The sequence below is a fragment of the Xenopus laevis genome, chromosome 8L, assembly GCF_017654675.1.
Source record: "Xenopus laevis strain J_2021 chromosome 8L, Xenopus_laevis_v10.1, whole genome shotgun sequence".
NCBI classification, from domain to species: Eukaryota; Metazoa; Chordata; class Amphibia; order Anura; family Pipidae; genus Xenopus; species Xenopus laevis.
In genome coordinates this window covers 57,709,166-57,781,254 of record NC_054385.1, presented here as the reverse complement: position 1 = coordinate 57,781,254, position 72,089 = coordinate 57,709,166, and the positions used below count along the sequence as shown (strand labels likewise).

Genomic DNA, 72,089 nt, shown 5'->3' with positions numbered 1-72,089 from the left:
CCCCAAAATATTCTAGTGAGCAGTGTCTGTGCTGTCACTTATTTCATATTTAAAAGGCAAGTCAACCCCAATATAAAAAAAAATGTCTAATAAAAGAAAACATATTCAAAGCAACTTTGCAATATACATTAATTAAAATTAGTTTTTCTCCCCTGATGTCTAAGACTGTTGATACAATGTAAGAAAAGGCAGCTGATTAATAGACCTGTCTGGGGAACCAAGACTGTTGCAACATTCTTTAAAAAGTAACAACTGGGAGTTAAGCAAATGCTTTCAATAGCAATTGTTTTTACAAATAACTTTAAAAGCATTGAAAATGTATAATGAATGTATATAGGAAAGTTGCTTAGAATTATGATTTCTTTTATTATGCAAATTTTTATTTTGGGGTTGACATGCCCCTTAAATAGTTGCAAATATGCAAGGGGAGAATACGCCCCATGTGCTATAAGTCTTAAGTAGTTACTTTAGCCAGAAATACCTGAAACTGTACAATTAAATCAATCCACTTCATTAATAGTCAGACATACATGCAATCCAGCATTCACTGTCAGCCATCAGATTTAGGATTTTCGGCCCATCATTTTTAAAACCAACACTATAATGCCAGATGCTGAATGGTTTAGTATACGTTTCCTTTATCTTGCATATTTTTTGACAGAACTCTGCAACTTTAAATTACGACATTCCCACAGTATGTTACAGTATATACCACAGAAATGGTTTTACTTCCCCATTAACACCAGTCCTTAACAAATGCAAACTTCTGTTTGTTGACTTTCCTCCCTAAAACACACATTTACTTCCTCTGTTCTCCTCAATTCATTTTCATTAGACAATAATTGCATATAAAAGTGAAATACAAGTGACTGGCACATTTCAGTATGTGGACACATGGATAAGTTAAATGTTAAGCATGAGACTGTAAAGAAGAAATAGATTTTTCCTTTTTTAGACTCTTGTTTAGTGATGGGCGAACTTATTCATCAGGCGCGAATTCACAGCGAATTTCCGCGTATCACCGCGGGCGAATATGTTCGCGAAATTGGCTCAAAAATTTGCTGCCGAAAATTCGCTGGCGTCAAAATATATTTGAAGCTGGCGACAATTCCAAAGCCGGCAACAATTCCAGGCGCCCATTGACTTTAATGGGCGTCAGAATTGTCGCTGGCGTCTAATATATTTGGACGCCGGCATCAAAATTTGCGTTTCGTAAATTTTTCGCCGTTTCGGGAATTTCGCGGGACAAATTCGCCCATCACTACTCTTGTTAAGTCTGTTATCCACTTCAGTGCCTGGCAGGAAATCAAAGAAAATTGTCTCCTTGAAAAGTTTTTTCAAAAAATGCACAAATTACAGTATCTTTTTACCCTGATTTGTTTCCATTATCCCCAGATCTGCTTCCTGTGCCAGTGGCCTGATTCTGCACACACAAACATGTGCACAGGTAGTGAAAAGAGCGTGTTTGGCAAAATATTGCACCCTCCATGTAAAGTTTGCATTTAGGCAGAGCATGAGCATCCACCTACCCCTTACTTGTGAACTATTCACTAAGCACAAGGGTTAGCATCTATTGGCACTGACTTTGTTTCACTAGTGCCTGACTTTAGTATGAAATTCAATGGTAAGACATTGGTCCTGGAGTCAAGTCCTTTAATATGCCTCATAGCATACTTTACATTTAGAGACAAATGATTGGAGACACTCAGCAGCACTGTAATGTACAACAAGATTTTTAGTCTGATGCAAGTGCTGTGTGCATGGGCTCAAAGTACTTTTGAAACCCTAGGTGTTCTAGCAATTTGGGCTTTGAGCAATAATATAGGAGTATATTATAAAAAAAAAGAGTAGGACACTCATGATACACAATTACAGGCCTTTTATGGTAAAACATCTCTGATCTGGGTGTCAAGGCACTTAGTCATAGGGACATAAATGTAGGCGCTTTTTTCAATATGGTATGCTTACATTAGAACTGAAGCACTGTGGAAGCAAACCTATTTCCACTCTCAAGTGTGAAAACTGCCTACATAATTATTCCCCACAGCTGCCAAAGTCACATGACCAGGGGCAGCTGGGAAATTGACAAAATGTCTAGCCCCATGTCAGGTTTCAAAATTGAATATAAAAAAATCTGTTTGCTCTTTTGAGAAATGGATTACAGTGCAGAATTCTGCTGGAGCGGCACTATTAACTGATTCATTTTGAAAACAATTTTTTTTCCCATGACAGTATCCCTTTAAGTGTTAGAGGGGTGTGGGTGTGTTTAAGGGAACAATAAATCTGGTCACAAAATTAACATATTAGTTCATATCATCATCATCATCATCATCATCATCATTTTAAATAGCATCAGTTTCAGAATATTGGTTTTTGTAGTGCCCATTTGTATTACAAATTAGACATGTTACATTATAATTGGTTTTCCATCTTCAGAGCTACCATCAAGGGCCAGATGAGAACAGGCACATTTTAGGTGGACAGAGTGCATATTTGGGGAAATTGGGTGTTACTTGGGCAGGTGTGATTAACAGAAGAGCTTTTCTATCAAGCCAACACCACTTAAGTGATACTTGTTGCTTTGCATAACCCTTAAATACTCTTATAATAGTACTTACACTGGCCAAATGTGATTCAATCCATTGTGCAAAACAGTAACAGTGAGATAAAGGGGAACAATGGTTAATTCTATTGTGAGTTGGAAAACAAGGGTTCAGTAACTATAGACACTAAGCAGGTCACAGACCCATCAACTCATAGCCAGATTCTATGGCAGTTGTACAATAGCAGTGCATTTTTCCTGAAACTGGATTGGGAGACCAGCTGCAGTAATATATTAATGTCAAACCTTGTTCGGTCCCTTAACATTGTTTACTCTGAACACTTTCTCTTAGGCGGTGGTAAGCTCTGCTGCAGCTGGAAAAGCTGGGAGGATGTTAAATTTTAGGGTTAAGGGAGTGAACCTTTTGTTGTTGCTGTAAATCAAACATATTTTAATGCCTAGGGAATTAACCCGGGCCACTGACTTCTGAGGAAATAGGTGTGTATGTGTGTTGGGCTAGTATGGTGGGAAAGCAGCCAGAAGACAAAAACATAGATAATGTGGTAGGGGAGAATATGAGAGAAAGAAGAAAAGAATTTATACATGTGAGCAAGATAGCAGCAGAGAAAGGTTAAAAAGAGCAGAAACGTGGGCATCTGGGGGAGATAATAAAGTAAAAAAGAAGAAAAGGAGAATTCAAACTGTGCACAGACAAAAAATAAACAGGTTGAAAGGAACCTGAAGAGAGGATCCACCACCGGCGTCTGAAGAGAGGATCCACCGCCGCCGCCTGAAGAGAGGATACACCGCCGGCGTCTGAAGAGAGGATCCACCGCAGGCATCTGGAGAGAGGATCCACCGCCGGCGTCTGAAGAGAGGATCCACCGCCGCTGCCTGAAGAGAGGATCCACCGCCGGCGTCTGAAGAGAGGATCCACCACAGGCGTCTGAAGAGAGGATCCACCGCCGGTGTCTGAAGAGAGAATCCACCGCCGGCGTCTGAAGAGAGGATCCACCGCCGGCGTCTGGAGATAGGATCCACCGCCGGCGTCTGAAGAGAAGATCCACCGCTGTCTGAAGAGAAGATCCACCAACGCCGTCTAAAGAGAGGATCCACCGCCATCTGAAGAGAGGATCCACCGCCACCAAAGGAGAAGAAGAAGCCACCGCCGAGGAAGAAGACGTCACTAAGGAGAAACTGCGTGAAAGGGCCCCGGCGAACTTGACAGGTAAGTCCCACTGGCCACCAATGTTAACCCCCCTGGCCACCAATGTTAACACCCCCTGGCCACCAATGTTAACCCCCCTGGCCACCAATGTTAACCCCCCTGGCCACCAATGTTAACCCCCCTGGCCACCAATGTTAACACCCCCCTGGCCACCAATGTTAACCCCCCTGGCCACCAATGTTAACCCCCCTGGCCACCAATGTTAACCCCCCTGGCCACCAATGTTAACACCCCCCTGGCCACCAATGTTAACACCCCCTGGCCACCAATGTTAACCCCCCTGGCCACCAATGTTAACACCCCCTGGCCACCAATGTTAACCCCCCTGGCCACCAATGTTAACCCCCCTGGCCACCAATGTTAACACCCCCTGGCCACCAATGTTAACACCCCCTGGCCACCAATGTTAACACCCCCTGGCCACCAATGTTAACCCCCCCTGGCCACCAATGTTAACCCCCCTGGCCACCGATGTTAACCCCCCTGGCCACCGATGTTAACCCCTCTGGCCACCAATGCCCCCTGGCCACCAATGTTAACCCCCCCTGGCCACCAATGTTAACCCCCCCTGGCCACCAATGTTAACCCCCCTGGCCACCAATGTTAACCCCCCTGGCCACCAATGTTAACCCCCCTGGCCACCAATGTTAACCCCCCTGGCCACCAATGTTAACCCCCCCTGGCCACCAATGTTAACACCCCCCTGGCCACCAATGTTAACACCCCCCTGGCCACCAATGTTAACCCCCCTGGCCACCAATATTAACCCCCCCTGGCCACCATTGTTAACACCCCCTGGGCACCAGCATTAACCCCCTGGCCACCAGTGCTACAAAGGGGGCCCTGCCTACTAATGTTACCCATTCTGAAATGTTGGGAGGTATGTGACGACATATGTTCTAGCGCCCGTTAATTTAACGGGCTTAATGTCTAGTAATAAATAATGTATGACAATCACACAAAGTACTGAACACCAAATAAAACGTCTCTTATCACAGGTCCATTTAAAACATACTAAAAGTTAATATAGGTAAAGATAGCTGAAGAAGGTGTGTACGTACAGAATGTTGTTCAAATATAGGTACTCTAGAGCAGGATTTTACAGCTGGAGGCATATGAACAGGATGTGGTCCTCTAAGGTCTTTTTATGGCCTACAGAGCTGCTATAGTGGAATATGTCCATGTTGAATTTTAGGGTTAAGGGAGTGAACCTTTTGTTGTTGCTGTAAATCAAACATATTTTAATGCCTAGGGAATTAACCCGGGCCACTGACTTCTGAGGAAATAGGTGTGTATGTGTGTTGGGCTAGTATGGTGGGAAAGCAGCCAGAAGAGAAAAACATAGATAATGTGGTAGGGGAGAATATGAGAGAAAGAAGAAAAGAATTTATACATGTGAGCAAGATAGCAGCAGAGAAAGGTTAAAAAGAGCAGAAACGTGGGCATCTGGGGGAGATAATAAAGTAAAAAAGAAGAAAAGGAGAATTCAAACTGTGCACAGACAAAAAATAAACAGGTTGAAAGGAACCTGAAGAGAGGATCCACCACCGGCGTCTGAAGAGAGGATCCACCGCCGCCGCCTGAAGAGAGGATCCACCGCCGGCGTCTGAAGAGAGGATCCACCGCAGGCATCTGAAGAGAGGATCCACCGCCGGCGGATTAATATAGGTAATATAGGTAAAGATAGCTGAAGAAGGTGTGTACGTACAGAATGTTGTTCAAATATAGGTACTCTAGAGCAGGATTTTACAGCTGGAGGCATATGAACAGGATGTGGTCCTTTAAGGTCTTTTTATGGCCTACAGAGCTGCTATAGTGGAATATGTCCATGTTGCAATGCTACTATAACACTAATTTGGTTACTGTCTCTTTAAATAGCAAATAACCCTTGGCAATCCAGGTTCCAGAGTCCCTTTTGCGTATGAAAAGTACTGGTAACTGGTATTTACAGTGCAGTGCCTCCACCTAGGGAACACTGAGGAGCACACCTCAGGGGATTTTCATTAGGAAAGATAAAACACAGTTTACAATAAAACAAATATAAACTTTATGTAAACTGTATTTAGTAACTGTGCAAATCACACAATATCACTTTACTCTGGGGAACCTGTGTGGACTATCAACCCCTGTGACAGTCTCTCAATGCCACAGTCCCACACTCCACTCAGGGTGGATAAATGTCAGTTCAATGTCCCTAGGTAACGCTACCTGCCCCAAGGTACCTTTCTCTTTGAAAGTTGTAGCCAACCCCACTTGGCAGGTACACAAGCAAGACCTGTCCTCACCCTGGGGAAACACACAGTGGCTAAAGTATCCACAGGCAGGAGATAGAAATGGGGTCTCCCTGATGCTCAAATACTTCCTCAAGTAGAGAAAAACCAGCCCTTTCCTTCTTCCTGGAAAATCCTTTCAAGCAGCACTGTCACGTGCCACAGATCTGGATCACTCTGGCTGCTGCAGCAGGGATCCCTTTATGAGCTCTGTCTGTAACCCTGTACATTTGGCTCCAAAGTAAGGCACTCTCCCTCTCCCAAGGATGCACTGGGGTGCCCAGCCAAATGGATGGCTCTCCAGCCTGTAACTGGGCTGGATGATGTCACAGACAGAAAAGCAGGGGAAGGATTTGTCTGATCCCCTAAACTACTATAGTGTTTCAGAATTGCATCTCATCATATATTCCCAAATAAGCATTTTTTTAAAGGCCTCATGGCAATAATCTTTTTTTAGTACCTTAGGAAACTGTGCAACTGAATGTTACATCTCAGCCATAACAATAACAGGGACTAGTGCTTACATTGCATCATGTCACATGACATGACTAAACCTTACGTTAATTACCCTGTTGACAAGTATATTGTCTGGACGTCATTACAGGATTTCCCAAGAGATAAATAACAGTTAATATCCAGCAATACACATTTATACACAAACAAATTAGGCTCAGGTTAAAAAAAAGCTTTTATCTTTAATAGAATAATTTGAGCATAATTTGCATGGCATAATCAATCCATCTTGCCTCTGAGTGAAGCAAAAATATATTCCTGAACCCATCTTTTGGCTGCAATACTTTCTAATGATATTACTATCCCTTTTAAAGCACCAATATATTTCATAGTGTTGTACCAAGATTATTTATCAATTACATCATGAACTGCCCTTGGCCAATGGCACACTTGGATGCATTCGGCTTCTCTCTGCCTGTGTTTTTTTTTAGGTGGAAAGAGGCTGATGTGCTTTCCTACGCTGCACTGGGTTTCTGCACTGACAGGCATTGCATCGGCCTGGGGTGCCAACACACAGAGCAAAAATTAGCATGAAACACAAAACTGTGCACTTCCACAATTTTCCAATATAAGTTCAGCGCATAGGCCACGCAAGCTTTCCTCCACTAGGGAAGAAACACAGAAGGAGAGAAACCGAGGTGCAGCCCCATATTCCATCCCATGTGCCATTAGCACTCTGAGGTCCCTTTTAAACAGTACGGTTAGTTACATAAGTAGCCAATTAACCACGATGGATGTTTCCAGAGTACCTATAACATTGGAAGAACTTAAAAGGGATCATTTATGTTAACTCGTTGCACTTCTCTAGACTTGGATTTTACAGCTGCCTTCTGTTCTGAATCATTCACCTGCTTCAAGTCTCCTACAGTGGGCTGCATCAATACATACACAATACTTAAAGAATAACACGTAGACATCACACCACTTTTTATATTTTCTGTCTTTAGGACATTTACTTTATTCTTATATTACTTGCTCTATGCCCTAACATTGGGAAGTCTCCTTTTGAATAGATTGGCTGTTTATATAGAGTATACTTCAGTATACTGTCATTTATAAGGCTTTTAGACTTCTAACACTTAAAAACAAAGGACGATAACCAGCTGAAAGTCATTATAAATTACACTTAAAAGTATTCATGTTACAGAGGAAATGGGATTTGTTTCCAGCAAGTGTTTATTTTCCTTCTAAAGATGGAGAGGGGTATTAATACACACTTCTTCCCAGTGGAAGGTTCTCTTTATGGCACATTGCAATGTGTTTTATGGAACCTCATTTGTTTCCATTTAATAATTACACCTACATCTAACTGCAGCAAATAAGCTTTTATTAAAGCTACCCCATTACTGTGTTTCTGATGCAAGAGAATCAAGTCTACCAACAACATGGCAGCCTTCCAACTGCTGTCTAATAGAGGCAAATGACTGTAGATTTTTTAATAACTATATTGCTCTGTAATTATTAATTAAACATGACTGTTTCAGACAAATCTCAGTTTGTGGCTCATTTATCAATTAAATATGTCTAAGGATGATCACTGGGTGATTGTCTTGAAAGAGTTGGGTGAAATCAGGGGTCAGCAATCTTTTCTACTCGTGAGCCACATTCAAGTGTAAAATAATGTTGGAGAGCAACATAAGCATGCAAATAGTTCCTGGGGCTTCCAAATGAGGGTTGTGCTTGGGTATTGGTAGCTCCTATGTGGAGTTAAAGCCAACAAGAGGATCTGTTTATGCAACCAAAACTTGCCTTTAAGTCAGGTAGTCAAAAATAAGCACCTGCTTGGAGGCCACAGGGAGCAACATCCAAGGGGTCGGAGAGCAACATGTTGCTCACAAGCCACTGGTTAGGGATCACTGGTAAATACATTTTCAATTCAGTCCTGGGGCAGCTGGGCTACTGTGGGTTGTAATGCAGCAATAACTGGGTTACTCCTTTGGGAGTGGCCTATGAATAAGAAGGAAAAGTACAAAAATAGGAAAGAATAGTACAGCTCCAAAAGCAAGAAAAGTCAAATACAGATGAGCAAAAAGTTTTGAATGAATGGAAATGTGCTTGGCATTAGACTAGTACATGTAATATGTAAGTTATGGGTGCACTGACTTTTGATTCAGTTAGTAACTTCTCCAATAGAGATGTCGCGAACTGTTCGCCGGCGAACTTGTTCGCGCGAACATCGGGTGTTCGCGCTGGCCGGAAGTTCGCGAACGTCGCGCGACGTTCGCCATTTTGGGTTCGCCATTGTTGGCGCTTTTTTTTGCCCTCTCACCCCAGACCAGCAGGTACATGGCAGCCAATCAGGAAGCTCTCCCCTGGACCACTCCCCTTCCCTATAAAAACCGAAGCCCTGCAGCGTTTTTTCACTCTGCCTGTGTGTGCTGAAGAGATAGTGTAGGGAGAGAGCTGCTGCCTGTTAGTGATTTCAGGGACAGTTGAAAGTTTGCTGGCTAGTAATCGTTTTGATACTGCTCTGTTATTGGAGGGACAGAAGTCTGCAGGGGTTTGAGGGACATTTAAGCTTAGGTAGCTTTGCTGGCTAGTAATCTACCTTCTACTGCAGTGCTCTGTATGTAGCTGCAGTGGGCAGCTGTCCTGCTTCTGATCTCATCTGCTGACTGCTGCAATAACAGTAGTCCTTGTAAGGACTGCTTTTATTTATTTTTTTGTTGTTTTACTACTACTACTACTACTACTACTATAAGAGCCCAGTGCTATTAGTCTAGCAGTGTTGGGGAGTGGGACTGGTGTGCTAATCTGCTGCTCCTAGTAGTTCAGCAGCACCAACTTTAATTTTTTTTTTTTAATATTCATTTTTTTTTTATTTTACTTTTTTTTATTTTACTACCGCTGTAGTAGTGTATAAGTTGACCTTTTAGGCATTATTTGCCCTGTAGGCATTATTTGCACAGTGTTTTCTTCAACCCGCCATCGAGCTGTGTGACCTTGTTCACATTCTGTCTAAATATCCATAATATTACCGTCTCCAGAAAAAACACCGGAGTCACTTTTTTCAAGCAGCCATAATATATTTTACGTAATCCGTATCCACCGCTGTAGTAGTGTATACGTTGGCCTTGTAGGCATTATTTGCACACTGTTTTCTTCAACCCGCCATCGAGCTGTGTGACCTTGTTCACATTCTGTCTAAATATCCATAATATTACCGTCTCCAGAAAAAACACCGGAGTCACTTTTTTCAAGCAGCCATAATATATTTTACGTAATCCGTATCCACCGCTGTAGTAGTGTATACGTTGGCCTTGTAGGCATTATTTGCACACTGTTTTCTTCAACCCGCCATCGAGCTGTGTGACCTTGTTCCCATTCTGTCTAAATATCCATAATATTACCGTCTCCAGAAAAAACACCGGAGTCACTTTTTTCAAGCAGCATTCATATATTTTACGTAATCCGTATCCACCGCTGTAGTAGTGTATACGTTGGCCTTGTAGGCATTATTTGCACACTGTTTTCTTCAACCCGCCATCGAGCTGTGTGACCTTGTTCCCATTCTGTCTAAATATCCATAATATTACCGTCTCCAGAAAAAACACCGGAGTCACTTTTTTCAAGCAGCATTCATATATTTTACGTAATCCGTATCCACCGCTGTAGTAGTGTATACGTTGACTTTGTAGGCATTATTTGCACAGTGTTTTCTTCAACCCGCCATCTAGCTGTGTGTATTATCGTTTCCAGAAAAACCAACTGAGTTTTTGTTGTTGTTGTTGTTTTTTTAAAAATAATGCCAGGCAAAGGCAGGCCGCCACGCAGAGGCCGTGCTAGGGGCCGTGCTGCTATGCAATCCTGTGGCCCTAGCAAATTGCCCAGTTTTAAAAAGCCAATGACCCTGAACTCCCAAAATGCTGAAGAGGTAGTTGACTGGCTTACACAGCACACCCCATCCTCTACCGTTTCTAACTTTACCACAACATCCTCCTCATCCTCCACTGCTATGGCCACCCCACGTAACACTTCCTCCACCACCGGTGCCCCTTCTTCACTGGGGTCAGAGGAGTTATTTTCCCATGAGTTTCTTGAACTGAGTAATGCGCAACCATTATTGCCAGAAGAAGATGAAGGAGATGAGGACCTTACACCAGATTTAATTCTGGCAGAGAACACGATAGAGATGGACATAATGAGTGATGAGGAGGAGGTCCCCGCTGCTGCTTCCTTCTGTGATGTGTCAGAAGAAATTGATGCATCTGAGGAGAATGATGATGAGGAGATTGATGTTTTGTGGGTGCCTAGTAGAAGAGAGCAAGAGGAGGGTAGTTCAGATGGAGAGACGGAGAGTCAGAGAGGCAGTAGGAGAATAAGACTTAGAAGAAGCAGGGAGGACAGCCCGCAGGGATCAGTAGGGCAACAACATGTATCGGCACCTGTGTTCAGCCGGCCAACGCACCCGCCATTGCCGCCAATACCGCCAACTCCGCCAACTTCTACTGTTACCGCCAGATCGCACACTTCCAAAAAGTCAGCAGTGTGGGATTTTTTTAATGTGTGTGCCTCTGACAAAAGCATTGTAATTTGCAATGAGTGCAGTCAGAAACTGAGCCTTGGTAAGCCCAACAGCCACATAGGTACAACTTCTATGCGAAGGCACATGAGCGGCAAGCACAAAGCACTTTGGGAGCAACACCTCAAAGGCAACAGGCAAACTAAAAGCCACACTCCTTCTGGTCCAGCATCTTACTGCTCTACCTCTGCTCTCCTTGACCCGTCTGAACCACCCTCCACTCCGCCTTCCACCTTGACCACCTGTTCCCATTCCCAGTCATCTGCCACCAGCCAAGTTTCTGTGAAGGCCATGTTTGAGCGTAAGAAGCCAATGTCTGACTGTCACCCCCTTGCCCGGCGTCTGACAGCTGGCTTGTCTGCACTCTTAGCCCGCCAGCTTTTACCATACCAGCTGGTGGACTCTGAGGCCTTCCGCAAATTTGTAGCAATTGGGACACCGCAGTGGAAGGTACCCAGCCGCAATTTTTTTTCTAAAAAGGGAATACCACACCTGTACCAACATGTGCAGAGCCAAGTTACCGCATCTCTGTCACTTAGTGTTGGGCCAAAGGTCCATATGACTACTGACGCATGGTCCTCCAAGCATGGTCAGGGCAGGTATGTCACCTACACTGCCCACTGGGTGAACTTGGTAATGGCTGGGAAGCAGGGAATGGGTAGCTCAACAACAACAGTGGAGTTGGTGTCACCGCCACGGATTGCACGCGGTTCTGCCACCACCTCTACTCCTCCATCGCTCTCTACCTCGTCTTCTTCTTCTTCTTACTCTGCTGCTGGGTCCTCCTTCTCCTCCTCCACACCTGTGCACCCCCAGCTCCCCCTAGGCTATTCGACGTGCCAGGTACGCCGTTGTCACGCTGTCTTGGGGATGACGTGCCTGGAAAGCAAAAACCATACCGGATCTGTACTCCTGTCATCTCTGCAGTCACAGGCCGATCGGTGGCTGACCCCACACCAACTGCAGATCGGAAAAGTGGTGTGTGACAATGGAAGCAATCTGTTGGCAGCGTTGAGACTAGGCAATTTAACACATGTGCCCTGCATGGCACATGTGTTAAATTTAATAGTCCAACGTTTTGTCTCCAAGTACCCAGGATTCCAGGACGTTCTCACCCAGTCCAGAAAGGTGTCGGCCCATTTCAGACGTTCCTACACAGCCATGGCACGCCTTGCTGACATTCAGCAGCGCTACAACATGCCAGTCAGGCGTTTGATTTCTGACAGCCAGACTCGCTGGAATTCAACGCTCCTTATGTTGGAACGTCTGCTGCAACAACAAAGGGCCGTCAACGAGTACCTTTTTGAACTGGGTGGTAGGACTGGATCTGCACAGCTGGGGATTTTTTTCCCCCGTTACTGGGTGCTTATGCGCGATGCCTGCAGGCTCATGCGACCTTTTGAAGAGGTGACAAATATGGTCAGTCGCACCGAAGGCACCATCAGCGACCTAATACCCTTCGCTTTATTCCTGGAGCGTGCCGTGCGACGAGTGACAGATGAGGCTGTAGACCAGCGTGACGAGGAGCTGGAAGCGCACGATTTCTGGTCGGAATCACCAGAACGAACCCAGGCACATGCTGCAACGCAGGGAGAGGTGCCAGAAGTGGAGTCAGAGGAGGAAGGTGGCTTTGTGGAGGAGGAGGAGGAGGACCAACAGGAGCAGGCTTCCCAGGGGGCTAGTGGTGACCTTTTGGGGACCCCTGGTCTTGTACGTGGCTGGGGGGAGGAGACCGTGGATGATGCAGTCCTTGATAATGAGGAAGCGGAGATGGATAGCTCTGCATCCAACCTTGTGAGAATGGGGTCTTTCATGCTGTCATGCCTGTTGAAGGACCCCCGTATCAAGAGGCTTAAGGAGAAGGACCTGTACTGGGTCGCAACGCTACTAGACCCTCGGTACAAGCATAAAGTGTCAGAAATGTTACCAACATACCACAAGTCCGAAAAGATGCGGCATTTACAAACCAGCCTGCAAAACATGTTGTACAATGCTTTTAAGGGTGATGTCACTTCAGGAACTCATCAACATTCCAGGGGCAGAGGTGCCAGTAATCCTGCCACGAGCACACCTGCAAGGACAAAGCCCTTTGGCCAGTCTGTAACGTCAGACATGCAAATGTTTTTCTGTCCAAGGCAGCGCCACAACCCTTCTGGATCCACCCTCAAAGAACGCCTCGACCGGCAGGTAGCGGACTACCTGGCATTAACTGCAGATATCGACACTCTGAGGAGCGATGAACCCCTGGACTACTGGGTGCGCAGGCTTGATCTGTGGCCAGAGCTGTCACAATTTGCCATGAACCTCTTGTCTTGCCCAGCCTCAAGTGTGCTCTCAGAAAGGACCTTCAGTGCAGCAGGAGGGATTGTAACTGAGAAGAGAACTCGCCTAGGTCACAAAAGTGTCGATTACCTGACCTTTATTAAAATGAATGAGGGGTGGATCTCGGAGGGTTACTGCACGCCGGAAGACTTGTTCTGACTTCTATGCAGCTGTCCTTCTCTTCAAGCCTCATGACTCCACACACAGCTGTCCTTTAGCGTCCTCCTCCTCCCTCCGCCACCGTTACAAACTAGGGTGCAAACCCTACTGGTTTAATTTTTTCTGGCCTCTGTGCTTCAGTGGCTGCGACCAAAAAATGCCTATTTTCTGCATTTATATGACATAATTTTTCTGGCCTCTGTGCTTCAGTGGCTGCAACCAAAAAAATTTATATTTTCAGCATTTATATGGCATAATTTTTCTGTCAACTGTGCTTCAGTGGCTGCGACCAAACAAATGCATATTTTCAGCATTTATATGGCATAATTTTTCTGGCCTCTGTGCTTCAGTGGCTGCAACCAAAAAAATTACTATTTTCAGCATTTATATGGCATAATTTTTCTGGCAACTGTGCTTCAGTGGCTGCGACCAAAAAATGCATATTTTCTGCATTTATATGGCATAATTTTTCTGGCCTCTGTGCTTCAGTGGCTGCAACCAAAAAAATTTATATTTTCAGCATTTATATGGCATAATTTTTCTGTCAACTGTGCTTCAGTGGCTGCGACCAAAAAAATGCATATTTTCTGCATTTATATGGCATAATTTTTCTGGCCTCTGTGCTTCAGTGGCTGCAACCAAAAAAATTTATATTTTCAGCATTTATATGGCATAATTTTTCTGGCAACTGTGCTTCAGTGGCTGCGACCAAAAAAATGACTATTTTCAGCATTTATATGGCATATTTTTTCTGGCCTCTGTGCTTCAGTGGCTGTGGCCAAAAAAACTGGGCAAACAATGCCTACAAGGTCAACGACGATGGCGAAAAATTACTATTTTCAGCATTTATATGGCATATTTTTTCTGGCAACTGTGCTTCAGTGGCTGCGTCCAAAAAAACTGGGCAAACAATGTCTACAAGGTCAACGTATGGCGAAAAATGACTATTTTCAGCATTTATATGGCATATTTTTTCTGGCAACTGTGCTTCAGTGGCTGCGTCCAAAAAAACTGGGCAAACAATGCCTACAAGGTCAACGTATGGCAGTTGTTTAAAGAGAACAGTAGATTACTAGCCAGCAAAGCTACCTAAGCTAAAATGTCCCTCAAATCCCTGCAGACTTCTGTCCCTCCAATACAGAGCAGTATCAAGCAGATTACTAGCCAGCAAACTTACTATCATCTGTCCCTGAAATCACTAACAGCTCTCCCCCTACACTATCTCTTCCAAGCACACACAGGCAGATTTTTCAGATACATTTTTGCCCTTGATCCCCCTCTGGCATGCCACTGTCCAGGTCGTTGCACCCTTTAAACAACTTTAAAATCATTTTTCTGGCCAGAAATGTCTTTTCTAGATGTTAAAGTTCGCCTTCCCATTGAAGTCTATGGGGTTCGCGAACCGTTCGCGAACCGCTCGCATTTTTGCGCAAGTTCGCGAATATGTTCGCGAACTTTTTTTCCGACGTTCGCTACATCCCTATTCTCCAATAGCCAGCATGTCATGGGAGCTGACTGCACTAAACGTTTTCTAAACAAATTATTACATAAGATCAAATTGGGATCATTAAGACAATTACACTTAGATTTTAATATTCACATTTGGCTTCAGTTGTGGTTGGAAATGTGGCCAAATCTGATTCTGTATTTATCTAAATATATGAGAATTGGGGCATCCTGTGTATAAATATGCTGACTGAATTGGGGCCAGGAGCGGTGTACCACTAGTGATATCAAAACCAGCAGTCACTGGAGGCCAAAAGTATAGAGGTCTCGGTGTCCTAAATAATCCACAGTTTCAGTATTTGCTTGCAGAACAGATTTTTCTCCCCAAAGGTTTTAGTCATTATGCCTTATAATTATCCAAATGTCTGAGGCTGGTGCCTTTTATCTCTTCCTGACAGATTTATCAAAAATTAAGAATTTTTTGCAATTTGAGGAAAATATGAACACGAATATAGCCGAGATTTTTTTTTGAAAAATTGAATATTCACAATTTATTAAAGAAAAAACTATTCCAAAAATGAATAGAACAATGCACATTTTAATTTGTGTGACTTCTTTCTATTACAAAAATCTGACATGGAGTATTCCGTTTTTTTTCTTAAATATGCTTATGCTTGAGAATAAAAAAATATGGTTGCAGGGGGAATGGGAGTGTGCGTTTTAAGACAATATCTTTCCCAATGTCATGTTTTCCCCCCTCTATATCAAAAATTATAAAAATGCCCTTAGTTTAAGTGCTATCATATTTTACATAGTAAAAAAAGTTTTTTAAATACTACCAGTACTTGTATAGTAAAATACTTTTCTAGCATACTGGTAGCAGCACATAATCTGTTGGGCTACTGGTTGGACATCTAAACCCCATATGTAATAAGTCAAAAAATATAAGATGCAGTCTGTCATAGCAACCAATATAGGATGTTTACTTTTAAACAGGTGCTGGTAAATACTACCTGCTGATTGTTTGCTAACAGTTTGAACCGTTTTTCAGTCAATTCTGATAATCTGTCTGTACAGGTATTTACAGCACTCTTCTTATCAAATTAAATGCTACAGTGTGTGCTCATTACAGCATTTACCTGTGTTCAGAGCAGGAAATATGTAATCCTAAATGCAGTTAAAACTGTTCATATTTTCAGATGTTGAACATTCTTCTATAGGCGTCCTATAGTTGTGGGTCGTGAGTCTTTGTTATATCAGCTGGGAAAGTATATTGATAGCATTCTTCAACCTGTTGTCCAAAGTACTTTTACCTACTTAAGGGACACGCCACATCTTCTTAAATGTTTGGACAATATAATATTACCAGAGGATTGTCCTATTTTTTTAGCCAGTATGGATGTGGTCAGTTTGTATACCATAATTCCACATACTGAGGGTATTGATTGTGTGAGATGCTCTTTGCAGGAATTTGAAGCATATAATGGCCCTCCCATAGCTTTTGTCCTGGAACTGTTACAATTAACCTTACACCTTAACTATTTTTGATTTGAACAGGATTATTTTTTACAGGTTGCAGGGACAACAATGGGAGCGGCCATGGCACCAGCATATGCAAATATATATATGCATCAGTTTGAGACTAATAACATTATTCGTGATTTTGGTGAGAAATTATTGTTCTTTAAGCCTTTCATCGACGATATGCTGATAGTGTGGCAGGGGTCCCTTGCTGAATTTAATGATATGGTGGATTTTTTGAATGGTCTACCGTCTCCAGTTAAATTTACTTTTACTATACATGAGGAGTATGTTAATTTCCTGGATGTGCAGGTTTTTCGCAAGGGGACACGGTTAGGTTACACTTTATATTGTAAGAAAACGGACAAAAATGTCCTACTTCACTATAACACTATAAAGGTTGCAGGGACAACAATGGGAGCGGCCATGGCACCAGCATATGCAAATATATATATGCATCAGTTTGAGACTAATAACATTATTCGTGATTTTGGTGAGAAATTATTGTTCTTTAAGCCTTTCATCGACGATATGCTGATAGTGTGGCAGGGGTCCCTTGCTGAATTTAATGATATGGTGGATTTTTTGAATGGTCTACCGTCTCCAGTTAAATTTACTTTTACTATACATGAGGAGTATGTTAATTTCCTGGATGTGCAGGTTTTTCGCAAGGGGACACGGTTAGGTTACACTTTATATCGTAAGAAAACGGACAAAAATGTCCTACTTCACTATAACAGTGACTACCCCTGGGCCACCAAGTGTTCCCCACCAATCTCACAATTTTGTAGGGTATTGAGAAATAACACCGAGGAGGAACGTACATCTAGACAGATCAGGGATACATTGGAGTGCTTTAGACAGAAAGGATATCCCGTTAAGGTACTCAAGCGAGCCCTTATAATTGCAAAGGATAGGACGATTAATCCAGCTACAACTAATAGAGAGCCACCAAACATAATATTCAGTACTACATACAATGGAGCCTCTAGAGAGATTTGTAAAAGCATTAAACAGAATTGGAACATTATCAAATCCGATCGTTGCTTATCTGCAAAAATTCCAAACCCACCGATGGTTGGATTTAAGAGAGGAACTAACCTAAAGGATTTGTTAGTTAAAACTGACCTGGATGTTTTAGGTGCCCCACCTGCATCATGTAGATTTATGAATCCGGGTATTAGTTTTACACACCCACATACAGGTGAACGATTCTCTATAAGACATCATATCACTTGTTTAACAACCCACGTGATTTATTTGATTACTTGTCCCTGTGGTTTATCATATGAGAATGGATGGACATAGGTCTGCAATAAGTGTAGCGTTTAGAGATGGTAAGACAAACAAGCCTGTAGCGAAACACTATTTAGAAATGGGCCACAGACTCCCTACATTTAAATATATTGCGATTGACCATGTCCCCCCCTTATGTAGGTGAGGAGACAGATCAAAGGTATTACTACAGAGGGAAGTCTTCTGGATTAAAAAATTAAATACTCTTTCACCATATGGACTAAATGAATATTGCTCCTTATCCTGTTTCCTTAGCCAGAGATCATTTCTTTAGTTGCAACATTTTAACAACATTGTAATAAAACAATATAGTATGTGTTTCCTTGATACTTATGTTGCATAGACCGCTAAAAAAATATATGTGGATATAATTAACCTATTGAAGGATTGAGTTTTGTGATGTCATGCACCAAAGTGAGGCTGTTCACTGATTGGTAGATTATGCTGTTTTTAACTATTTAAAGTGATTTTAAATAAGAATCTGGTTCTTGATAAAGGTCCAAGCAGGGGACCGAAACGTTGACCTGTTTTCTTTTTAAGCATGAACAAATAAAGATATTTTAAAACCCCAGTGTGCATTCCTAATTCTGTGGATTCTGTGGATTACTATATATATATATATATATATATATATATATATATATATATATATATATATATATATATATATATATATATATATATATATATATATATATATATATATATATATATATATATAAATAAATAACCTGGTGCACTCGCAATCCATAGAGACAGCTGCCTGGGTGCTGGTCAAAACCAGTATACATACATTGCCCAAAAAACCTCACTCCAAGGACTTGTTAGTGAAAAAAAATTAAGTGATTTAATTTCAGTGTTTCGTCTCCATTACTTGAGCAAAGTGTCCAAAGTCTCCAGGACAAAGTGTTCCGGCTCTACAGCAATCAATAAACCAATATTGCTTTCAAATAGCAACTGACTACTACCTGATTGGTTGCCATAAGATCTGTAGCAAAGTCTGCATTGTTAATTATTCCCCTCCCAGTCTTATACATTATTTTTGAATATGTAGAATATATTTATACAGGTATGGAATCTGTTATACGGAAACCTGTTATCCAGAAAGCTCTGAATTACAGAATGGTCGTCGCACTTAGGGGCAAATTTACTAACCCCCGAAAATACACCAGCAATGGCTTCGCTCACAGCAGAACACTTCGCCAGGAGTAGATTCGCCAGGACAATGCTAATTCACTAAAATCCGAAGTTGTGTCCAGGGTGCTGAATGCTGGCGAAGTTGCGCTAGCATTACTGCACAGTTGCGCTAGCATTGGCTAATCTGCATATGGCATATGGCAATGGGCATATATGTTAAAGCAAATACATTACAATACACAAGCCCGGGAAACCTTAATAAAATAAAGTTGTTATATTGCCCTACACATGAGCCAAAGAATATAGTTTATGTGCCATATGTTAGGAAATGTAGGGGGGAAGCTGGTTACCCCAAAAAAAATTATGTTATTTTTCAGCCTATCACCCTGAAAAAGGGAAAGATGCCGGCATTTTTTGGGACTTAGAAAAAATGTCAACTATTTTTTGTGGAATTCCTCACTCTATTGCAATCTACTCTATTGCACTTCGCCTGGTCTGAGGTGGCGAAGGCAAGTTTGGCGCAAGAGATAACGTTCAGTAAAATCCGCATCTTAGTACATTTGCATAGTTACGTCCATTCACCAGAGTGAATGGACGCAAAGGCGTTAGGGAGCGAAGTACCGATAGAGTCTATCTCATTCACAAGCGAAGTTACGAAATGACGTCACGCTGGCCCTTTAGTAAATTTGCCCCATAGACTCCATTTCATCCAAATAATCCAGATTTTTAAAAATAATTTCCTTTTTCTTTGTAATAATAAAACAGGAGCTTGTACTTGATCCAGACTAAGATATTATTATTCCTTATTGGAAGCAAAATCAGCCTATTGGGTATATTTCATTTTTACATGTACAGATCCAAATTACGGATAGATCCCTTATCCTGAAAACCCCAGGCATTCTGCATATCAGGTCCCATACATGTATAGAACAAGGTAGTATACTCAACTTCAAAAAGTGTAAAAAAACAACAATTTACTACAAACATTTTGAAAGATGAGGTTCATTAAGTGGAAGAATTCCGCATGGCTCTCATTCATCAAAAAACAGAGGTGATTTAATAAAAGGTGCAAAGTTTGGTACAGGTCTGTTAACAGGTAACAACCAATCATCAGCTAGAATTTATTGGTCAACTGTTTAAAAACAAAAACTGGCTTTGTAGCTATGGGTTAGTGAAACTAGAGTGACTTTGCTCTTTTTATAACATTTAGCTTATTTGAGTCACATACAGGGGAATGTAATAAAAGTCTCAAAGAGCAAAACAATTCGCACCAATAAGACTAAAAATCCACATCTCGCAATGTAATATTGTTCCTTAAACTGTTATTTTAATTGCGCACTCATAAGAAGTGCTTGAAGGTGTCGTAATCTTTTGGAGCAAACATAACGACTTTTTTTCAGTAAGAAGTTTTATTACATTGACTGTGCATTGGCGCAAACTATAAAATTCGCATACGGTCTTTCACTGTCGGAAGTGGTCGCTAAAGAGTTTCCGGGCTCGCAAAGGCTATATTAAATTCGCACAAAGCAAAATTTGTTCGAGCAAAGGCATAACTTTTTGCATTGCGAATAGTTTTTCCGTTAGCGATTTTTATTACATTCCCCCGTTAGTATGCAGTAAAGCATGGCATTCTATATGGCCAAACCTATGGTAAATGTTGCTGTATGGACATGCATCAAACAACCTTTATAAAGAAATGGCTTTACTTTCATTATTTACTCAGGCTGATTTTAATACTCTTCCTGGTTCCTCCGTTCTACATGGTTCCCAGCAGCACACAGGTGGAACGGCCCAAAGGTCTTAGTAACTAATACAACTTTGCTTTGATTATTTTAATGGTACTCTTGGTATTAAAGCTAATTGACTGGTATAAGTAGCTGGACAGTGAAAACATTTTTAAAATTTTTGCATATATATATTCACTCAGATAACATGAGGATTCATACAATGGGGAAAGGGGCAAAAAAAAAGGAGCCATATTTTATTGTTTATCTTTAATTTGTTATCCCCCACATTTCTGCAGGACTTTACAGAGATTGGCATCAGTGCCTGCCCCAGTGGAGCTTACAATCTAATTTTCCTATTGCATAATATACAATATACATAATTAGGGTCAATTTTCATCATGTGCCAGCAGGGTCAGACTGGATTATTGGGGCCCACTGGGTTCCAGCAGGGGCCCATGAGGGCCAGGGCCCAATGGGTTTTTTACCAGTGTCCTGCCGGCCCAGTCCGACCCTGTGTGTTAGTATGATTTTGGAATGTGGGAGAAAACTGGAGTACCCTGAGGAAAGCCATGCAAACAGACAAATTCCATGCAGATAATGCTTGGGTAAGAATTACATTGAGAACCCAGTGCTGCAGGGATAATCGCTATGTAATTAAACTCTATGATCTTCATGGGGATTTTATGATTAGTTAGGTAAAGTGAGAGAAACAGTGAAGTATATGACCTTACCTTAGTCCCTATTATGGGCCCTTAATGACCCAAAACTATTTAATTTTCTCCTCACTCTAAATGTGGTGTTGTAAGTGGCCTCTATGGCCAAAAGTTTAAAGAAATAATATCACTGTTTGTATGTTTTTTAAAGGAAGAATTAAATTTGACCATTGCTTAGTAAATACATAAATATCAGCTACAAGCCATAAACTTATACGTGAATGCTACACAGCAAAGAAACAGCGTTTGTGTCAATGCATCTCTTCAAAAGAGGCTTTCAGCTTCCCATGTAAGCAGCTGTTCCATTTTCTCAATATATCAAATTAGAAAGATTGTATTCTGTAATATACTAGCCCTAGCTGGAATTAAAACAACACTGTCAATTTCCTGTCACTCCCCTTCACCCCAGTGAAAGTTATCTAAATCTTTATCTGTCCATCTAACTGCCATTTGCTTGCTTTAATTCGTTTTCCTAAGAAATAGACTACATGACAGCAGTTATCATTTGTTTACACCTGTCACTACATATCCCCAATTGTTCTCGGTTTGTCATTTTATATGATATATTATATGTATACATACACTTATATAAATAGCTATATACAGTAAACCAGTGCAACACACAGGACATATTTGCCTTTAGGTAATAACACATGCAGATATCAATCGCAAAGCTTTTTTTAAGCAACATTATGGGGCCCATTTACTTAGCTCGAGTGAAGGAATAGAGGAAAAAAAAACTTCGAATTTCGAATGTTTTTTTTGGCTACTTCGACCATCGAATGGGCTACTTTGACCTTCGACTGCGACTTCGATTCGAACTAAAAATCATTCGACTATTCGACCATTCGATAGTCAAAGTACTGTCTCTTTAAAAAAAAACTTTGACCCCCTAGTTCGCCACCTAAAACCTACGGAAGTCAATGTTAGCCTATGGGGATGGTCCCCATAGGCTTAGCTATCTTTTTTTGGTCGAACAAAAATCGTTCAATCGTTGGATTAAAATCGGAAATCATTCGATTCGAAGGATTTAATCATTCGATCGAACGATTTTTCGTTCGTTCGATCAAACGAATAGCGCTAAATCCTTTGACTTCGATATTCGTAGTTGAAGGATTTAACTTCGACAGTCGAATATCGAGGGTTAATTAACCCTCGATATTCGACCTTAAGTAAATTTGCCCCTATATATTTTAACAGTTTCCATGTAACATTGATGTTGCAGTACACATTCAAAATGTTTTTCTTGTTTCTGCCTTTTCGTGGATAGGATTCCATTTGCACATCTGTAGGTATTCAAAATTTAACTGCCCATAAAGCTGCCAACTTTTCTCTTCTAGATTGAGGTGGCAGCTTATTAGTACATATATGCAGCCCATCTGAGCCTGTCCGACCAATGTTAGCCACAAATCAACCAACTATCTATCGAGCAGGTTTGAAAATCTTGTTGGGTGAGGAGCACAATGGTGAATTGCTGTCAAATGGGACTCTTTAAGCCTGAAATATAACCGTACAACAAAATGGTGCAGGAAAATTGGGAGTAGCAACTCTGAAGCTGGTACTAGGAGTGCTCCTTGAGTCAATAACATGCTCTTGCCTGTCCGTAGTAAATTATTATTTAGCTCTTATTTTTGTGCCCTTTGTTTGAAAATGAAGTGGAATGCATGTGGCTTTTCAATTCCAGTACCATATCTGTCATTCTTTTAATATTGTATCACACAGCATCTTATACTAGAACATTCATTGGAACAGACTCAAACGTGCATTTGTTTTTTCAAAACAGCTCTGCCCGATTCACTTTTTACATAGTCTGTATTTCTTAAGAAGACTTAAGAAACTAAGTTCTGTTTTAGCTTTCATTGCTGTCTTTTTTCTCCTGCTCTTGAAATATTTTACTTTGTTCTTGTAAGCTACCTGACTTCTTTCTTTTACTCCCATGAGCAATACTGGTTACGGACTGCTTTCTAATGGTGGAAAGCCTCCTCCTGAAGTTTTCTCCTGAAAAGAAGTAAAGGAGTGGATCGAAGCAACAGTTGGATGCTGCCAGTGCAAGGGTTATTACCACTGTCTTCTGCATAGCTAAATTTTCTTTACAGTCATTATTTGTTTTCAAAAAATGAAGGTGGATAGTGCGCATGATGTGATATGGTATGAAGCTTAGAAAGAATACCGCCATAACAATGATGATCATCCGAATTGCCTTTTTACGGGATTCCTGTTGCTTTTTCATGGAGTTTTTCATCAGTGTCCTAATGATCATGGTATAGCAGACCAGAATGATGGTAAATGGAATGATGAAGCCAATAACAAGGGAAATATAATTGAGGATCAAAACTATGTCTATATGTTTATCAGGAAGCTCAAAACATTTTGTCCTGTTGCCATCTGTTTTAGATCCAGTCTTCAGAAATGGGGAGCTGGTTACAGTCACAAACACCCATATCCCAGCACAGGCCCATTTGGATCTTTTAATGGACACTAGCTTTAAATTTTTGACAGGAAAAACGATTGCGAGAAAACGAGTAATACTCATTGCTGTTAAAATAAATATGCTGCAATACAAGTTCACGTAGAAGATGTAGGAACTTATCCTGCATAAGAAGTCCCCAAAGTACCATTTACCCCTGCTGACGTAATATGCGATTCGAAATGGAAGAGTGCAAATGAAAAGAAGATCAGAAACGGCGAGGTTTATCATGTAGATATGGAAAGCAGTTCTTTGACTGTAGGTCTTTAGCAGAATAAATAAAGCAAAACTATTACCAAAAAGGCCAAACAAAGTGAACATGGAATAAGTGGTTGAGTAGACTTTGTTCCTGAAATCATCAATGTTGCAGCTGCTATTATAGTCATCTACTGATGATGAAATATCTGTTGAATTTGACATGTTTTCTTCCAAGTATACACCTTCAAGACCTAAAAAAGGAAGAAAATACATTTATTATATTTTTAAATTAAGTTTGTAAAAAAATAAGATAAACTATATGTGTGAACTGGGCCATATCCAAAAGGTTTGTTTCATTGAAACTCCCTAAATAGCTGCCTCATTCATGGTCTCACATTAGAGGGTGGAAGTCATGTCTACATATAAACAAAACATACAAACAAGCCAAGAGTTTGCTGTAGGTTCTAGTAAAAGTGAAATATTGCCAAAAAAACACTCAATTCGCACATGCATTAAAATGAATTCATTCTTTTGTACTGCTGTCTCCATAATATTTTTGTTTGAGCTGAGAGTTGCAGGTGTTCATGTGAATGCTGATTTGCTGGGAATCAGGAAGGCTCATTAAAAAAACCCAGAAGAATGGGGGAAGGTATCATCGCAATTGAACGTGGTAATTGAGCTAGGAAAAAAGATACTGAGATATAAAAGACACATGTTCAAATGTTGTCTCAATTCTTGCCTAACTTTTACTTGTAAGAGGTGGTCTGTAGGTGGCCCATCAATGCTGTTGATGGGTTCCTAGCATTTGGCTGCTTGCTATTGGTCAACCACCAATATGACTATGGGGCTTATTTACTTAGGTTCGGATTATTTTCACAAATTGTATTTTTTCTCTAAAAGGTTATTTTTTTACTTACTCTAAAAATTCGAGACCTATGAAGTGTAAAAGCCACAAAAAACTCTAATATAAAACTTCTTCAAGTAAAGGCAGTTGAGGTCCCATAGAAGTCAGTGGGAGCTGCGCTTATTCTATTGGACCTTTTTTAGGCTGTTTTCCACTTGCTATTGTCAAAAAATCTCAAACGTTTAGAGACATTTTTGGAGCATTCAGCACTTTATTCCATTAGTACTTTTTATATTTGGATTTTTTAATAAAATTCATTGCATTCATGGTTTTTCGACCTTTAACCCTTTAAGTGCCAGCAGAATTTCACATTTTGGTTACGCGAAATGCCAGCCATTTTTTAAACATTTGTGCTCTCTCACTTTAGGGGCATTTTCTGAGGGGAAACCTATAGTTTACCTAGGAAAACTATACATTGTTTTTTTCGGGAGAAACTGAGCTTTTTAAATGTGCCTGAGTTTTCATCTATTTCCACCTCTGCAAAAAGATTTTTAGCGCTAAATACAAAAAAAAATGAAAAATTTCTATTTTTCACAATATATGAATTTATACCAGAAAAATATTTCATTTTACGAATGAAAATCCAACTGATTTGGAAAGCCTCATATCTCTCGAACGTGCCAATACCAGATATGTATAGTTATAGGCAGATTTAGAACTTCTGTACAGCAAAAACTGTCGGCAGTATATTACCGAATTTTGAAAGCAGAAGGCAGAAAATGGCATACTTCAGATTCCAAGGCCACAAAATCCTGAAACATTAGGTTTACCCCAGAAACCCATATATTTTGGAAAAGTACACATTCTGCTGATTCCAAAATGGGTAACTATGTCTCTCTACTCCTAACTACCAAACATCAAAGCTTGTCTGAGCGTAGTGGTTTTTATAAAAATGTATCAAAATTCTGAAAAATCACTTCAAAGGTTTTATTTTGCTGCTCCGCATATCCCACACTGTAATAGGTACCAAGAAAAAGCACCCTGAATATGATTGTCAGGGGTCCACTGAACAGTTCGATGCCCATTGTGCATAGCTTTACCAATTTATCTGGCATTTACAGACCCCAATATGAAGTTAGCACATACAAATTGTCCAGGACTTTACTTCAGCTACTGAAAAATCAACACATTGACTGCATTTTTTGTGGGGTAAAAACACAAAAATATATGTTTACCCCCAAAAACCATATATTTTTGGAAAGTACACATTCTACCGAATCTAAAATGGGTACCCATGCCTTTCTGCTCCAAACGACCGAGTCGCAAGGCTTTCCCAAAATTGACGGTTTTGGTGAAATATCTGAAAATCGCCTCAAAGCTTCAACTTTCCAGCACCCTATCGCCCATGAATCATTACTTACCAAGAAAATGCACCCTAAATATTATTGCCAGGGGTCCACTGAACAATTTGGTGCCCATGGTGCATAGGTTTACCAAAGTATCAGGCATTTAGAGGCCCCAAAATGAAGTTAGCGCATACAAATAGTCCTGTGGGTAACTTCAGCTAATGAAAAATCAACACATTGACTGCATTTTTTGTGGGGTAAAAACACAAAAATATATGTTTACCCCCAAAAACCATATATTTTTGGAAAGTACACATTCTACCGAATCTAAAATGGGTACCCATGCCTTTCTGCTCCAAACGACCGAATCGCAAGGCTTTCCCAAAATTGACGGTTTTGGTGAAATATCTGAAAATCGCCTCAAAGCTTCAACTTTCCAGCACCCTATCGCCCATGAATCATTACTTACCAAGAAAATGCACCCTAAATATTATTGCCAGGGGTCCACTGAACAATTTGGTGCCCATGGTGCATAGGTTTACCAAAGTATCAGGCATTTAGAGGCCCCAAAATGAAGTTAGCGCATACAAATAGTCCTGTGGGTAACTTCAGCTAATGAAAAATCAACACATTGACTGCATTTTTTGTGGGGTAAAAACACAGAAATATAGGTTTACCCCCCAAAACCATATATTTTTGGAAAGTACACATTCTACCGAATCTAAAATGGGTACCCATGCCTTTCTGCTCCAAACGACCGAGTCGCAAGGCTTTCCCAAAATTGACGGTTTTGGTGAAATATCTGAAAATCGCCTCAAAGCTTCAACTTTCCAGCACCCTATCGCTCATGAATCATTACTTACCAAGAAAACGCACCCTAAATATTATTGCCAGGGGTCCACTGAACAATTTGGTGCCCATGGTGCATAGGTTTACCAAAGTATCAGGCATTTAGAGGCCCCAAAATGAAGTTAGCGCATACAAATAGTCCTGTGGGTAACTTCAGCTAATGAAAAATCAACACATTGACTGCATTTTTTGTGGGGTAAAAACACAGAAATATAGGTTTACCCCCCAAAACCATATATTTTTGGAAAGTACACATTCTACCGAATCTAAAATGGGTACCGATGCCTTTCTGCTCCAAACTACTGAGTCGCAAGGCTTTTCCAAATTTGTCGGTTTTGGTGAAATATCTGAAAATTGCCTCAAAGCTTCAACTTTCCAGCACCATATCACCCATGAATCATTACTTACCAAGAAAACGCACCCTAAATATTATTGCCAGGGGTCCACTGAACAATTTGGTGCCCATGGTGCATAGGTTTACCAAAGTATCAGGCATTTAGAGGCCCCAAAATGAAGTTAGCGCATACCAATAGTCCTGTGGGTAACTTCAGCTAATGAAAAATCAACACATTGACTGCATTTTTTGTGGGGTAAAAACACAGAAATATAGGCTTACCCCCCAAAACCATATATTTTTTGAAAGTACACATTCTACCGAATCTAAAATGGGTACCCATGCCTTTCTGCTCCAAACAACCGAGTCGCAAGGCTTTCCCAAAATTGTCGGTTTTGGTGAAATATCTGAAAATTGCCTCAAAGCTTCAACTTTCCAGCATTATATCGCCCATGAATCATTATGTACCAAGAAAAAGCACCCTAAATATGATTGCCAGGGGTCCACTGAACAGTTAGGTGCCCATGGTGCATAGGTGCAGCAAAGTATCTGGCATTTAGAGGCCCCAAAATGAAGTTAGCGCATACAAATAGTCCTGTGGGTAACTTCTGCTAATGAAAAATAAACACATGGACTGCATTTTTTGTGGGGTAAAAACACAGAAATATATGTTTACCCCCCAAAACCATATATTTTTGGAAAGTACACATTCTACCGAATCTAAAATGGGTACCCATGCCTTTCTGCTCCAAACTACTAAGTCGCAAGGCTTTTCCAAATTTGTCGGTTTTGGTGAAATATCTGAAAATTGCCTCAAAGCTTCAACTTTCCAGCACCATATCACCCATGAATCATTACTTACCAAGAAAACACACCCTAAATATTATTGCCAGGGGTCCACTGAACAGTTTGGTGCCCATGGTGCATAGGTTTACCAAAGTATCAGGCATTTAGAGGCCCCAAAATGAAGTTAGCGCATACAAATAGTCCTGTGGGTAACTTTAGCTAATGAAAAATCCACACATTGACTGCAATTTTTGTGGGGTAAAAACACAGAAATATAGGTTTACCCCCCAAAACCATATATTTTTGGAAAGTACACACTCTACTGAATCTAAAATGGGTACCCATGCCTTTCTGCTCCAAACGACCGAGTCGCAAGGCTTTCCCAAAATTGTCGGTTTTGGTGAAATATCTGAAAATTGCCTCAAAGCTTCAAATTTCCAGCATCATATCGCCCATGAATCATTATGTACCAAGCAAAAGCACCCTAAATATGATTGCCAGGGGTCCACTGAACAGTTTGGTGCCCATGGTGCATAGGTTTACCAAAGTATCTGGCATTTAGAGGCCCCAAAATGAAGTCAGCGCATATTCAGCTACTGAAAAATCAACAAATTGACTGCATTTTTTGTGGAGTCAAAACACAGAAATATAGGTTTACCCCCAAAGCCATATATTTTTGGAAAGTACACATTCTACCGAATCTAAACTGGGTACCCATGCCTTTCTGCTCCAAACGACTGAGTCGCAAGGCTGTCCCAAAATTGGTGGTTTTGGTGAAATACCTGAAAATTGCCTCAAAGCTTCAACTTTCGAGCATCGTACCGTGCATGTATCATTACCAGCATAAAGCATCCTAAATATGAATGTGGCGGGGTCTACTAAACAGTTTGATGCCCAATATGCATAGATTTACCAAACTATGTTGCATACAGAGACCCCCAGATCCAAATAGGGCATATGAATTTTCATGTATGACACTCAATATAAGCACCCGGTATGTGTATTATGTGCCATGAGACCCCCTACCAGTATGTAGACCCTAGAAAACCATATATTTTCCGAAAGTATACATTCTGATGAATCTAAAGCAGGTAATGACATATTTCTACTGCAAACTACCAAATCGCAAAGCTATGCTAAACATAACGCTTTTTTTGAAATTTCTCAAAATAGTTAAAAAGCTTGCATTTTACCCCATTATATACCCCACATTTTGTAACGTACCAGCAAAAAGCATCCTAAATATGAACGCCAGGAGTGTACTGAACAGTTTGATGCCTGATATGAAAAGATTTACCAAACTAGGTGGCATACAGAGACCCCCAAATGAAAATAGTACATATGAATTTTCACGTATGACACTCTGACTTCTACAATACAAGCACCCGGTATTTGCATTATGCACCATAAGACCCCCTAACAGTATGGAGACCCTATAAAACTATACATTTTCCAAAAGTACACATTCTGACGAATCTAAAGCAGGTAATTACATCTTTCTACTGCAAACTACCAAACCGCAAAGCTATGCTAAACATAACGCTTTTTTTGAAATTTCTAAAAATAGTCACAAAGCTTGCATTTTACCCCATTATATACCCCACATTTTGTAACGTACCAGCAAAAGGCACCCTAAGTATGAACGCCAGGGGTCTACTGAACAGGTTGATGCCTGGTATGCATAGATAAACCAAACTATGTCGCGCACAGAGACCCCCAAATGAAAATAGTGCATATGAATTTTCACGTATGACACTCTGACTTCTACAATACAAGCACCCGGTATTTGTATTATGCACCATAAGACCCCCCTAACAGTATGGAGACCCTATAAAACTATACATTTTCCAAAAGTACACATTCTGACGAATCTAAAGCAGGTAATTACATCTTTCTACTGCAAACTACCAAACCGCAAAGCTATGCTAAACATAACGCTTTTTTTGAAATTTCTAAAAATAGTCACAAAGCTTGCATTTTACCCCATTATATACCCCACATTTTGTAACGTACCAGCAAAAGGCACCCTAAGTATGAACGCCAGGGGTCTACTGAACAGGTTGATGCCTGGTATGCATAGATAAACCAAACTATGTCGCGCACAGAGACCCCCAAATGAAAATAGTGCATATGAATTTTCACGTATGACACTCTGACTTCTACAATACAAGCACCCGGTATTTGTATTATGCACCATAAGACCCCCTAACAGTATGGAGACCCTATAAAACTATACATTTTCCAAAAGTACACATTCTGACGAATCTAAAGCAGGTAATTACATCTTTCTACTGCAAACTACCAAACCGCAAAGCTATGCTAAACATAACGCTTTTTTTGAAATTTCTAAAAATAGTCACAAAGCTTGCATTTTACCCCATTATATACCCCACATTTTGTAACGTACCAGCAAAAGGCACCCTAAGTATGAACGCCAGGGGTCTACTGAACAGGTTGATGCCTGGTATGCATAGATAAACCAAACTATGTCGCGCACAGAGACCCCCAAATGAAAATAGTACATATGAATTTTCACGTATGACACTCTGACTTCTACAATACAAGCACCCGGTATTTGTATTATGCACCATAAGACCCCCCTAACAGTATGGAGACCCTATAAAACTATACATTTTCCAAAAGTACACATTCTGACGAATCTAAAGCAGGTAATTACATCTTTCTACTGCAAACTTCCAACCTGCAAAGCTATGCTAAACATAACAGTTTTTATGAAATTTCTAAAAATAGTCACAAAGCTTGCATTTTACCCCATTATATACCCCACATTTTGTAACGTACCAGCAAAAGGCACCCTAAGTATGAACGCCAGGGGTCTACTGAACAGGTTGATGCCTGGTATGCAAAGATAAACCAAACTATGTCGCGCACAGAGACCCCCAAATGAATATATAGCAGACAAAATTTCCATGGGCAAAACAAAGTAACAAAGAACAGAGCCAAATGGTATAAAATCAGTAAAATCCAACAAAAACACAAAAATCTATGGATTTTTTTTTAGCCTAATGTAATTAGCAGTCAGAATCAAAGTTTGATTATTTTAGCATGGCTAAATAGGTTTTATGGATAGAAATAAGCGAACAACACCTACACAAAACTGAAAATGAAATAAAATGGCTAAACATGCAATAAAATGTCTAAAAAATCACCAATATCACTGAAATTGCAATATAGTCATCGAAATAACATACAAAAGGTATTGCGCAGTGCAATTAGCAAATACGCTATTCGCAATGGCAATAAAACAGTTTTTACAGCCAAAAAAACAGGCAATGCAATAAAAGAAAAAAAAACACAAAATAATGTATGTGTGCGTACAATATGCAAATTGTGTGTTGTATGTGTGTTGTATGCGTGTTGTATGCGTGTTGTATGCGTGTTGTATTGGTGTTGTATGCGTATGCAAGCGTGTGTAAGTGCTGCGAATATGTGTGACCCCCCCTGATCCCCCAAAATTGAATGTATGTGTGTGTAAGTGTGAATGTAAGTGTATTAGTGCAATAAGTGTGTGTTTGTGTGTGGGGGGGGGCACTTACCTGGGGTGGCAGGCTGTAGGTAGTCCAGGAGGCTGACTTGGAACATTTGGAGACGTCTTCTTTTTTGGCCCTGGTGAGTAGGCGGGGCTTGATGCTCAGGAAGCGCAGGCAGCAGCAGGGCACCTCGATTTTCCTTGCCTGCTGCTGCCTTGGGGCCCCTGGGCGATCTCGCCCCAGGGGCCACTCGTTCCCCACTTCCGCTCGTTGCCTAGGGGCTGGGGGACGAGTTGGAACGGAGCGAGCGGCTTTACAAGCCGCTCCTCCGTTCAGTAAATGCAGGCAGCAGCAGAGCACGCACATTTCGCGTGTCTGCTGCTGCTTTGGGGCCCCTGGGCGATCGCGACCCAGGGGCCCATCTTTCCCCACCTAGGCTCGTTGCCTAGGGGACGGGGAAGCTACCTGGGCCACTAAGAACGGAGCGAGCGGCTTGTAAAGCCACACCTCCGTTCTGAAAGTGCAGGCAGCAGCAGGGCACATATGCTGCACGTGCCTGCTGCTGCCTTGGGGCCCCTGGGCGATCGCGACCCAGGGGCCACTTGTTCCCCGCCTAGGCTCGTTGCCTAGGGGCTGGGGAACAAGTCGGAAACGGAGAGAGCGGCTTTACAAGCCGCTCCTCCATTCAGTAAATGCAGGCAGCAGCAGAGCACGCACATTTCGCGTGTCTGCTGCTGCTTTGGGGCCCCTGGGCGATCGCGACCCAGGGGCCCATCTTTCCCCACCTAGGCTCGTTGCCTAGGGGACGGGGAAGCTACCTGGGCCACTAAGAACGGAGCGAGCGGCTTGTAAAGCCACTCCTCCGTTCTGAAAGTGCAGGCAGCAGCAGGGCACATATGCTGCACGTGCCTGCTGCTGCCTTGGGGCCCCTGGGCGATCGCGACCCAGGGGCCACTTGTTCCCCGCCTAGGCTCGTTGCCTAGGGGCTGGGGAACAAGTCAGAACGGAGAGAGCGGCTTTAGAAGCCGCTTCTCCGTTCCCAAACCTGCAAATGCTGCAGAACGTAGAATCTACGTTCTGTGGCATTTCAAGTTACTTTGCCACAGAACGTAGATTCTACGTTCTGTGGCACTTAAAGGGTTAATAAAGGCCTCTATGTCTCTAATCATCAAATCTATGTATACACTTCTATAAACTAGACACAATAAGCCAAAAATGTTAATTACTAACAGTTCCTCAGAATACATGCAAACACACTCCTTAGCTAAATATAAGGAAGCACTTGACGATGTTTTTAGTTAGAGGAGGCCTGCTGGACTAGCACTTAAAATATAGATTGTTAGGAAGCTTTCCCGTCAGTTAAGGGCCAAAACTCTTTTCCTGTTGCTGTTATTCTAATGTAAAGTAAATACAGACTGCCTTCCAGGAGTAGGAATAGACTGCTAGGAATAGTAGTACTTCACAAGTGTGTATGTAGCAGTGCAAAAACAGGTACCTTCCCTTACTGTCAGACTTGAGTGCGTTAAACCTGAAGGGGACAGTTTTTCCTATCAAAATTGAGATGCGTGGAGGATGAGGCATTTAAAGGAGATGGAAAGGCTTCATACACTTGGGGGTGCCAAATGCTAGGCACCCAGAAGTGATTGTATTAACTTACCTGAAACCCCAGGCCGGTGCTCCTATCAGCAGAAAACTGCACCGGCCCGGGGTTATTCCAGTAAGCACCACAGGGCGATCCTCTTCCGGCATCTTCTTTCTTCAAATTTCCCAGGGGAAACGCATGCGTAGTTGAATAAAATAGCCGACTCAAGTGTGTGAAGCCTTTGATTCTCTTTAAATGAGGCAGTTAAGCCCCCTCACATTCCAACTTGTCAGGTAGAATGACATTCCCCTGTTAAGTAGTGAGTGTTACATACATTGCCATAGTTTACCTTTCCTACCTTGTTGGTAGCCCATTGAGCTTTAATATGCATTTTAACCAGAAAAAAATAAAGATAAAAAATGTTTCCAATAGAGTAATGTGTAATGTAATCTATAAAGCTGGAGTGACTGGATATGTAACATAATAGCCAGAACACTACTTTCTGCTTTTCAGCTCTCTTGGTTTCCACTGATTGGTTACCAGGCAGTAACCAATCAGTGACTTGAGGGGGGGCACATGGGTCATAACTGCACACAGCTCTATTTTACATCATTTTAGTAGAAACAAAAACAAACACTTAGTAGTAGTAGTGATGGGCGAATTTATTCACCAGGCGCGAATTCGTGGTGAATTCCCACGATTCGCAGCCAACGAATACATTAAGGAAACCGCCGCAAAAATTCCCCAGCGTCCAAAAAAATGGACGCCGGTGCAATTTCGCCAAAAAAATGGACGCCGGTGTCAAAACCGGACGCCAGCATTAAAAACGAGACGTTTTCACTGTTTTGCGAATTTCGCAGGAAAGCCGCAAATTTTTCTGCAAAGCGAAACGCCCCAAATTTGCCCATCAATAAAGTAGAAGTACTTCACAGCAGATAATCAGGTTTTGTTTTAATTCATGTCTGTGAATCTTTAAATTGGCTCAGTGCTGCTTGTGGAATGTTTGAAAAAAAAAAAAATAGCTGAACAGATATGCAAATAGCAACAAATCTTGGGACTTATTACAACATTCCATGATCATTTTGTGTATAATTCCTTCTCTAATGGAATACAAAGCATGCATATTTGGGACATCACCCCATTTTGTGAACGCCCTCTTTAAGCTTTTGAATCTGGTGTAAAATGGGTTTATGTTATATAACCAGACAATACTGTCCCTTTCTAAGGACTCTGTACTGTAATTGAGGACAATACCTTTTAGATCTTGCTAGAGTCATACATAGATCTGAACCAACTTAAAGTAGGATCTAGTTTCATATATACAGCTCTAAAGGGCTGTTACTGGAAAACATTAATACCTGGTTTTGCATATTATTTATACACATGACCGTTGTTATCATATTATTTTTTTGGTTTATACCTTACTTGTATATATGTATATATATAATTGTGTGCCTCATTAAAGGGATACTGTCATGGGAAAAAAACATTTTTTCAAAATTAATCAGTCAATAGTGCCGCTCCAGCAGAATTCTGCACTGAAATCCATTTCTCAAAAGAGTAACAGATTTTTTTATATTCAATTTTGAAATCTGACATGGGGCTAGACATATTGTCAACTTCCCAGCTGCCCCAAGTCATGTGACTTGTGCTCTGATAAACTTCAATCACTCTTTACTGCTGTACTGCAAGTTAAAGTGAAATTACCCCCTCACTTTTCCCCCCAGCAGCCAAACAAACAAACAATGGGAAGGTAACCAGATAACAGCTCCCTAACACAAGATAACAGCTGCCTGGTAGATCTAAGAACAACACTCAATAGTAGAAACCCATGTCCCACTGAGACACATTCAGTTACATTGAGTAGGAAAAACAGCAGCCTGCCAGAAAGCATTTCTTTCGTAAAGGGCAGGCACAAGTCACATGACATGGGGCACCTGGGAAATTGACAAAATGTCTAGCCCCATGTCAAATTTCAAAATTGAATATAAAAAAAATCTGTTTGCTCTTTTGAGAAATGGATTTCAGTGCAGAATTCTGCTGGAGTAGCACTATTAACTGATGCGTTTTGAAAAAAACATGTTTTCCGATGACAGGATCCCTTTAACTAAATTGGTTCCCAAGCAAAAGGTACTTGTACACATTAGTCAAAACTAATGCTCATTGAAATCAGAGATATAAACTAGCCCCTTTCTGTTTTCCTTTAAGACTTACCGACAAGTATCGCATACAATTATATATGTGTATAACAATACAGAAGTAACAAAAGTAACAGAATTTTAGATCCAATTGTACATTTGTTTCTATCTGTCTTTAATGTGCTGAGAAGAAAACATTTGTAGATATCTGTGAAAATCATTAACGATAATACTTTGGAAGTCATCCAAGAAAAATGGAATAGTGGAAAAGTTGCATAACTGAATGATAGCTTAATGCATTCACCAAAAATTAGAAATAATTCTACAGCTGAACACTAGGCTATATTTGTAGGAGATCAGGGGGCCTTGCTGAATAAGACCACTAATATTTACATGCCCAATTGGAGTAGTTAACTGTGTGTGGTGCAAGTCTAGCCCCTTAGTACATAGACTTGGATCATAGATGGCCTTTTCAAAAGTAATAAAAAAGATTCAGCATGGTGAATAGATATAAGGACTTAGAGTTATAGGTGCAAGTGTTACATTGCTAAGCCTTAGATGCCCATAGGCCCAACACTTGCACCCATGCTTTGTGAAGTATAAACTGTATCAATCTCATGCCAAAAATCAAATTCAGTACACAAGGCGCAGAGTAGAGTGCTTAATGGAGCATGGCAACCCTAATATTAAACACTGCTTTGAACATGAATGGTGCACAAATAAGTGGAGTGTATTTGATGAGGGCCAAAGTGTTAGGTGTAACTCCCAGGGAGTGAAGTGCATTGTGGCAAAAATAGGAAACCTTTTAGCCTGTTTTTCACACTTTGCGCCTTGACCCCATTGGTAAAGGAGTCCCTTAGCCTCAAACCAAACAACTGATGTATCTGCAAACAATGCATAACAAACATTTTAAAAGCCAACTTTTAACTAAAAAATATAGAAACTTTGCTTCTGGGCTATATTAAGACTCAATGGGGCTCATTTATCAACACTGGGCAAATTTGCCCGTGGGCAGTAACCCATAGCAACCAATCAGCGATTTGCTTTTTCCAAGCAGCTGCAAGTAGAACAATGAATGCAACAATTTGATTGGTTGCCGTGGGTAACAGCCCACAGGCAAATTTGCCCAGTGTTGATAAATGACCCCCAGTGAGCTTTAAATATGCATTTGCTTCTGCCAAACTATACTAGTATTCCTTATTGCCATACTAGCCCTTTAATAATACTCAGCCAGCTGTTTCACTAGTTCTGTGATTTAATGTACCACAGTTCATTTCATCTATACATAGATGGAGTAATTCATATATTTATGCTCTTATCTAATGTAGCGTATCATTGTTAGTTGTTTTATTAATTTATTCTTCTTTCATCTTGCCTTATTTTTCTTTTTGAGGACCACACACAGTTGGTTTATTGCCAGTAACCTACTGTCCATTCATCAAAGGTCAACCTCTTTTAGCATATTTCACATGAATCTATGGGGAAAGATAATGAAACAGAAAATTAGACAGGAAGAAATTTATGATAATCAAGTATAAGTGCAAAATAATGGGCAGATAATCTTTTTCCATTCTATTTTGGTTTCCCATGAATCAGTGAGACTTAGCACACAAATACTGCAACTATTTTTGCTTCTGCCTCCTTTAGTTACAATTAATACATATTTATTATTAATGCTTTTGAACAATAAACAATATGACCCAGTGTGACATTTTCTGTTAATGCATAAAACATTGTTGTTGAAGAGTTTATTCTGTAATTCCAATAAAACATGAGATAAACTGAGAGAAGCAACACATTGCTTTATTATCAGTCCAAAAGTTTATAAGAAAAGGTCACATGAATTGAGCTATTAGTTCATTTGCATTTTGCAGTGCTGTCCAACTTCTGTGGTACTGAGGGCTTTAATTTTTCTGGCCTATGTGGTGGAGGGCTGATAATGGAAGCCAGTGTTATCCACTTCATGTTAAAGCCACAATCACTTTTAGCCACACCCATGTAACTACAAGAACTTTTAAGACCATGTCCACATTAATGGTGGTAGCACACCAAAAAAACAAATGGTTGGTGCCCACTGCAATCCATATGCCTCCTCCTCCCTTTTAGATAACACAGCACCTCCAGCACATGATTAAACATCTTAGGGCTCCGAACAACAGTTCCAAATGCTAACAACCCCCCAGAACATACCCCTACCAAGCTACCCTACCAGATAGCGTAGGGCAGGCACAGAGTATGGCACACACAGGGAGCATAGAGCAGGCAGAGTATGGCACACACAAGGAACATAGGGCAGGCAGAGTATGGCACACACAGGGAGCATAGGGAAGGCAGAATAAAACAGGAGACAGGGAAACCTATCAGGACCACTCTAAAATGAACAATTCATACTGTGCTACATAAAGTGACACCGTGCTGATGCCCCTCTAGCAGTTTGACTGAGATGTGAACAGGTGAACAATGTGGGCACTTTCAGTCTGGGTCAGTGTTGTAAACAGTCAATGGCTTTACATGTGTGAAACGTTCAGGGCTTTAGAGGAGCGAACAATAGATGCAGGGGGGATTACAGATATGAATTTTACTGTCTGAATATAAACATGATTTTACTGTCTGAATTTGACGTGTAAATAATGCAGGGGCCAGTTCAGTATCTCCATTTTTCAGAAGTTATTATAAAGTGCAACACAAAAACTATACTACACAATGAGAATTCAGAACGTTACTAAAATAGAACATTTTACAACTCTATCAGTAGCAATTGAATAACATGTGAGAATAACAAAATTTGGCATATTAATGTCGCAATGAGGAATATATGCATCTTTCTCGAGGCCTATTAATGTCAGTACAAAACTTCGAAAACTTTAACAAAAGTTCCCATTCTGTTTTACCGCCATTTTTAATGGTATTTTTCAATTACAATGGTGCAGCAGCCACATTAGCATCTCATTATCTTCATCATCCTCCAAACAAATATCCCACATTTATATCTTATGTATTTACATGTATTTTTTGCCACACAGCATTTAGTAAATAAGTGATGTCTACCCAAAATATGCATGATTTATTGATGTGAACTGTGAAGCAGATAAATAAGCTGAAATCGAGCAAAATTGTTCACTTTACAAACATCTATTCATATTACGAACATTTTTTCCAGTTGGTGACTAATATTACAGTTTTTTTTCTGCAAACATACATTACGGTCAAAGGAAATTTTGCTGCATTTTTGGTTTTGATGGTGAAATGTAAAATTTCACAACAAATACATGCCTGCTCAAACATTCACTCATTACTTGCTTTTACTAAATTCTGAACAACAGGTCTTGGGCAAGTTTTACAAAGTTACACAGAGACTGAGAGGATTTGTCAGGGTAATGATATTGACCCCAGAGTGATGAATAACAATACAAAGATAAGTGCTTTTTCTGAACATAAATGCTTCTTGTACTAACAGCATGCGTAATGTGTGTGCCTAATTTGCTATTGATCTCATTCCACTTTCCATTATTTCCAGAAGCAAAAAAATGACTACAAAAAAATATGCTGCAGATAAATGAACATGAAACCAATTCTAATGATGTTTTAGTCTGATGTTACTTCACATGTAGGTGTTTTTTTTTTCTTCAGAAAAGCACAGTCATAATGGACACAATTTAAGTCATACAGATGTTTCAGATTTTTTTCATTTGTTTTGTGTGTGTGTCCTAAGGACTTAAGGAGAAATTCTTACTAATTCTCTCATTTTAGTTTCGTTTGTACTTAGAAATCGAGGTCATTTACTTCCAAAAACGTATTTCAATAATATTGTATGCAATAAAGCCATGTAACTGTCACCTTTTTTTCAAAAACGGCAACCTTGAATGATCTAGTTGCCTGTGTGGCCCCTGCCTGATGTTACCTTATGTTTAACCTTTCCTCCCATGGCATAATAAAGCTGAATATTTTCCAATTTTACGGCAGTTAGCAGTTTCCTTCTGTTAGATTGAAGGTGATTATTATTATTAATATTTTGACTTCTATAGTTTGAAGTTATCCAGCAACCTCAAGCATGTGCCGCTGATGGGGGAGAATATGTTTTTCTGTTTTGGCCCGTCAGTTATGGTTCACTGCCAGCAGCATTTGATTATACAGATCAGCAGTTATGTCGCACTTCACAAGCACAATTGATAGCACAGATAATGTGTTGCATATGGCCAGCTTTACTGCAGGACTTGCAAAGTAAATAAGTAAGGATTTGTAAGTGTTCATTGAACTAATTTATAGCTCTGATTTCTCAGCATGACGCTAATATCTGGCATTGGTTCTTTTTTTATCACATACAGGGACAGATTAAATTCCAATTTTCAATAGACTTCTAGTGAGCGTTCATGTGATGATTCATGAGCTAAGTTTTGCTGACTGAATTGAGTCATACAAAGTAGAAAAAAACCCAGCTGTACAGTGGGACCCCCCACCATGTGAATTATTTACTTAAAATTGGGAAGGTTACTTTTTTCCCCTCCTTTGTTTGAGCAGGGTTCCTATATCATGTACTACTCATGAGTAGGTGCAAAGTCTTGGGGTCCTTAAAAATCATATACATGTGGAGGATTCCGTAGACTTCTAGCACTAATTTGCTAATAGTAAAAAGTGAAAAATGGGACAGTTTTATCACACAATGTACAGTTTTTCCCCAAATTCCATTTTAATTGCACCCCACTTGCAACAAAATTCTGCATATGTCGCTATGCATGATTCTAATAGAATCCTAATGCATCAATAAGCACACTAAAAGAATGCTAATGCCATTTAATTGTCATAAACACCACTTTTCACTGCAATTTGTTTTTGGAGTCACAAAAATGAAGCTACTGTCTGGTCTGGAGATAATAGTAGCAGGAAGGACTAAATGGCGCTGAGCCAAACTATACAGAAGTACAAGGAGCAAATTAAACACAAGTAACTTTAATGAATTGCATTTATATAGTGAATAAAGTAGCCACTATTGTAAAATACAAGGATATTATAAGTCACAGAGGAGTTCCATGACCATATAAAAGCACAATGCCGAAGGTCATGGAATTCCACGGTGCCTTCTAATATCCTCATATTTATTATAATACACAAGTTTCAGTGAGTCATGTGACAGAAATTACATCACTAAACTCGGATTATAACCGATGACATAACTAAGCACCGTTTCTAAAGATATAATTTACAGGATCTTTCATGGCTCTTGTGTATTGTAAATTAATATATTAAAATGTATTTCTTTATGACGCAAATTCTCCGGGTAGTCTAAAGGGATTCCAGCAGTGAGAGTTTTATCACAGTAATTGATACTTTCCTGACTGTCAGACTAAAAATCTTGGCAGTCAGTGAAGAGTTTTAACAAGTTGGCACATTTTCAAAGCATTTTATGCTTTTTCAAATGTTCCAGAATTGATTTGACTCCCTCAAAACATACACAAAAATGCAGCAGGTGAAATCATATAAAAACAAGATATGTATCTGAGTTTGAAAATCTATTTGGAGACTTAGGACATGGAAGGACCATTGTCGCCTCTCACACAGTGTGCAAGGTTCATGCAAGGCAGCATTTAAATGACTGAATGATGCCTCATACTGGAAACACTCACTGTACATTGTATTGACCTTCAACTTTGAATTTAACAAGGAAACAGGAATTATCCACTATAGTCAAAACAGCAGGTTTGTGTCAGAGAGTTTACACTAACTATTCTATAAATATATCCTTTCTGAAAAGGCTTCATTTTGATCTTGCCGCCATGCAAATTTCCAGTAAATACATGGCTGGGGATATATTAAAAGAAAAGCTCAGAATCTACTTTAAAACTTTGAAAACACTCTTGTAAGAGGAAATCTGTGTATGGAGTGCAGCAGAGAGTGATGGGTCTGCGGCACCCCTGACTAATGGTCCAATTCATTCATCACCTCAAAGAGATGAAAGAAATGATGCGCTTGTCCTAGTAGCATCATCTCCTTGAATAAATACGATCTGGAAACCCGTTATGCAGAAAACTCCAAATTACAGGAAGCCCATCTCTCATAGGGGTATATTTATCAAAGAGTGAAGTTAATAGGGAAGTTCTGTCACTAGAGTGAAATTCCGCCTCTCTCCATTCATTTCTATGGGATTTTTATAGGCGTATTTATCAAAGGGTGAACTTTCACTTCACCCATTGATAAATACGCCTTTCAAAATCCCATAGAAATGAATTGAGAGCTGCGGAATTTCACTCTAGTGGCGGAACTTCACTCTTTGATAAATTTACCCCATAGGGTCTATTTTAAGCAAATAATTCAAATTTTTAAAAACGTTTGCATTTGTCTCTGTTGTGATAAAACCGTACCATATACTTGATCCTAAATAAGCTTCATGAATCCATATTGGTGGCAAAAACCATTCTGTTTGGCTTTTTTAGGGGCCGATTCATCAATAGTCGAATATCGAGGGTTAATTAACCCTCGATATTCGACTGGGAACTAAAATCGTTCGACTTCGAATATCGAAGACGAACGATTTTGCGCAAATCCTGCAATCGATCGATCGAAGGATTTTTCGTTCGATCGAACGATTAAATCCTTCGAATCGAACGATTCGAAGGATTTGAATCCAACGATCGAATCCTTCGAACAAAAAATCACAGGCAAGCCTATGGGGACCTTCCCCATAGGCTAACATTGACTTCGGTAGGTTTTATCTACCGAAGTAGGTGGTCGAAGTATTTTTTAAAGAGACAGTACTTCGACTATCGAATGGTCGAATAGTCGAACGATTTTTACTTCGAATCGTTCGAATTCGAACGAATTTAACCAATTCGATGGTCGAAGTACCCAAAAAATACTTCGAAATTCGAAGTTTTTTACATTCGAATTCTTCACTCGAATTTTGTAAATCTGCCCCTTAATGTTTAAATGTGTTTTTTAGGGGACCCAGGTATCAGATTAATATTACTGAAAAAAACAATATCCGGAAAACCCCAGGTCCCAAACATTCCGGATACAGTTTTAGATCATATAGCCATACTTAAGTTGTTACACAGTATAACAATACATCATGTGTACTTTCAGTTATGATATTTCAGGCAAAGTGCCAATTCCAGGTGCCCCTCGAAAATGTCCTGAGCAAAATGAAAAAGGGTCACATTGGGTACTCCAGTGTTACTCTGATGCCATGCTGTGACTTATGTGGCAGTCCATAGTTTTCATGGTCCTGGCACCATTAAAACTGGTTTTCCACAATCAAAATGGAATCACAAAGCATGTCAGCTAAGACAATGTGTTGTGGTGTAAAGGTTGCATATTCAATATCAGTATGATTTTTGTGCAAAGTTTGAGGGACTTATAGAATCCACAAGACTTGGCTGTTAACAAGAAATTCCTAGTTGAAGACGATGCATAAACTGATATCCGCAGTTGTATGAACAGTTCCATATAGGAGAGCCAATTCATTCCATCCTTCTGTGAAATTCATTCACTTATGGCAATAAAAACGTATCCCATAACACCACTAGTTTTGCCATAAGAATTCTACATAACTGCCATTATATAAGAACGATGCACAAATTTGTGCAGCTGGTTTTTGGACATGTGGCCAATTCATTCCTTGAAATCAAACAATCTCACTTGCACATGGTGATTTATGATTGGTTGAGATGCTGCACAATATTTCTACTGTATAAAAAAGCCCTAAGACCAATAACTAGCAAAACTGTTGCTATCCTGCTTATCTACAATTCTCGGCATCCTCAGTCACACAGTTACTAATTTGCTGCACAGATACTTCAGAGGCACAGAGTTCTTTCAGAAAGGTGGAGTTCCCAAGATAGAGCCCTGAGATAAACTTTTGAAATCTAAGATGATTACATGATAAAAAAAAAAAATATTCCAGAAAGAAAAATATGGAGTGTTAACCTTTTGAGAAAATAGCACAGAATATTGGCTTACCATGTAATGACTTGTCTTAATCTAACAACATTGGAAGGATTCCCTGGTGCTCAGTATGAAACTGGCTTGTGAATGAAGAATCTTCTCTGTTCTGTGAGGCAGCGAAGTGAACTGAGTTTTATTTGAACTCTCTGTAACATTCATGTCTCTGCCTGCACCGCCCAGCTCCCAGTCACACCACATCCAGCTGCCTAAAAGTCTGACATCAAAGCAGTCTCTACAAATTATTCACCATTACTTTATGCTGCCTAATGCTTTCAGTTTGTCTTTTTTTAATTACCATTCTATATTCTTTACTGGCACATAAATAGAAACATTACATATTTAAAAAAAAAATCCTAATCATGCTTACACATTATTATATGTTACATGTATGCTATTTTTTTTTTCTTTGCCTTTTTTCCTTTGTACAAATTTAATATAGCTTTTGCAAACCGGGAAACCGTTTAGTGACCAGTGAAATAAACATTGCAAATTGTATCGTTTGCACCAGTGCGCAGTGTATGTAATAAAACTTCTGACTTAAAAAGTTATGTTGCATAAGATCATGACGCTTTCAAGGACTTGGTCAAAGTGCAAAATGTGCAATTCATATTTGCAACACAATAACAGTTTGATGAAGAATTACATTGCAAAAAGCACATTTTTATATGTGCAAATTGTTTTTCTCTTTGCGAATTTTATAACATTATGTTAACAAACTTATAAAAGTTCTGTAATGATAATAGGAAGGGGATGGGTATTTGCCCAGCTGAGTACAGCAAAACGACTCCAATCAAGAGATACCATTTAAAGTTACGGACAGTAAGGGGCCTATTTACTAAAACTCAAATTAATCTCAATTTTATCAATTTGTCGTTGTGAAAATTTGGATTATCGTACGAAAATCCCAACGTTATCAGATTATCCAGCACTGATCACAATGTCAAGAAACAACTTCAGGTTAATGACTTCAACATGACCTCCACAGGTTTGAGATTTTTAGCAGCGTTGGGGTATAATAAATCTCTAAAAAATCATGTTTTTATTTTTCCACGAAAAATTTGAGTTTTCCCTCTAAAAAACTTGAACAGAAAAAATCCAAGTTTAATAAATGGGCCTCTTTAAGTGATGACTTTCCTTGACATTTTTTTCCTATCACTAATTAAATTTAGGAACATAAATGTTTGAAGCTATACATTGTAAAAAACGGTTATCCATAAAGCTCCGAAATACAGGATGGTCATCTCCAATAGACTCCATTATAATCAAATAACTGAAATTTATTCGACTCCATTATAATCAAATAACTGAAATTTATTCGATCCAAATCAACCTTACTGGAGGCAAAACAATTCCTTTGTGTCAATTTAATATTTAAAAGTATTTTTAAGTAGACAAGGTATTGAGATCCCAATTACAGGAAGATCCCTTATCCTAAAAACCCCAAGTCCCGAGCATTCTCGAAAACAGGTCCCGTACCTATCTTTTAATATTCATTAAATGATACTGCATTCTGACACTAGGTGGTGCAAGCTGTGAAAACTAACAGCAGAAAAAAAAATCTTCTACAATACTTGGTGATTGATGTTATTTCAAAGGTCCCAGAGTGAAGGGATCTCTGTCAGGAATCGTTTTTCTTTCCTCTAGATACCCAGACTCCTGGGACAATGACAGAAGGAATGTCACTGACTGTAATTTCTATGTTCTGCAGGACCTTTAGTTCACTTGCTTGGTTTTTAAAGTTTTCTCACTGCAGGTAACATACATAACAGCTATTATAGGTTTTTGGGACCTGTACACTGTTGTCATATCATCTTGCTTCCAAAGCATGGATTTGTTGGCCTAGACTAGAGCAACACAATTTTAGTGAAGGCATACCTTCTGGACACATCTGTTCGCCAATTCCTGCACATACTGAGGATTGTGTGCTGTAGTTTTTGACAGTTTAAATCTTCCTTATGCTAATTCCCAATGATGGCGGAGTAGAAAGTGTGCACAAATGTGCACTCAAGATGGGGGCAAGGGGGAAAGGCAGACAATGGGGCAAATTCACTAAACTCAGAAAATTTGCCAGCGATGGTTTCACTCACAGTCAGTGGTGTAACTAGGCTTTGTGGGGCCCCCCTGCAGAGGCACTTTCAGGAGCCCCTGATGAAGAATTTGGGCGTGGGACCTGATTGGGTGCAACTGGTCCAGCATCTTAACACCAGCTGTGCAGAGCTGTCAATTTCAAAGTAGGAGAGGTCAGCAACACTTTCAGACTCAGTAGTGACATTGGGAGAAACACAAGTGCGCCTGAAGCCACTGACTACTCACCACACGTGTACATAGCTCAGATTACGTGACTGAGTGTATTTGCGCATGTGTACATATAATTTTGCCTGCAGAAAACTGGGCGAATTCCAATTAGACTGGGGGAGGGCAAAATCAGGTAACTCCTTTGAAAATGGGGAGTAGACAGATATTGCTGTGCCAGTATAATCACTGTAGATATGGCCAATAAGCGCTCCATTAAACCCAGACATGCCAATAAGACCACTGAAAAATGACCAATGAGCACTTCATTAATTTCACGCATGCCAATAAGATCACTATGTAGTAGGCTAAAAACCTCCATTTGTGCCATAGTTGTTAAAGAGGCCAAGTTGATAGAAGGAAAAAGGGGTCTCCATGAAGTAGAATATTAACTCACCACATCAAGGAAGTAGACCAGGTGCACCGCCCTGAGCCCTCAGCATAGGGAGCGGACAACCGTGAGTAAATCTGGAGCAAGCACTCAAATAAAGGCAATTTTCCATCAAATTGTTGAAATGAAGTAAAAGAGATTTATTGTGTCCTCTGCCTTACGCGTTTCATGTTACAAACACTTAATCAGAGCCTATGATTAAGTGTTTGTAACACTAAACGCGTAAGGTAGAGGACACAATAAATCTTTTTTAGTTCATTTGAACAATTTCATGGAAAATTGCCTTTATTTGAGAGCCCAAGTTGCATTGGGCAGCTAAAGCAGTTGTGGGTAGGAAGCTCAGTAGCTCACCGTGGATTAGCACAAACAATTACACTGCTGAAGAAAAATTCCCAGCATCCACTGAGAGCCACAAAGTGCACAGTTGCCATCTTAAAGGTTAGAATATATGTTGAATTGTCCTGATGACTGGGACTGAGACTTCTTTCAAATGGTTTGTAATTTTTTTTTAATTTGGAGCATACATTTTATAACAAGAAATCACATCAGCAGTCTTTTGAAGTAGTTTAAGAACATAAGTCAAATCTTTTTGCTGATATTATTAAAACTACAAGTCAATTCATAGCCAGGATCAACACAGTAATCATTTTAACTAAATTCCATTCATTGCAGCAATTCATTTTGCCTAACTCTTTAGAAAAACCTTCTGAATCCATTAATTAAATAGCACAGGAACAGGTAACCTGTTGCTCTCCTGGCTACCTTCCCAGCATCCTCCTGGTGTCCCAAGAATGAACACAAATGACTTGTGTAAGGAGGTTCCATATAAGGTTCCATATAGTAAACATTGATTGGCTCTTATACCTTCAGAAGATGGTACATTTTCTGTGCTTTATCTGGGTGTAGTTATGAATAACTGATGATGTGTGTGTTGGGGGGGGGCAGTTTTTGGTGGGAGCTGGGAGTTATAGACCTAAAAGTAATACAAGCACCCTCTGTAAGCATTCAGCTATGCTTTTGTAGGAATGGAAGTTGAACATCTGTGTTACAAGTTTGACACCTTGGCCTAAACCTAGTCCCTAATGGCCAGATTTCTGGCTGCAAATGCTAGTACAGGTAAGTCCTACAGAGGCCCATGGATGGACTCCTACAGGTAAGTCCTACAGAGGCCTGCTCTGGGCTACATGTGGAAATATATTCAGTAAGGAGAACTTCTATAAAAACAATGACTTGTATCCTAATACCATTAATGTGATGGCCAGGCAGTGAGTAGTAGATTTAGGTGCCTGGTTTCTCAGCACAATAATACAGTATATGGTTGGAGTAAAGCACAGAGCCCACCTCCCTTGCACCCCCTACTCACCTTGTGCCTTTTCTACATGGCCGCCAGAGACTTGACCTCATGGCTGGAGTGCTTGCCCTCCTCCAGGCACTGGTAGCACATGGGCATCTTACATTGCACGCAGTACATGTGATTCTCTAGCTCATGGATCGGTGCAGGTGGAGATCTTGCAGAGACTCAGTCTTCTGCTCACCTGGCCCTGCACGGGGGCACCAGGCAATGCATATCGAGCGGGCCCGGGGGTGGGCCGCCAAGGCTGCCGGCTCTGCATGGGACTCTGAGTCTGGGGTCTGCACAAGGATGTCCCTGGCACAAGAAGACAGGCACAGGCTGTGGGAACAGGATAGGATTATGGGTTCACGGTAAAAGGAGACGCTTCAGTTACTTGATTTTTTCGTCCATCTCTTACGGTGCCAATGATTCTTTGCAGGTGAGCTCTGATCCCCTCCCGTCGTGCTCCCTAGGTTAGTAAAAAAAAATCCAAGATGGCCGTGCGTTCCACAGCAGAACGCACGGCCCTTCACCAGTAGCAGGAGAGGCGCTGGCAGCAGGGAGGCAAAGCCGGCGGGGGGGCGCAACTTCAGTAAATTCCTTTCAGGCCCCCTCTCCTCACCGCCCCCCTGCAGCTGCGGGGTCTGCTTCCTCAGTAGTTACGTCAGTGCTCACAGTGCAACACTTCGCAGGTGTAGATTCGCTAGGACAATGCTAATTCACTAAAATCCGAAGTTGCGTCCAGGGCGCCGAATGCTGGCGAAGTAGCGCTAGCATTACTGCGGCAAGAAAATCAAAGTTGTGCTAGCGTTGCCTAATTTTCATACAACGGGAAGTTAAAGTTGAATGGACGTATATGTTGTAGCAAATACATTACACTACACAAGCCCAGGGAACCTTAATAAAATAAAGTTGTTATATTGCCCTACACATGAGCTTAGTGTATAGTTTATGTGCCATATGTTAGGAAATGTAGGGGGGAAGCCGGGTACCCCTGAAAAATTAAAAGTTGCCAGCGTTTTTTGGGACTTAGAAAAAATTTCAACTATTTTTTGATGAAGTCCTATCTACTCTATTGTACTTCGCCTGGTCTTAGGTGGCTATGGCAAGTCTGGCGCAAGAGGTAACATTCAGTAAAATCCGCATCTTAGTGAATTTGCGTAGTTACGTCATTCGCCACAGAGCAACTTGGCCAGGCGTAAGGGAGCGAATTACCTCTAGAGTCTATCTCTTTCCCTAGCAAATTTATGCCAGTGACCATTAGTAAATCAGTGAAGTAACAAAATGACATCACGGTGGCAAATTTTCATTAATGTTAGTCACTTTGCCCTTTAGTAAATCTGCCCTAATGGCTGCCTAGGGATGCTGCAAATGCAAATCCAGTCATGTTGCTTTCTCCAGTTCATTTGCCCAGCCTATTGGGTGGTTCTGGAGTGTTTTAAAGTTACTACCATTAGTCCAGTGCCAAAAATGCAATCTGTGACATGCTTAAATGGCTATCATGCTATTGCACTTACCGGTTGTCATGAAAAGCTTTGAGAGAGTAGTGAAGCCATTTATTAAAATTATGCTCCCTAATTCGTAAGATCATCTTCCGTTTGCTTATCGTCAAACAATCCCTTCATCTCTCTTTGTCACATTTGGAGAGCAATAATAATGCTATTCATTGATTCATTGGTTTTAGTTCTGATTTTAATATGATCATTCTACAGAAGTTGATTCTTAAGATTGAGAAATTTGGATTAAGTTTACCACTCTGCAGCTGGATTTTAGATTTTCTTTTAGCACGGCCACAGACAGTGAAGAATGGAAAAAAGGAGAGGAGAGGAGGTTGACCAGTTGGCAACGTGGTGCCTTGATAACAATCTGTCTCTTTTATGTTGATAAAATGAAAAAGTTGATTTTTTTTTTAGGAAAGTTTGTCCAGTTCACAAGGCTCTTTATATAAATAGTTCCATTGTAGTGATTGTCAGTAATACTAAATTCCTTGGGGTTCAAATCTCAGTTGATCTCACTTGGAGCCTAAACTCCTCCTCTCTTGTAAGTAAAGGGAAACAATTAGTTTTTTTTGTTGTGCAGCTCTCTAAAATGTTTTTTTCTACTGAAATGCTATTATGACTTTATTCTAAGAATCTAGAATTTATTTCTTGGGAATTTCTAAACAACATTGAAATACTTTCTTCTGTCTAAACAACATTGAAATACTTTCTTCTGTCTAAACAACATTGGAATACTTTCTGCTGGAGAAACTGTCCCCTGAGTATATTTTCCATCAATCCTCGAGTGACAAGAGTGACATGAAGAAGAGTATCGCCCAGACATTGGTTTTGCAATAAATTGTGGTGGCACACTTGTTATTTACCATCAACATTTTAACATTCAGATATATTGTTTTTTGCTTTCTACTTACTAGTGATCTCAATATTAACTTATTGGAGTTTCACTTTTAGACAAGATCATCAAACTGGCTTGAACTATGAATACAACTGAAAGTCCTTGCTCAAAGGAGAGAATAAATGAACATATTCTTGAAGTTGAGGCATAACTGCTCTATGCAGCTATCTGTTGTCATTGCAATGCAAATATTTCCATCTAACCAATGAATCCTACTATTTAAATAACCAGACTGAACAACAAAACTTGTGGAAAGTAAGAGGGACCAGAGGTTACAGCTTTATTAAACATTTCAAATGTTAAAAGTATTTTTATGATGTAGTTTTTATTTTTAAATTACACTGTTTACACTAGGGATGCACCGAATTTTGGATTCGGACAAACCCCCGAATCCTCCGCGAAAGATTTGGCCGAATACTGAACCGAATGGGAAGTTGGGAAAGGGAAACATTTTTTACTTCCTTGTTTTGTGCCAAAGAGTCACACGATTTCCCTCCCCGCCCCTAATTTGCATATGCAAATTAGGACTCGGATTCGGTTTAGCCAGGCAGAAGGATTCAGCCAAATCTGAATCCTGCTGAAAAAGGCCGAATCCTGGCCGAATCCCGAACCGAATCCTGGTGAAAGGCTGTTAAAGGCGGAAGCAAGAGCCGAGAACAGGGTGCTTAGCATCGGTTCTGAATTTAGGGTGCCAACCGTGACACCTCGATTTTACTATTGAGTGCTGTTCCCTGTTGCACTATATAGCCTTTCTTAAAGGAAAACATGTGTCTAGGGCATCTGTTGCTGTGGCTCTGGCAGGTTCTAAAACCTTTAGGAAAAATTGACCCCACTAGAAATTTCAGAGTTACCCAAGTAATGAAGAATGAATAAGAGGATGGTGCATCCAGGGAACCCATACCAAGTGATGGGTTTGCAGCCTTGGTCATAGCTTTACAGCAAGTTTGTAGTGGTGTTGTCGAGCTACATCTTTTCAAAGTGGCCTCTTGCATAGCCCATAATGGGACTTTATGCGTTTGCACTTAATAAAGCTACACTATCATCTGGACTACAGTGTCACAGTAGTATTATGTTCTATAGGGCATTCACAAACTGATCAGATTAGTAGAGGGCCTTGGGTTATCTTAAAAACTACAGGGAATTTAACATGTACCTTACAAGCAGTTCAAGAATATTTACCATCAAGGACCAAAGTACAGGGCCCTTTATTGGTGTACTAGCTATTTTTCAGTTTAGGTCAATGCTAAAACGGGCTGTTTTACATGCTGGGTCTTTCCAACAGCAGAATGTATTCATTTAGGACAGGAGCAAGCACAGAAGCTGCAAAAAATAGGGAATCTGAGTCACGGAAAAAGTATTTAGGGAGATTCCACTCAGCATCTTACGAGGACTTACTAGGTTCATATTTTTAAATGTTTCCATATTTTTATTGTTTATAAAGGAGAGCAAGAGAATGCATGCAGACATGGTTAGTGGGTCATTCCACTATTCACTGGGCAAGAATTAGAGCATCTGGCAAGACTTATGGTAAACAGCTGGGCATACTGCAAGAACAGATGAGACTACACTGGCTGGATGGACTAGCCTGGTTTCACTTGTTCCCAAAAATTAAAAAGTTGCGGGGCAAGCCCAAAATCATAGGTTGCCTGCTGGAGATAATGACCTGGTTGTAACTAAATCAGTGCATTTAATTTATAAAATTCCCTCCACATGGGACAACACAAAAAAGAAATGGTTCAAAGTTTCACTCATTTGGTCAGAGATAAATATATCTAGTGGCATGGTACAAATTCAATGGTAGCCATAGAGAATGCAAAAAAGTGAACTGGTCAGAGAGTATGAAAGTTAAAGTCCCTGGGTTAAACAGACAAGATGGTATCAACTTTTCAAATTTAGCTAAGGATTTATTTATCCTAACCATCAGGGAGCACCTGCAGAAGATTGTAAGTTTAAAAAACAAAACATCACTTTGCAGTAAGAGTAGTAACTGAAATGTCATGTAAACATTATAGGCTGTTTTTTGGGTTCAGAGAGTGAGAATACTCCTCTCTGTTTGTGGCGGCAATGCAGGCCCCACGTGATGCTTGGCAGGCTCCTGGAATGTGGTGGGGCAACCACTGGGAACTGATTCTGCTTTCCGGCCTCAGGAATAAACCAGGTAAAGGCCATTTAATTTGAGGGTGCAATGACTGAGGGTCTCGCTGACACTGGTTTTGTTTCACTGGCCGGCCCATTTGCAACAGTGCAAAATATCTTGTTTCTCAATAGAAATTATATGGGGGGCCTGCATTTTTTAAAGATGAAATTTGAGTTAAAGTTTTAATAAACATGACCCCTTTTTTTCCAAACCAATTTTATTGTCTGAGCGATTATTTGTTTACTGATTTTATGGAAATATTTGGTGGTGGGTGTATTTGTCTTGGGTGACAGGAGGCTGATTATATATATACACTACATACCTTATAGTGAAACTATCTTAGCTGAACATTTTGCTCAATATACAGAGTGTTTTTCTGTAATTATTATTGAGAGAATTATTTAACACCAAAAGGGGTGGTAATAACCTTGAAAGACTACTTAGAAAATGGTCGATTACAAGCCCTAAGGCTGCTAAATGAATCAACCTCTTCCTCAACCCTGCCAACACTGGTCTACACCAATGCACTTTTGGGGCTCCGGAACTGACAGGGATCTTACAGACGGCAGAGAATTATCCAAAAGTACAGACAAGGTTCAAGCATAAGAGTAGTCAATGTCAAGGAAACAATCTATGCAGACTGCAATAGTTCAAAGTCAGGAAAAGGCTTTTCAAAAAAGTACTATAAAGGCGTGAGCTAAGGTCTGAGAATACAGAGTCAGCTTGGAAACAGAAAGCAAATAGGAAGGGCTATTATTTCTTTGAATTTGGTGCCAAAGGTGAACATGTCCACTGATGTCACATCAAACATCTGAATGTGGCTGGTGTTCTGGAAATTTAAAAGGAAATCCAATGGATAATTTATTTGGGGACTAGACAACCCATGGGAGTACAACGTTTCCTGCTTTTTACGAACCAAACAACTAAACTGTATTTCATATTCTGCATAATAGTACCTTTTCTACAATGCTTGAAATATTTTCAAATAATGCTTTGCAACAACATTTTTTTTCTTTCTCTGTAAGAACCATCTAGTAGAATCAGAGGTATGCTTGTATTTTGAAACTCTTCTCTGGCTATGTAAAAATGATTGTTTTTTTTAACATATGGTAGTCTTGTATCATACCAACCTATGATTAAGTGCTGCTGACGGTATGAAATGCATAAGGCTTGTTCTTTGAGAGGATTTATTTTTCAAATAAATCTTTTTTAACTGCATCATTTTAGTTGTGATGGTACAGTTTGTGCCAGCCAGCTGTTTTTGAAGAAAAGTGTATTGCCACCTCCCTAAAGCTGAAGATCTGGATCACGTGCCCCTACTTCAATTTGTGAGTTCTCCCCATTGCTGTTATAGATTTTCATATATGCAGTATTGCTGGGGAAGAAGAGGGCAAATGTAGCCCTCACTGGTAACTATGTGATGCTATTATCTCTTTAGTATCTCTGTGTTCATTTACACAGAATGGGTCATCCACATTTGGAAAGATCTACCAAACTTTTCCCAATATAACTGATTATAAAAATGTCTCCATTGATGTTATTTGCATTAGATTCAAGTGCTTAGCTGGACCCTGGTACAGAGCTTATACAATGATTGGCAGTGATGAGAATAGGACCAAAGAGTCAAGATTGTTCTACTCAGTCAAGAAGTGCTACTGAGCATGTGCCAGCTGTCCTCCTTCATTTGCATCCTAATTCAAATAGTATTAATGTATGCACCGCAGTCTAAAGGGGCAGAATCAGAAGTTTAAATCTGCTCATGTATGGCTACCTTAAGACCGGGCAGAAATCCTTTAAGAGAAAGAACTGGGTATATATTTTTAAGACAAATATGAAAGTACCTGTGCAGCTATAGTATTGCATTAAACTATGCATATAAACTCTTGTCAAACTTGCTCCCACTCCCAAAGACAGAGGCTGTTCAAAAAAACAAAAGAGAATTCTGCATGTGCTGAGTTCGGCCAGAAAGTGAGGCATGTAGCTTAACCTATACAGCAGGGGGGCCTCAACCTTTTTTACCTTTGAATCACATTCAGATGGAAAAAGAGTCAGGGAACAAAACAAGCATTTAAATGTACCTGTGTGGTGCAAAATAAGTGATGTGATTGGGGATTCGGTAGCCCCTATGTGGACTGGAAGCCTACAAGAGTCTCTATTTGGCAGTACACCTGGTATTTATACAACCAAAACTTGTCTCCAAGCCAAGAATTCAAAAATAAGCACCTGCTTTGATGCCAATGGGAGCAACATACAAGGGGTTGGTGAGCAACATGTTGCTCACGAGTCACTGGTTGCGGATCACTGCCAGTCCTGTGAGTAACCCAACAAGGGGAGGATACAGGGGGCAACTGCCTTTTTTAAGAAGAGATAGTTTGGTGTAGATAGCTCTTGGAGGGGACATATTGCTTTTCAACAGGTGACCAGTATATGATACCTTTTGATTAGTTGCTCTGAGTTATTTTATTACATAGCCCCATGTGTGTTTATGTACTAGTTGGATCCCCTGTAAAATCAACGTTTTCCAGTCTCTGCCATTTACAGAGAGTTCCCAGATTTGCCCGATTGCTAGCAGGTAAGTACTTATCCTGTTCTGCAGAATGGGTTACATAACGCACTGCTGGGATTCAAATCTGTCTGCTGTTCCTGACCCACTAGGCTAGGAAAGCAATAAAAAAAAGTTGCCATTAAATTTAGGCTTACGAAATGTACTTCCTATGTGGTGTGATTAATTCTGCCAGCCTCTTCATACAGGTAGGAACAGTCAATAACAGCTGGCCCATTGATATAGACACCCCACCATTTCTTCTCATCGTTGCTTGAGAATTAGCCACTAAAGTCAGACTGGCCTCAAAATGGGCCTGACACATTTTCGACTTTCTAAATCATGCACAGACTCTGTCTAATCATGTACAAGCAGGAGTCACCGGGGGAGCATTTGATCAAGGCACCATTCTTCATTCATATATGTCTGTACTGAATCTGAGCTTCTTCAGTAAAATAAATCCACCCAGACTAAGCTCTTCCAATCTGATCCTTTGTTGGGCTTTTAGTAAGGATGGGTTGAACTTTATATTAAATTCCGGCTTATCTTTGAGGAAAATTGGGTAAGACCAAGGAATGTAAGATTTTGGTGAAGGACCTAGATCTACCTCAATTAAGACCGGGGCGTGATCTGATAAGTTGATACTACCAATATTTGCTGATCTAGTTTTATTAAGTACATCGATTGATGAAAATAAGAAATCAATACGAGTTCCTATTCCATGAGGATGAGAGAAGAAGGTAAAATCTCTATCTGTCGGATTCAACATTCTCCAAAGGTCCACCATCTTAGTTTGACTTTCAAAATTCGATAACAATTTTGATTTTTTAATAGACTGTTTTTGGACTGGGCCACTTTTATCTAAAGGCCATAAATAAGATTCATTAAAATCTCCGCCAATAACAAATTTATTTTGTGGATAAGTCCCTATCTTCTGGATTATCTGAGAGTAGAACTGTTCTTCCATCATTGTCTCTTTCTGAGTTCAATAATTGGATATTTAAAGACTTATGAAATAAGATCGCTACTCCTCCTTTTTTTTTCACTGCAGGGGAATAGACTACATTTCCAACCCATCCCTTTTTTAATTTTTCAGATTCTACGTCAGAAAGATGAGTTTCCTGTAGCATAACTACTTCTGATTTCAATTTTTTTAACTCAGCTAACACTCTTTTTCTCTTTATAAATGAATTAAGCCCATTCACGTTCCAAGTAACAATATTAAGCATTAAAACCTATCATAAGATATAAAACATTGTTACAAGAATACCAAAAGTTTCTAAAAATACCAGGTCTAGTAAAATAAGAGGAGAATGTAATGTAAGCCAGGTCACTTAAGTGAATGAAAAAATAAAATAGAATCATCATAAAAAAAATTGGACAAAACTCCAATAAAATACATAAAAAGACATCAGGGATGTAAACCATCTATTGATGAAATGAACATCTTTAAGTATATCAACCCAAAAAAACCAAAAGCTTCTTAACTTTAGTGCTTTGGTATCAAAAAATCTCAACCAACCAAAAAAGAAAAAAAAACAAAGCACCAGAAGAATAAACATTAGGTTCAGTGACTTCACTTTTTTCCTAAAGAGAGAGAAAGCTTAAACTCTCTTACAAAGATAAGTGGCAGGGAAAATTCCACATCATCTACCACTTACAAACTAAAAACCTTCAAATTTTAATTTTAATTGAAATATCAAGTTAAATTAGGTCATCATATTATCCAAATTAGATTGTTCCTGTGTAATAGGGGATCTGGATCTAGATCTTGGATTTGCTGTTGTATTCTTATCTTGAATCTTCTGTGTGGGACGAGAAAAAACTTTTGTTTCTTGCCTCCTTTCCTTAGCCGAAGCAGGAAAACCAAATCTTGCATCTTTAGGGTGATCCTTTATAGAGGATGAGGATTGTTTCTCAAGCCGGAATATGAAGTTTGAAGCATCTTTTGGGTTTTCAAAAATGTGGGTTTCAGTTGCCAGAAAAATCTTCAATTTAGCTGGGTACGTGAGTGCAAATTTAATGTTCATCTTAAATAAAGATTGGCAAATTGTAGTGAACTCCTTCCTTTTTTGAGAGAGCAAAATTGAATAGTCTTGGAATATGAGGATTCGGAAGCCATCAATATCCAATGTATGGTTTTTCTTATAGGCTTGAAGAAATAGAGCTTTTTCAGAATAGTCTAAGAACTTAGCAATAACTGCTCTTGGTTTGAGGGGAGCTTGTTCTCTCAAAGGTCCAATGCGATGGACTCTTTCCAGCTTAATGTTTGTCAAGTCTTGTGAAATCCCTAGTTTTTTAGGAATCGTTGAAGTAATCATAGTGATAATGTCACTCATCTTATAAGATTCCGGAATTCCTATAAATCTTAAGTTATTTCTTCTTGTCCTATTTTCGAGATCATCAATTTTAGATTGCATATCCTTTGTCTTCTTTTCCAGATCATCCAATCTCGTAGAAGTGAAAATTGTGTCATCTTGAATATCAGAAACCAGAGATTGTAATTCCTGCATCTGGCGATTCTGTGAGGTAAGGTTTTCAGACAAACTTTTAATAGTGCCTTGTAGAAGTTCAAGTGCTTTTTCAATAGCTGATTGAATAGCCTTTTCAATCGTTGGGTTAAGTAGTTTTGCAACTTCGGCTGCTAGAAGAGAATTTTCAGTAGATTTTTGTTGTGAGCTTTTAATAGAGCCATTGTCATTTTCAGAATTTTTGGAATTCTTCAATTTACTTCTTTCATAGGTTTTCCCATTGCTTTTAGTAGAGAAAACTGAGGGGGCAGGAGAAGTATCCATATTTCAGCAGTAGATTTTCGTCAAAAAAAAAAAAAAAAAAAAAAAATATATATATATATGTAATATATATATATCGAAATCCACTATAGTTGCAAGCAGTATCTCAAGAAAACACTTAATCTACTTGAATGTAGACTGGTGTGTGTTTCAGACTTGGGGTGGAATAAAATGTCCCAAATATATATTTTCTTCACAGTTTGCAATACTCTTTGCAGTCTGGAATGAAGATGCAGTAAATAGGTTCAGATAATTCACTTGTTTTTACCTCAGCTTCTGTTTATTTGCAATACAGGAGTCTTTATGCACAAATATTACTATTTGTGAAGAGAGTGTAACATGAGGCTATAGTTTAACCACCTTTTTTCCTCACACAGATGCGTCTCTCATTAGTCAAAGTTAGATATGACTGAAGATCTTATCATCTCCTTAGTAAAAACAATGAGACTCACTTTGTCTTTCCCTTCACACCGGTTAACTTTTCCTCCAGCTCAATACTTTTTGTGTAGAAGCATTAAGGCATAATATAAGGGTGCATCCTGAGGTAAAGAAAGAACCCCTTGTCGGCCATCTTGCTTCATAAACAAATGCGTCACACAATAATAACTTTTGTTATACTTGGGGTTATTACTGCTCCTTTACAAAAACTTAGTCACTGACTTTTTCCTCAATAAATAATTCCCTTTCCCTCAGTTTGGTTTTCTGTATTTTGAAAACTGTTAGGCTTGGTAAAAGGAGTTATCATGAGGTGATACTTCTGTCAGCCATTTTGTCTCAAAAGTATATGACTCCCAAATCTTTTAGTTTTGCCAGGAACTATTTAAATCATTAATATATAAGTTATAGTTACTGAAATCCTCGAAATAATTCTCTTTCCTTTCCGGTTCACAGGTTAACAAGTCTCCGTTTCAGAGCCAAGGCCATGGGCACCCGCCAGCATCGAGTCAAAACTCTCCTCTGCTCTCCCCAGCCGCAACCGGATCACTTCGGAAGACTCGCAAAAGAGACCAGGAACTCAGAGGATCTTAAAGGTAAGTAAATGAAGTATCTTGCCGAATTTAAATAGCTGTTGTAAGTGGAAATGCGCGGAGCTTCACTCCTGCCCTCCCGCTCTCTCAGGCGCCATAACCGGAAGTCAAATCAGCCTTTCTATAGCCAGTCATCACCAGTCAGGCATTGCATTGACAAACTGTGCCTAATACAGCCACCTTCCCTCCACCAGACACATTTACTTACCAATGCAAATCCAGTCCCCTTCCCTGATTCTAATCAAAATATCACAAAAAAAGGCATTTTCCTTGTGATAAATGTAGATATTGAGCCTTGGAGACTGGGCGAAGTATAAGAGGAAGGGTGTCCTGAGCATGCCAGCCTACCTAGCAGGCATAGAAAATACAAGGAAAGGGTTAGATGGTGGTGTGGGATTTTAGATAAGCAATAAGGAGGAATAAGTTAATAAAAAATATTTTGTTCACTGAACAAACAGGAAACTGGAGGGATTGTTTCCCAATATGTTAATTTCAGTATACAACAATGACTTCTCTTTTATTGAAACAAAAGGTCCACATCTTAAAGTCATACAAAAATGAATTAAAAAAGAACATCCACAATTCAACCTAATTCTGCTTTTAGGAAAATTCCCCATTTTTCAAAGTAATATTGTTCATTATTTTCACTGAGCATAATGAAATTAACTTGGCTTGCATAAATGTACCTAGAAAGACAAAGGCACATGATGAACCTATTGGCAATTATGTGAGGTCATCAGTCTGTCCTGATTTGTGCAGAATCTGTCCAGTCACTAGTGATCCTGCAGCTCAAAACCTGCAGCTTTGGTAATAAGGCTTTAGTTAACCACCATTTGCTATGGCATAGTAAAATAAGGGTTGCCACATAGCCATTATTTTACCAACCTAACCATTGAAATACCATGCCAAGGACGGGTCCTGCATTGCTAATATACCTTCAATGTACAGTACTTCAAGGAAATAATAGCTAAACGCCACTTTCAAATTAACTTTTAGAATAATGTAGAGCGTGATATTCTATACAATTTGCAATTGGTTTTCATTTTTATTGTGTTATTTAGCTTTTTATTCAGCAGCTCTCCTGTTTGCAATTTCAACAAACTGGTTGCTAGGGTCCACATTACCCTACTAATTTGATTATGGGACATGACTAAATAGGAAAGGGCCTGAATAGAAAGATGAGTAATAAAAAAAGTAGCAGTAACGAAAAATTTTGGCCGTACAGAGTGTTGGTTTTTTAGATGAGGTCGGTGACCCACATTTGAAAGCTGTTAACAGTCAGAAAAAGAGGTCTAATAATTCAAAAATTATAAAAAAGAAAAAATTATGACTTAAAATGAACCGCCCCTTGAAGACAATAGATCTTAATTTTTTTGTGTTTTTATTATTTTATTTGGAATGTCAGCAGAAAGAGTAGATCCTTTCTGTCTGACCATCCATGTGAATGGTGACTGCTTCAAGGGTTTTACATTTTCATTTGACTTTAAACATGACTGTTCAGATTCCAGGTTAGGGACCTGAGGAAGTCTAAGCAGACCCAGCAGCATTCCTTGGCCAACACTTTGGACCTGCTACCAGACCTGCAGAGTGTTTTTAGGGAAGCAAGTCAGTACCCCCCTGCAGGCTGAGTAAAGAAAGCAAGTTCAATCTGGTAGGCATATTAAACAGGTATAGAAGGCCATTACTTTACACCATTACATTATACTAGGGAATTATAGCTATTCAATAGAAATCAATTGCTTTGCAAGTATTCTGATGCAGGACTTCCTGATGCAGGACTTCTGTAGGACAAGATAGCAATAGTAGGGCAAGATGAAGACAGTAGGAGAAGAGGGGGGCAGTTGGACATGGATGAAGTTGTGGGAGATGGATATGCAATATTAACTCTTGTCTTTTGCCAAGCTTTGGCCCTTAAAGTGATACGGACAGTAAACATTTCCTGTTTCTTTTAATCTACTTTAAAAGTTGCCTATGGTTTATGTTTTTTGCTAATAGTTCTGCTTTTGTAAGTAATTGTTAGTTGAAGTCCCTAAACATGACTGTTTTGCCAACCTGACTGTCTCTTCTCAGCCGGTCAGTTATAGTTTCTAATGCTAACGGACTCCTGCAGCACAAATATGGCAGCCCCCTCATACAGGAACACAGGAGTAAGAAAGGTAATGTAAAAGCATCACACAAATACATTTTATAAATAGCATTCAAAAACAATGTTATTTTCTGGTGTTAGTATCTCTTTAAAGGAACAGAAACACCAAAAAATGAAAGTGTTTTACAGTAATGAAATATCACATACTGTTGCCCTGCACTGATCTGTAAAACTGATGTGTTTGCTTTAGAAACACTACAATAGTTCATATAAACAAGCTGCTGAGTAGCAATGGCGGAAATTGAAATAAGGCAATATGGCACAGGTTAAATAGTGGATAACCGATAACACCATTATGTTCTACAGAGCTTATCTGCTATCTGCTGTGTGACCTGGCAATTTTCTACTTTGAATGGCTGCCCCCATTGCTATGCAGCAGCTTATTTATATAAACTAAACTAGTGTTATTAAAGCAAACACAGCAGTTTTACCAGTGTAGGGCAACACTGTATTATATTTGTATTACTATAAAACACTTTCATTGTTGGTATTACTGTTCCTTTAAAGGAGAAGGAAAGTCGTTTCACATTTGGGGGTGCCAAGTGTTAGGTTAGTGATTGTATTGACTTACCTAAAACCCCAGGCCGGTTCTCCTATCAGTAGAAAACTGCACCGGCCCAGGGTTATACCAGGGAGCACCATGGAGTCATCCTCTTCATGCTTCCTCTTGTTTCCTGCGGCTGCGCATGCGCATTAGAGTGAAAAGCCGAATTTTAACTAAAAAGTGGATCGCTCCGTGGTGCTCACTGGAATAACCCCGGGCTGGTGTCGTTTTCTGCTGATAGAAGCACCGGCCCGGGGTTTCAGGTAAGTAAATACATTCGCTTGGGGGTGCCAAATTTTAGGTGAAAATGTGTGTGAAATGACTTTCCTTCTTCTTTAAGCTGTTTTTCCAGCACCCAACGCTGACAGCTGAAGGCTAGAGGAGGTATTTAAACAATATCTGAAGGGCCATATTTTGGACAGTTCTAGTAAGGAATATGAATAAGAGAGGCCTGAATAGAAAGATGAGTAATTAAAAGTAGCAATAACAATAAATTTGTAGCCTTACAGAGCATTTGTTTTTAAGATGAGGGTCAGTGACCCGCATTTGAAAACTGGAAAGAGTCAGTGTAATTGCAAGTCAAAAACTTTAAAAAAATAAAAAATTAAGGCATTTGAAAAGTTGCTTATTAGCATTAGCATTCTATAACATACTAAAAGTTATCTTGACGGTGAACAACCACTTTAAATAAAACAGAAGATAAGGGAAACATTTCTGAGAAATAAAAATGTGGATATGTTAGTCACAGGTGTTTCAGAGAAGAGTTGAATAATTTAGTTTGCTACAAATAAAAATAAAGCAAATTAATTTTGACAATATACATGTTATTAACACAGAAGCATACCATATTATACCATATATAGACAATACATTGTTTACAGACATTTTCTAATACATTTATGCAACATTAAGCTAGACATTTTCTAAATAGATTTAGGCAAAATGAATCTAAAGGCTCCTGGGATTTACACCCACAATAGCCAGTCATCCATTGTTTTTTAAACTCCAGTTGATTATGGTGCCAAAAGGTCTGTAATTGTAGTATTCTAAAACTAAGTATTACATTCAGGAATATATTTGTGAGTATATGATATAAAGTAATTAGCATGGTGATGTCACTGACTAGGGTAAAAATGAGGCTGAAACTTTGATAAGTGGACTTTAAAGCACAGGATTGGTTATATATATATATCTATATATATATCTATATATCTATATATATCTATATATATATATATATATATATATATATATATATATATATATATATATATATATATATAAATATATATATATATATATAAAGAAAGATGAGTAATTAATATATAGATATATATGTACATATAAAAGTGTTTTTATACAGCTGACTTCTATGAATTTTAAAATGTGACTAACTATACATTACAAGGGTAAGCACGAAAAACTTTGGATTAAATAGGGAAAAAGTCTGCTTTGTTCTTCTTAAACACGTACCCCCCATATGTAATAAAAGGCACTATGTTTGCCCTGGAGCAGTAAGCCATAGCAATCAATAAGTAAATGCTTTTTGCTGATGGGTTGCTGCTCCTGTGCAAACCTAGTGCCTTTTATTGTGCCTAAATGGGAATGTTTAAATTTGAACAATGTAAGAATGTAATACATTGTTTATATTTAATTTACATTCAGGCAGAAGGTTCTCTATGGCAAATAGTCTAACTGAGCCTCCTCCGGCATCTCAGTATATTTTGAAATTTCTATATGCACAAACTAATCAGAAGAGAAGGTTAGAATGGCCACAATGGCTGTATTCTGCTTGTAGCAATATTGGCTACAATAAGCCAACACACATAAATAGGTATGGGAGGTTGAACAGTGACGTCATCAGAGGGAGACCAGGAGCGCGTGTCCTACCAACAAACGCCAGGCAAACTAAAAACATCCAGAGTGGAACGCAGGACTTGAGAACCCCAAGACGAACTGTTTTTTATGCTTATTTCAAGCACACATATAAATCTAGAGCTTACCAGGATTGGGACAAAGAATCTTACTATATGCTAGTGGCAAGCCTAAACGTTTGTAAGTACCCACTACCCCACACAGGAGGTGGCCACGCTATTTATAAGAGTCACGGATAAAGGGCATTTGAATCCCTTGGTGGAAGACCCCAAACCACACTATACAGTAACTGCACAAAGGGGTGCATATTCTATCTGAAAATACTACACTATATTGTATCCTTGTTTCTTTTGGTGTCTATCCCTAAGCTTTTAGCGCTGGTATATCTTCGTATGAAGAAAGGGTTTTTCACATTGTGGTCGATCTGAGGGAGAACAGATCCTTTACCGGCAAAGGGAGTGAACTGCAGAACCTTTGGATCTCATTTATTGTTCATAGGTATGGGAGGTTGTCTAAACAACATCAGATGCATTTTAGGGTTTGCCAGACATATCTAGAAATAACATACCATTTGCAGAAGTAGGTAGATTAGTTCCCAGATCTGACAGCTCCACAATTTGCTCATTTACACTGACAACATTCATTTAAAGGAGAAGGAAAGTCATTTAGCACTTGGGGTGCCAAATGTTATAATATTCATCAATTGGGAGTCCACATCTGATTTTCGCCTTAGTTAAGCCTAAGGGACTCGCCCCAGTTCACAGGCAATCATATGCAAAAAATTCCTTTATCCAAGATAACTGTCCCGTGGCTTTTTTCAGTAAAAAAATATATTTTTATTTAAGTTATCGTTAAAACTCAGATACATACTGACCCCACCAGGCCCACCTTACGCGTTTCGCACCCTCCGTCGCTTAGTCATAAGTGTAATACGTGGTGCAGTTTTCTGCTGATAGGAGCACCGGCCGGGGTTAAAGGAGAACTAAACCATAAAAATGAATAGAGCTAAAAATGCCATGTTTTATATACTGAACTTATTGCGCCAGCCTAAAGCTTGTCAATAGCAGCAATGATCCAGGACTTCAAACTTGTCACAGGGGGTCACCATCTTGGAAAGTGTCTGCAACACTCACATGCTCAGTGGGCTCTGAGCAGCTGTTGAGAAGCTAAGCTTAGGGGCCGTCGCAAATTATCAAGCAGAAAATGAGGTTTTTCTGTAATATAAGCTGATGCTACAGGGCTGATTATTAAACTCTGATGCTAGTTACACTGGTTTCTGTGCTGCCATGTAATACTTATAAAAATGGCAGGTTTTATATACTGAACTTATTGCACCAGCCTAAATTTTCAGCTTGTCAATAGCAGCAATGATCCAAGACTTCAAACTTGTCACAGGGGGTCACCATCTTGGAAATGTCTGGGACACTAACATGCTCACTGGGCTCTGAGCAGCTGTTGAGAAGCTAAGCTTAGGGGTCGTTGCAAATTATCAAGAAGAAAATGAGGTTTTTCTGTAATATAAGCTGATGCTACAGGGCTGATTATTAAATTCTGATGCTAGTTGCACTGGTTTCTGTGCTGCCATGCAATACTTATCCATATTAATTACTAATCAGCCTTATATTGTGACATTTATAGTCTACGTGTACTGTATATTTAGAGTCGATCACTAAGCTCAGTAAGTGACAGCAGCACAGAGCATGTGCAGTGAATCTGCAGAAAAGAAGATGGGGAGCTACTGGGGCATCTTTGGAGACACGGATCTTCCCTGCTAAAGGGCTGTGGTTGCCTTGGGCTGGTACAGAAGCCCAAAACATAATATACAACATTTCTAGCTACTTGTTTAGTTTAACTTTCCTTGTCCTTTAAGGTAAGTAAATACATTCACTTGGGGCTGCCTAACATTTGGCACCCCCAAGTGCTAAACGACTTTCCTTCTCCTTTAAAGAAGATAGATATAGGTAGCAAATTAAAATGTCCTATCAAATGTCCTTTTGCCAGATGAAAACCACAATTGCCTCTGCCTGTGCCAACAAATAGTGTAGAGCAAATTTTTTTGCCAGCCATGGATTTGCGGCAAAATTCTGCAAATATTTTTGTGAAACTTTAGAAAACATTTGCCCCAACAAAAAAGTTTCAAAACAAAAATGGCACCATAAGAAAAAACGCCCACTGACTTTAATGCATTTGGACAAAATAATCACCATTAGAAAAATTGCATTTTGTGAATTTGCTCATCACTACTTACAAACAGTCCAGGAGACACAGACACAAATATAAGACCACTAAAGATAACTTCCATTTGGGATAAAAAATTAGACATGAGGTGAACCCTCTGCACTTCATTTTTGAGTATAGAGACCTGTACCAATTCTTCTATGGGAGTGTGGCAAAGTGTAAAAAAACATGTTGTATTGTGCCCAATTTTAGTACTTTGCACCCTGCTTTGTAAATAATAAATGACCCCTATTGTTAGAAATGCTGGTAAAAATAATCATGAAGGAGCTAATGTGCTTATATATTTGACACGTACTGTATGTTTCAGCAACATATTCAATAAATTAAAACTGAAAATACACAGAGCTCTGTTGAAGAATGTCCTAGAGACAGGCCGAGGGTCAGGGCTGGCAGCAAAGACACAATGTCCATATAAAAGGCTGAAGGTCAGGCTAGGCAGAAAACGTTCAAAGTCAAATAACAGGCCAAGGTCAAACCAGGAAGTCAGATCAGAGGGATAAAGTTCAGGACTGGAACAGGACTTAAAGGAGTCTCGGGATCAGAACAGGAATTTAGGCACCTGAGGCTTAGACAAGGCAGAATGGGCCAATGATCCAACCCAGGTTGTTGGAAGATGCACCTTAATTTGGGGTATAGCCTGCAGGTGGAATGGGCATGTTCCAGAGAATAAAAACGAGAAGAGACATAGATATAATTCCCCATTCTCCTGTGGCTCAAGCAGGAGGAGCAGGGGCCAGTATACTTTATAGCAGGACACTGGTTGAAGGTCAGGGAATTCCTGACACCTAAAGATTTTATTCATTAATCTCATTTGCTTTACAGCAGACTGAGAGCAGAGGATAAAGAGAAATAAACTTTTTTTCTTGGTCTATACCGACAAATATTATTGTAGTCCATTCAACTTAAAAAGCTTGTGAATTTTCATCTATTCAAAACATTACTTTTCTCTTTCACAGAGGTTTAAAATGTTAGTGTTTAATACCTCTTCAGTTTTTATAAGGTCATTTCTCAGAATCTTATTTTACTTGTTCAAACGAGAAAAAAAGCTTTCAGGAAACAAGAATATTCTGAGCTTTGAAATATCTGTAAAATACATGGAATAAATACTTTGATATGTTTTAAATAGTGCACAAAAATGTTACCCACTCGCAGCGCTGACAGACTTATCCACGGGAGGCCAGAGTGATACTTTAAAACTGCACCTTTGTTGAAACAATACACGGTGGTACAGTTGTGGTGGGTGTACAGCAAACTTACGCGTTTCGTGCCCCAAACACCGGGCACTTCTTTATCCAAGATTTGGACCACTCCAGGAGAATGGCTCAGCATAGGAGGGCGAACTCTACAGGGCAAAACTCAGCTGTCTTTCTACACCTAAAAGACAAGGGACACTCCTTTGAAGATAGCAAGGTCCAAATCTTGGATAAAGAAGACGGCTGGTTTGAACGAGGCGTGAAAGAGGCGATTCATGTCAAGGTGGAGAAACCTTCTCTGAACAGAGGTGGGGGCCTTCGACACCACCTGTCTGCTACATACAATGCTGTTCTAACATCTGTACCCGGGCGGTTTCAGAACACTTCATACATCCATTCATGCAACTCTCACAAGTAACACCTGTTTCTAGGAGTTGCATGACACATTGGATAATCCTATCACAACTACACAGAATCTACACCTCTGTGAATTTCTTCAAATGTCACTTTTTTGAAGAGTTACAATGTGCCATTGTGATTGGATTAGTGGAAGAGTTTATATGCCGAGAACTTCCCACACCAGTCAGTTAAACTGAAGAAGCTGCTCAGATGAGTAGTGAAACGTCTTCATTGATTACTCAGCAAGTCCAGTTGTTTTTAGATTTATCTAAACTAGATTTACCATGACCTGGATGAATGAAAATCTTCATTGTCTTTCACTGCCTATCTTTCTTTCCCTAATTTACCGCTAACTGTGGCTCTGACCTTCAACTGCAATTCCTGGTTATCTTCCAGCTCATTCCTCGGTATAATTCCCACTGAAAACTATATTTAGCCAACAGCTGGGAAGTTTTATTTTTGAGAGATGAACGTGTGGAATAAACTCTGCAAACTAGCAATAAAGCAGATGTGGATTGAGATAAATTAGGTGAAAACACTGAAGGCTATAAAGGTTTTAATAATTTATGCCCCGTGACAAAAATACATACATGATAATATACATGACCAATATAAGAGCTAAAGCCCTGCTTGAGAGGGATAGGGACAAATTTACTAACCTCCGAAAATTCGCCAGCGACGGCTTTCCTCACATTGCAACACTTCGCCAGGTGTAGATTTTCAGGACAACGCTCATTTACTAACATCGAAGTTGCGTCCAGGGCGCCGAACGCTGGCGAAGTAGCGCCAGCGTTACTGCGGCAAGCAAAGCGAAGTTGCGCCAGCGTTGCCTAATTTGCATAAGGCGGGAAGTTAAAGGTGGCAAAGGCAAGTCTGGCACAAGAGGTAAAGTTCAATAAAATCCGCATCTTAGTGAATTTGCATAGTTACGTCCATTCGACAGAGCGCAACTTCACCATGGCGTAAGGGAGGGAAGTACCTCTAGAGTCTATGTCTTTTGCTAGCGAAGTTACGCCAGCGACTGTTAGTAAATCGGTGAAGCAATGAAATTAAGTGACGCGTTAGTCACTTCGCCCTTTAGTAAATCTGCCCCATAGTGAGAGATGGTGGCATTGAGCATTGAATTCAGCAGGTGGTGTTAGCAGTGTATACTGAAGGAAGTGGTGCCAGCTGAGTTTCACACAGTCAGTGCAGTCATTTTTTGCTGTAGGAAAGTATTCAAAGGAAAGTCATAGCACTTCACCACTTCTTGCTGTGCAATTATTCCTTTATTCAAGCCAGATTTGCCTCTCAAAATACAGAACAACATTTCGGGGGTCTACACCTCCCTTGCTTTAGGGACGTTTCTTGGGGGGTCTATAAGTTTACCTAGGAAAGCTATATTTGTTTTTGTTTGTTTGCCTGTTTAATTCCACTTCTCAAAGACATCGCCAGATCCCAAAAAATGTAAAGTTATATCTTTTTATAATGTAGATACCCGTATCAGAAACATATTTAAAATGCATTATATGTGCAAAAATACAGTGTTTTGCACCAATACCAAATATATATAAATATACAGGTATGGGACCTGTTATCCAGAATGCTTTGGACCTGAGTTTTTTTCCGGATAACGGATCTTTCTGTAATTTGGATCTTTATACCTTAAATCTACCAAAAATCATGTAAACATTAAATAAACCCAATAGGCTGGTTTTGCTTCCAATAAGGATTAATTATATCTCAGTTTGGATCAAGTACAAGCTATTGTTTTATTATTACAGAGAAAAAGGAAATGATTTTTAAAAATTCTAATTATTTGGATATAATGGAGTCCATGGGAGTAGACCTTTCCGTAATTCGGAGCTTTCTGGATAACATGTTTCCGGATAATGGATCCCATACCTTATTATTTATAATAAGTGTGGATTCACTTGCTTTCCGAGATACCCAGACAACCAGATATTTTTGAAAATCTACCCAACACATCCATTTTCAGCATCTTATTTTCCACATGTCCTTTATAATAAGAGATACCATCTTCAACATATCCTGTAGAGACCCCAAAACGGTTCTAGTGCATGCAATTGTAATGACTTTCCAAAAATAGCAAATATGGCTTTCTTTTCTAAACTACAAATCCAAAGGGTTTTTTTATTTTTACAACATTGCATGGAAAGCAATTCAGAGCTTGCATATTACAGCATCTTATTTCCTACATGTCATTGGGCACCAATATGAAACATTGAAAATATGAATGCCAGGGTATTCTGAATTTTTATGGCTGTCACTTTTTTTTATTATTAAAGGGGTTGTTCCCTTTCCAAATACTCTTCTCAGTTCAGTTATTTTCAGATTGCTTTCTATGTTTTATTTTAAGGTCAATACAAGATCAAACATTTGTTTTTTATTTCTTTTAGAATTCTTTATATTGAATTGAATTTTCATTAAAATACATTGAATTGAGTATATGACAATTATACAATGTTTCAAAGAAAAAGAAAATTCATATAAATAATGTTCAGAAGATTTTTTTAATGTGCATTTGTTTTTTTATATCTTGAAAGCAAGCTGGTTGGAAAATGAAAATGTATATAAAGCAATATAATCCTTAATGAATCATCAGATGAAAGTTGAGTGTAGGACTGAACAGACCAGGGATGACTTGACTAAATATATTGCAATTTATAGACAAACAATCCCTTTTGTGTTTAAAGGGGACAACATTTATTGTAGCTTTATGCACAAAATGTCTTAATGTCCTTAATTTATTGCTAATGGGTTGAGTAGGAATGGGTTATCTTTTTTATGTTTGCATGTTGTGGTCAAGGCCTCAGTGCAACCCCACCTAATGGTTTAAAATTTAGTGGTGAACACAACTTTCCCTTTTTGCAAAGTACTGCCATTTTAGGGTTTACAGTGTCCAAAATTCAACTTTCAAGAGTGCCAGTGTCATGCTTTAATGACCTTATGAAAAGCCACAGGAGCAGGGACTTCCCAGGTGCATCTGAATGGACATCTTTGGTGGTCATTTTATTTTGGTGGTTTATTTATTATTTTTGATTTTCTTATAACACTGTAAGCTGAGGGACAGTTCTCCATTTCTTTACAATCACTCATAAATTATATTTGCTGAATTACCTAATACAATATCTGTTATACATGAGAACTATTCATCTCCAAAGTGGTTTACTTCCATCACTTGATTTTAAATAGATACCTGTGCAAAAAAAAAAAAAAATAGGACACTTCCAGTTCAGATATTTAACTGAAATATTTTGCTCATCCCTTGTTATTGAGCAAATTGGTCTGTGGAAATTCATTTGAAGTAATTTCTTTTTCTGGAATTTATATATTTAAACTTTGTATGTGGCAAAAAGCCTGCTACCCACCTAATGTTTACTATTGATGACATATGGACATACAAACAAGAAAGGCAACTGGCTCCAATCTCTTTTGGACTATTTAAATATTAATAGGACGACTTCAAATTCTAAACTTGCTTATGCAGGGTAAAACACCTGTACACTTCATAAATTAAAGCAAGCCACGAGGTGATCCTCACCAAGTGGAAAGGAATGACCTGGGTGTCCAAACCCCAGGCCAGTCACTTGAATATTGTACAATATTGTTTCAATGAAGTAGAAATCAGCAGAGCTTGTAGGACGCATACCTTTTAACAAAATGGAATAAAGTTACGAATTTTTAACCTCTATTGCCATGGTCGCAGGAGTGCGTGCATATTTATTCTGTAGGGCTGCATATGGCTCTCCAAAATATTTATATGACCACAAGCATACACAGCAGCTCCATAAACGTATTTGTATGACATCATAATTTTGATCTGACTATCAAATATGTAGTTATTCAATTAATCTGCCCAGTGCATTGAAATAAAATTGCATTTTAAAGTTGTATTGTTGTTGCAATACAACAAGGCCTAAGCTGCTAGTACAGTAACATCTTTGTGTCATTCAAGCCTGAGTCCTGCAGTGGGTGGGGTCCGCGGGTTACCCGCAAAGAAAGCGGGTACCCTGCGGAATGAGGGTAGGATTTTCAGGTGCAGGTATAGATACGGGTCTGCAGGGCTGCCGGTCAGGTTGTGGGTCTCATCTAAATTCCTTATTTATGTTATTGTAGGCACCCTGATGCTTAAGTTCCCCTTTTCATTTGGAGCCTCATGGTGGATACAGGGTCTCCTAGAGTTTCCAAGGGCAGAGCTCTTGGATTGGTGCAACAAGGCTGATCCCAAAAGCAGCCACAAGGTTTCGCTGTACCCTATAAAAGGAGATTGCCATGTGCTCGCAGCCATTACTGCCGGAGGATTCCTACATTCACTTTCATGTAGGAGGTGGACAGAACTCATGCAAAGATGTAAGGGGTTAAAAGGAAGTTCAATAGCCCTGTGGGCTAATGCAGGGTACTCCAAAAGCCTGGAAAGCTCAACCATGTCGGTTTGGAGTTTTCTGGACATCTTTTGTGCTTGCGCTATGGATAGTGCTGGGAGCTGTAGTTCTGCAGAGGAAGATATCTGAGTGCTCGCACTATATACAGTGCTGGGAGTGGGAGCTAAAGTCAGCTTTGGATTTAGCAACAGTGTGCTCACGCTATAGACAGTGCTGGGAGCTATGTCATGGAAGCTAATACAAGCTGCATATGTTATGTCCAGCTGTAGGTGAGCCTTCCTGTCTGAGTGAATCCCCAGGGTGAGTGTCTGCCAAAGGAGTTGCGGGATTTTGCCTGGCATGGAAAGGAAATGGACTGCATTAGGTTCCCATGGGAGTGGGTTATATTTGATGTGATGTAAATGTGTTTTACTTCCCCTTTAAATTACACTTTTCTTATATAAAGTTATGGTTTTTATATAATAAAGTGTGTGTTTCATTTTATTCCTAATGGGACTATCCTCACGTGTATTCCAGGAACCCATTAGGTGGAGGCAGAGAAGAAGAATTCCCAGTACCCTTTCACCTAGCAAAGGGGACTCAGGACCTGTAAATCAGTGAATATTGTGATGTACCACTTTGGCACCAGGGGGTGGCCAAAAATTAGTTATATTATATTGTCTATATTTTACTCCTTTTAAAATTTTACAAAACTTGTTTCTGTCCCTGCCCAGTTTTGGTGATGCCACTTCCGGTTTGCAGCAACATCACTTCCTGTTTGATGGTGGTCGTCGGGTTGGGGATAAGGAAGTTGTGGGTCCAGTTCGGGTAGAGGATTACAGTGGGTAAATATGTGGGTCGCGAGCTGCAGGTTCGGATCGGGTCCGGGTCTAAGAAATTGGTTCCGTGAAAGACTCTAGCCCAAGGTGATGGATATTTCTCCACTGCGGAACATACACTGTAACTGCATTGTATATTTCAGGGAGACAGGCAGAGCAGTTATAGAGGTGCAGGCCCCTTTTGTACATTTTCCTTGTAATTTCTACAAGTAA

General features: G+C 39.7%; 1 protein-coding gene across 2 annotated transcripts; it reads right to left on the bottom strand.

Annotated features, from left to right (window-relative positions):
* Positions 1–22,516: 22,516 nt before the first annotated feature.
* cysltr1.L (cysteinyl leukotriene receptor 1 L homeolog) lies at positions 22,517–43,498 on the bottom strand. Of its 2 annotated transcripts, XM_018229984.2 has the most exons (3): positions 43,385–43,498; positions 36,807–36,906; positions 22,517–24,312 (listed from the first exon to the last, which is right to left on the bottom strand). In XM_018229984.2, exon 3 carries the CDS (start codon positions 24,281–24,283, stop codon positions 23,246–23,248), a length of 1,038 nt encoding a protein of 345 aa, XP_018085473.1. In that variant the 5' UTR covers positions 24,284–24,312; positions 36,807–36,906; positions 43,385–43,498; the 3' UTR covers positions 22,517–23,245. The 2 variants fall into 2 exon arrangements, with proteins under 2 accessions (XP_018085473.1, XP_041428720.1); XM_041572786.1 differs by lacking the exon at positions 36,807–36,906.
* Between the last annotated feature and the right edge of the window lie 28,591 nt (positions 43,499–72,089).

Excerpts from the sequence above, each read along its gene's own strand:
- cysltr1.L (XM_018229984.2), bottom strand. The coding sequence starts at position 24,283 with ATGTCAAATTCAACAGATATTTCATCATCAGTAGATGACTATAATAGC.